This window comes from Nicotiana sylvestris, chromosome 2 (genome assembly GCF_000393655.2).
Source record: "Nicotiana sylvestris chromosome 2, ASM39365v2, whole genome shotgun sequence".
Classification (NCBI taxonomy): Eukaryota; Viridiplantae; Streptophyta; class Magnoliopsida; order Solanales; family Solanaceae; genus Nicotiana; species Nicotiana sylvestris.
This window is the reverse complement of record NC_091058.1, coordinates 125,814,134-125,886,222: the sequence shown is the minus strand read 5'-3', so window position 1 is coordinate 125,886,222 and position 72,089 is coordinate 125,814,134. Positions and strand designations below refer to the sequence as shown.

Genomic DNA, 72,089 nt, shown 5'->3' with positions numbered 1-72,089 from the left:
ATTCGAGCAAAATCACTCGAACCACCGAGAGGTGTAGAGTGGGTAAAATCTTGCAACGGTTATATCATACTCCCCAAACATATCAATCATGCCTTAGACTCAAGTATCCATCAATTGACCACCTAGGTGGAAGTCTCTACCCTAGTGCCTTTTAACCATTTGAACAACCCGTAATATTTTACTCTCAGCTTACTCTAGTTTAATTTAGCATTGTAGTTTGATAAAAGTAGAAGTAAAACAAAAACCGAAAAATATTTAGAAGTGCAATTTGGAACACATGCACAACTCTAAATTAGATAGATACCCGACTCCAGCTTCTAGATCTCTGTGGAAATCGATCCCAACCCTAAATCGGGTAAAAACTGCTTCGACCCTCTCTCGCTACTCAATAGTAGTGCAGGGTAGGCCTTGATCACGGTTCGAGAGCCGCTTCTGCGGTTTGGCCTGGCCTTCCCTGGTTCACATCTACGATAGATGGACCACATCTGCGGTCTCGCACCTGCGGTCCACCAACCGCAGGTGCAGTTATGAAAGAAGCAGCAGCTTTAGCACTTTTCAAAAATTTCAACTTCACTCGAGCCTCGTCCGATTGACGCTCGGGGCTCCCGGGTCCCGCTCGAACATACCGACAAGTCTGAAATCATGAGACGAACCTACTCGAACCTTCGAAATGCCCGAAACAATGCTAAATCTAATAATCACCCCCTAAAACCAAATGAATCAAACTTATGAACTTCAAGTTCTTAATTTTCCTCTAACGAGCCAAAATGTTCTAAAACTACTCGGATTGACACCAAATTTTGTGGGTAAGTCTTAAATGATATTTCGGACCTGTACCGGGATTTAGAACCAACATGCGAGCCCGGTACCCATGAAATTAATCATTAATTAGTTTCTTTAAATCCTCAAAATTTCAGTTTAACAATTTCTAATAAAAATTCATTACTCGGGCTAGAGAACTCGAAATTCGATTTCAGGCATACGCCCAGGTTCCATATTTTCCTATGAACCCTTTGGGACCGTCAAATCATGAATCTGAGTCCGTTTGCTCAAAATGTTGACCAAAGTCAAACTTAGCCTTTTAAGAAAATCTTAAGGAATCAAATAAGCATATTTCACTCTAAACTCTTCCAAATCCCGAACAAACCGTCCCTGCAAGTCGTAAATTAGCTAAAGCAAGCGCGGGAAGTTTTATTTAAGGGAACGAGGTTCTAAAAGGCAAAAGGACCAATCGGGTCGTTACATTCTCCACCTCTTAAACAAACGTTCGTCCTCGAACGGACATAGAAAAGTACCTGAGCTGCTGAATAAATGGGGATATCTGCTCTGCATGTCCTCCTCGGACTCCTAGGTAGCCTCTTCAACTGGTTGGCCCCTCCACTTGACCCTCACCGCAGAAACTCTCTTGGACCTCAACTAGCGATCATTCCTATCAATAATGGCAACTGGCTCCTTCTCATAACCCAAACTCTCATCCAGCTGAATAGTACTGAAGTCCAACACATGGGACAAGTCAGAATGATACTTCCAAAGCATCGACACATGAAAAACTGGATGAACTCCCGATAAGCTGTGGGGAAAAGCAAGCTCGTAGTCAACCTCCCCAACTCGTCTCAACACCTCAAAGGGGCCAATAAACCTTGGTCTCAACTTGTCCTTCCCAAATCTCATAGTGCCTTTCATTGGAGAGACTTTCAAGAGAACCTTCTCGCCAACCATGAATGATACATCACGCGCCTTCTGATCTGTGTAACTCTTCTGTCTGGACTGAGCTGTGCGAAGCCTCAACTGAATCAACTTTACCTTGTCCAAGGCATCTTGTACCAAATCTGTACCGTATAACTTAGCCTCACCAGGCTCAAACCACCCGATAGGAGAACGACACCGTCGACCATATAAAGCCTCGTATAGAGCCATATCTATGTTGGACTGATAGTTGTTGTTGTATGCAAACTCCACCAAGGGAAAGAACTGATCCCACTCCCATCCAAAATCAATCACACATGCTCTGAGCAAGTCCTCCAAAATCTGCACTGTCCGCTCTGACTGCCCATTGGTCTGAGGATGGAATGTTGTGCTAAGCTCTACATGGGTCCCCAACTCACTCTGAATAGCTCTCCAGAAATGGGAAGTGAACTGAGGGCCTCTGCCTGATATGATGGAAATGGGCACACCGTGCAAACGAACTATCTCCCAAAAATAGATCTGAGCATACCTCTCTACTGTATAAGTAGTCGCCACCGGAATAAAGTGGGCCAACTTGGTCAACCTGTCAGCAATGACCCACACTGAATCAAACTTTCGCAAAGTTCGGGGCAACCTAACTACGAAATCCAAGGTAATGCGCTCCCGCTTCCACTCTAGTATAGGCATCTGCTGAAGTAGGCCACCCAGTCGCTGGTGTTCATACTTGACCTGCTGGCAATTCAAACACCTAGCTACATACTCCATTATGTCTTTCTTCATCCTCCGCCACCAATAATGCTGCCTCAAGTCACGATACATCTTCGTAGCTCCCGGATGAATGGAATACCGCGAAGTGTGTGCCTCCTCTAGAATCCTCTCCCTCAGACCGTCAACATTAGGAACACATAAACAACCCTGAAGTCACAAAACACCATCCTCGCCAATAGAAACCTCCTTGGAACCTCCCTAAAGCACCATCTCTTTGAGAACTGCCAAATGTGGATCATCAAACTCTCAGGCCTTGATATGCCCCAATAATGAAGACTGCACAACCACACACGCGAGAACTCAACTGGGCTCTGAAATGTCCAACCTCACAAGTCTGTTAGCCAAGGACTGAATGTCAAAAGCTAGTGGCCTCTCCGCTGCTGGAATGAATGCCAAGCTACCCATACTCTCTGCCTTTCTGCTTAAGGCATCCGCGATCATATTTGCCTTGTCCGGATGATAAAGAATGGTGATGTCATAATCCTTTAGTAACTCAAGCCACCTACGCTGCCTCAAATTAAAATCCCTCTGTTTGAACAAATTCTGTAAGCTACGATGATCAATATAAACCTCACATGACACCCCATATAGATAATGCCTCCATATCTTAAGAACATGGACAATCGCGGCCGACTCTAGATCGTGCATAGGATAATTCTTCTCATGAACCTTCAACTGACGCGAAGCATAGGCAATAACTCGCCCCTCCTGCATCAATACACACCCCAATCCAACGCGCGAGGCATCGCAATATACCGTATACATCCCTGAACCAGAAGGCAATACAAGAACTGGTGTTGTAGTCAAAGCTGTCTTGAGCTTCTAGAAGCTCTACTCACAATCATCGGACTAACGGAAAGGAGCACCCTTCTGGGTCAATCTAGTCAAAGATGATGCAATAGATGAAAAGCCCTGCACGAAACGCCGGTAATAACCTGCTAGCCCCAGTAAACCCCTGATCTTGGTCACTGAGGTAGGACGTGGCCAACTCTGAACTACCTCAATCTTCTTGGGATCCACCTTAATACCCTTTCCTGACACAACATGTCCTAAGAATGCCACTGACTCTATCCAAAACTCACACTTAGAGAACATAGCATATAGCTTCTGCTCTCGCAAGTTCCGAAGCACTACTCTCAAATGCTGCTCGTGCTCCCCCAGGCTACGGGAGTATATCAAGATGTCGTCAATGAAGATGATAACAAATGAATCAATATAAGGCCTGAACACCCTATTCATCAAGTCCATAAATGTTGTTGGGGCATTAGTCAAACCAAAGGACATCACCAAAAACTCATAATGGCCATATCTAGTCCGGAATGCAGTCTTCGGAACATCCAAGTCCCAAATCTTCAACTGATGGTACCCTGACCTCAAGTCTATCTTAGAGAACACCCTAGCACCCTGCAACTGGTCGAACAAATCATCGATACGAGGCAACGGATACTTGTTCTTGATGGTGACTTTGTTCAACTGGCAGTAATCAATGCACATCCGCATTGTCCCATCATTCTTCTTCACAAATAACACTGGTGCACCCCAAAGTGATACACTGGGTCTAACAAACCCCTTTGCTAACAACTCCTTAAGCTGCTCTTTCAACTCTTTCAACTCTTTAAGAGCCATACGGTACAGTGGAATAGATATAGGCTGGGTTCCTGAAGCCAAATCGATATCACGATCCGGTGGCATGCCAGGAAGGTTAGAAGGAAACACATCGGTGAACTCTCAAACTACTGGAACTGAATCAATCATCGAAAACTCTGCGATGGTGTCCCGAACATAAGCCAAAAATGCCAAACACCCCTTCTTGACCATTTGCCGAGCCCTCAAGAAAGAGATAACCCGGCTAGATAAATCAACTGTGGAACCCTTCCACTTTAACCCCGGTAACCCTGGCATCGCTAATGAAATAGTCTTGGTATGGCAATCTAAGATGGTGTGATACGGAGATAACCAATCCATGCCCAGGATGACCTCAAAATCGATCATATCAAGCAATAAGAGATCTGCTCTAGTCTTGAAACCACAGAATGTGACCACACAAGACTAGTAGACCCGATCCACAACCACAGAATTGCCCACAGGAGTGGACACATGAATAAAAGTGCCCAAGGGCTTAGGAGAAATAACCAGGAAATGAGCAAATAGAGATGATACGTATGAATAAGTAGACCCCAGATCAAACAATAACGAAGCACCTCTGCTGCAGACGGAAATAATACCTGTGATGACGGCATCTGAGGCGAATGCATCTGGCCTAGCCAAAAGGTCATAGAATATGGCCGGGGCACCAGCTGGCTGGCCTCCACCTGTTTGAGCAGTAGTTGGCTGACCTCTACCTGCCTGACCTCCACCTCTAGGATGGCCCCTACCAGCCTTCCCTCCACCTTTAGGTGGTGGGGCAGCTGGTGCTAAAATCATAGACTGCTGAACCTGCTGTACTGCCTTGCCCCGAAGCCTGGGGCAGTATCTCCTCATATGACCAAGGTCCCCGCACTCGAAACAACCCCGCGGTGCGGCGACCTACTACCCTGATGGCTGACCCTGATGGCATGTAGACCTGCTGGAAGAAGCCTGAATAGTCGGTGGACGGTATGAACTCTCCGGTATAGCACTAAAATAAGAATCAGAAGAACCCTAAGGACCTGAATACCCACCGGAGGAACCCTGAACAGCTAGTGGGCGATAAGGACTCTCTGGCATGGCGCTAAAATAGGGGCGTGCTGGAGCACTCCGAGCAGGTAGTGGTGCTGAATATGGGGGCATGCTGGGTTGTCCTCTCCCAAACTGACCTCTGCCCCTAGTCGGGGCACCTCTGAACTCTTTGGAGAACCTAGCCCTCTTATCCTGCTGCATTTTCTCCCTACCCCTCAGACGTTTACCCTCAATCCTTTGAGCAATCTCCACTACTAACTGGTAAGGAGTCCCCATCTCTACCTCTCGGGCCATGTTGGCCCTGAAGCCAAAATGAAACCCTGCGACAAATCTCCGCACCCTCTCTACATCAGTAAGAAGTATCATCAATACATGGTGGGATAACTCAGAAAACCTCACCTCATAATTGGTCACGGACATCTGACCCTACTCAAGCTGCTCAATGATACCACAACTCTTCCCTCTCAGAGGGTGGAATATACCTTTCTAGAAACAACTATGTGAACTGACTTCAAGTGATAGGAGGAGAACCTGTTGGCCTACCCAGAACATAAGACTGCCACCATCTGCGGGCCCTGCCCTCTAGTTGAAAATTAGTGAAGTCAACCCCATGCGACTCTAATATCCTCATATTGTGCAATATGTCCCTACATCTATCAATGAAGTCCTGAGCATCCTTATGGCTCTCACCCTCGAAGACAAGAGGGTGAAGTCTAGTCCATCTATCCAACAGCTTCTGCGGGTCACCATCTGCAGCTAGTCTAGGCTCGAGTATGACTGCAGCAGCTGGCTGAGCCCCATCTGCAGGTAGTGCACCCAGAGTCTGATACACTGTAGCTGCATGAGCAGGAGCCTGAGCAGTAGGGGTCTGTGCTCCCCCTCCCGTATGCTATGTAGCCGGATCCGCTGGAAATAAACCAGCCTAAGTCATGGTATCCATGAATCGTAGAATACGACCCATGACCTCCTGAAATCCCGGTGCTTTCATAAAGTCTGTCGGGGTAGGCTCAGCTACGGGCACCTCGCCTTGCTCCTCGATAGTAGGATCTCTCGTAGGATCTGCTAGTGGTAAGACTGGGATAACTTTGGGACGCCCTCATCCCCTACCTCGGGCTGGTGCCCTCCCCCGATCTCTGCCTCGGCCTCTAGCAATGTGGGGAGCAGCTCCTCCCAGTTTTGGAACATCAGTCGTGCATGTCCTCACCATCTGTGAGAGAATAGAAGAGGGAAATTTAGTATACCAACCACTGCACGATAGGAAATGAATAAAGAGTAGTTTTTCCTAACACCTTATAGCCTCTCGAAGATAAATACAGATGTCTCTGTACCGATCCGCAAGACTCTATTAGGTTTGTCCATGACTTGTGAGACCTACGTGAACCTAGTGCTCTAATACCACGTTATCACGACCCATTTTTAGAATAGATCATGATGGCGCCCAACACCGTTGTCAGGCCAGCCAACGCGGAAATATCAGTGTATTCTTATTTTACTTACCAAAAATAGTTATAACATTTTTCTTAATTAACAATTAAAACAGGTGATAATAAGCAATACTTAATAGTAATTATACAACCCAAAAAAACTATCTACTAATGTGTGTGCCAAGACCTAGTGTCACAAGTGGTGGGCAAGTAGTAGAATGTACAAAAGAATAAAGCTATCCTACTGTCCGGGATAGAATAGACAACAAAAGTAAAGAAAGACCCCATCAAGCTGCTGAACGGCACAGGAAGGGAGCAACTCACCGTGGAAGTCTCAGTCTATGAATCAGGGGCGCGCACCAGACTGATAGCCAGATGTACCTGCCTCAGATCCTATACAATTAAGTACATAAGCGTAGTATGAGTAAATAAACAATATGTACCCAGTAAGTATCCCGTCTAATCTCGAAATAGTAGAGACGAGAGGTCGACGTGACACTTACTAGGGTCAAATAATATAATAAAGTGTTATGCTAGGCATGGTAGTCACAAATAATCAACAGTTTGTAGCAAGAGGTAGTAAGTCATGTTCTTACCAATTTTACAATTAACCGTATATATTTCAAGTATTCAGCAGAACAAGTCATGGATAAGATTTCACATATGTATATAATATGCGCACATTATGCCGAGGCCGACGACCCGATCCAACAGAAAATAAACTGTGCACTGCTAGAGGGTCGAATGATGCAAACCATAGATGCATCTATTTCTACCGAGGCGATCAGACCGATCCACAAATATTAATTTATATCAAGAAAACACATGAATGCGCATTTATTTCCAAGTAAAGTCATACAAGTGCCCAACAAGTGTATACATCCGCTTATGTTCCTTTCCAAATCTCTAGCATATCCTAAGTGATCAAATTAGCAAGAAAATATAGAGACATTCACAAATATAGCATGATACGAGTCCTAGACTACCCGGACAATTAACATAATAGTAGCTACGTACGTACTCTCGTCACCTAGCGTGTATGTAGCCCCCACATTTAATAGCAAATTACTCAATTATTATACCTATGGGGACAATTCCCTCTTACAAGGTTAGAAAGGAGACTCACCTCGCTCCAAAGTATACTTCCAATGCCAAGAACGAGCTTAAACCCTCAATTTGGAGCCGAACGATCCGTAACTAGTTAAATGAGGTAGGAACTAATCAATATAAGCTCACAAGATCATATTCTAGCTATTTAAGCAATTTCCCAACCCTTAACACGAGTTTTCTAAAATACGACCCCGGGCCCTCATGCCCGGATTCCGAAATTTTGCGAAGGAAGTTGTTCTCTATAACCTAAGGATCAATAATATATGATTTCTAATTCATTTCATAACCAATTTCGTGGTAAAATCTAAGTTTTATTAAAACCTTAGGTTTAGCTCCAACCCCATGATTTTACCTTAATCCTAGTGTTTAATCTACCTAAAACACAAGTGTTAAACTAAGAATGGGTGGGATAAGCTTACCTCAAGATGCCAAGTAGAAGCCCTCTCTCAAAATCTCACAAAATCGTCAATGAAGCAGTGAAAAGTGTCAAAAATAACTTAGAACCCATATTAAATGAAGCTCACTGCTTCTGCGATTTCCGCTTCTGCGGTCCCGCATCTGCGAGAAAGGACCGCATCTGCGAAATGGGCTAAAAGGGTTGGGACCGCTTCTGTGGAGCCACTTCTGAGGTTCTAGAGCCGCTTCTGAGGTTCGAGAGCCGCTTCTGAGGTTTGGCCTGGCCTTCCCTGGTCCACATCTGCGATAGATAGACCACATCTACGGTCTCGCACCTGCGGTCCACCAACCGCAGGTGCAGTTATGAGAGAAGCAGCAGCTTCAGCACTTCTCAAAATTTTCAACTTCACTCGAGCCTCGTCCGATTGACGCTCGGGGCTCCCGGGTCCTGCCTGAACATATCGACAAGTCTGAAATCATGAGACGGACCTACTCGAACCTTCGAAATGCCCGAAAAATTGCTAAATCTAAGAATCACCCCCTAAAACCAAATGAATCAAACTTATGAACTTCAAGTTCTTAATTTTCCTCTAACGAGCCAAAATGCCCTAAAACTTCTCGAATTGACACCAAATTTTGCGGGTAAGTCTTAAATGATATTTCAGACCTGTACCATGCTTCGGAACCAACATGCGAGCCTGTTACCCATGAAATCAATCATTAATTAGTTTCTTTAAATCCTTAGAATTTTAGTTTATCAATTTCTAATAAAAATTCATTACTCGGGCTAGGGACCTCAGAATTCGATACCGGGCAAATGCCCAGGTCCCATATTTTCCTACAGACCATCCGGGACCGTCAAATTACGAATCTGGGTCTGTTTGCTCAAAATGTTGACCAAAGTCAAACTTAGCTTTTTAAAAAAAATCCTAAGGAATTAAATGAGCATATTTCACTCCAAACTCTTCCAAATTCCGAACCAACCGTCCCCGCAAGTCGTAAATTAGCTAAAGCAAGCGCGGAAAGTTTTATTTAAGGGAACGGGGTTCTAAAAGGCAAAATAACCAGTCGAGTCGTTACATAAGAAGACAAGAAAGAGAGGGGCCCCAAAAAGAGAAAAGAAATAGAAGAACGGGAGGAGACCTCCAACAACGATGAAAAAACCTAGATCTTGGTTGCAAACCTATGTAATCGTCATTGTAGAATCAATAAAGATAGATATCATAGTTATTAATGGCATTCCTTCCTTTCCTTCTTTGCTCTTGCAAGTACGGAACAATGTATCAAAGATATAAGCTTATCATTTATGTTTGATGTCTTTTAATAAAGTGTTATATGAGCTTAGCCTCGTTCGATCCTCGTATTCAATATATTTAGATCTAGAGTTAATTATGCTTGGCTAAGATTTATCCTCTATTTTCTTCATTAATTAGTTTATCAAAAAGCTTAGCACTTTTTGGTCAAATAATTTGGCGTCGTCTGTGGGAATTTCTTAGTCAAAACTTTAGTTTCCTTTTGATCTAAAACTAGCCAAAGTATCACTTCCCGGCTGTCATAGCCTCACCATCTTGGTGCGAACACTAACTCGAAAAATGGTAGATAAGTTTTTGAGATAACCAAACCAATTTGGTCCGGATCTCCATATGAAATCAAGATCATGTTCGACGTCTATGCAAAACCCACACCTCACCTGTAGCGATGGGTTTGGCTTGTCATTTGTATATTTAAAGTAGGATCACAGTCACCACGCACTTAGCATGACCGCAATCCTATTCAACGTATTTACTCTGTATACCAACATGTACTCCTGCCTCTTAGGAAGGGATAATGGCCTACTGACTGATTCTCTGAAATAAGATGCGTATCCTACTTTATTTTTGTACCCACACGTGCCATGTGATTTATGAACGAGGATGATATGTTTCCCTTGTTGTTTGCGCATATCGGATTGGGACTCAGACTCGAGACCCTAATGAGCGAAGTAAATCCATCCCATGAGAAGCCTAGGAGCGACCAACAACGAAGTCAAATGCGGCTACCAAATTTGAAACCGTCAGTCGAGCACGGGGCAAAGTAAGTAACCCACAGCACCTCTCCCTCTTCACTGACTTTTCGGGTCAAGGTAACAGACAATTCCATTTGGATTTAACTTATCATACTCTCTTTAGCTCAGAATAGGAGCACGAGCATTCTCACAGGTACACGAACGAAGAACGAATGCCACTAGACACACCAGGAAAATGTCCCACAACGTACTGTTTCGCAAGCAACGACCGAGCAAAGCCCTCTGCACCATGTCGTATCATAAATAACATATTTGACCCAGAACAGGCAGACATTATTAAGAAACAATCTCTGAAACCAGGGACTAAGCAACGAGTCCACGAAACGTATAGTCTCTCCAACCGACAAAGCATGGGCATGAAAACCCTAATGCCCAGCAACCCAAACAAAAGTTCATCATCCATCTCGCCAACTGCCTTTTTCGGGCCAAGCAACGAAGGAACTGGATAAATCGAGACTCCACCAATGCGTACAAACTATGCAACAACGCACAATACTCTCCAATAAAAGCAAAATTAAGCAAACCGAGGCTCACCCCGATGCATGCACAAACAATCCAGTAACGAGTAATGATCTCCAATAAAAGCAATGCAATAGACAAATCTCACCATCACTCCAAACCCACATACCGACAAATAGGTTACAATTTGACATCGCTCGAATTATCACCTTTACGGCCATTGGCCATCGTCAAATGGGTTACAGTTCAACCTCATTCGAATTAATACCTTTACAGCCATCGGCAAATGGGTTACAATTCGACCTCGCTTGAATTAACACTTTTACGGCCATTGGCAAATAAGTTACTATTCGACCTTGCTCGAATTAACACCTTTACGGCCATTGTTGAATGGGTTACAATTTGATTTCGCTCGAATTGACACATTTACGGCCATTGTCAAATGGGTTACAATTCGACCTCGCTCAAATTAACACCTTTATGGCCATCAGCCATCGTCAAATAGGTTACAATTCGACCTCGTTCAAACTTACAACAGATTATAGTTTTGATCTCTCAAATTTACATCCCTACGGCCGTCGGCCATCGCCAAGTAAAAGTAAAATTTTACCCAAGATGGCGACTCCAAGTTTGGCCTCCTTCGAATATATAAGTCAGAAATTGACTTCGCCCAAGATGGCGACTCCAAGTTTGACCTCGTTCAAATATATATGTCAGAAATTGACTTCGCCCAAGATGGTGACTCCAAGTTCGACCTCGTTCGAATATATAAGTCAGAAATTGACTTCGCCCAAAATGGAAACTCCAAGTTCGACTTCGTTCGAATATATAAGTTAGAAATTGACTTCGTCTGAGATGGCGACTCCAAGTTCGACCTTGTTCGAATATATAAGTCAGAAATTGACTTCGCTCAAGATGGCGACTCCAAGTTCATCCTCGTTCGAATATATAAGTCAAAAATTGACTTCACCCAAGATTGCGACTCCAAGTTCAACCTCGTTCGAATATATAAGTCATAAATTGACTTCGCCCAAGATGATGACTCCAAGTTCGACATTGTTCCAATATATAAGTCAGAAATTGACTTTGCCCAAGATGGCGACTCTAAGTTCGACCTCGTTCGAATATATCAGTCAGAAAATTGACTTCACCCAAGATGGCGACTCCAAGTTCGACCTCGTTCGAATATATAAGTTAGAAACTGACTTCGTCCAAGATGGCGACTCCAAGTTCGACCTCATTCGAATATATAAGTCAGAAACTGACTTCGCCCAAGATGCGACTCCAAGTTCAACCTCGCTCGAATACATATGGAAAAATGACTTCGCCTAAATTGGTAAGTCTGAATTCGATCCCACTCTAATATACAAGTCAAAACTGACTTCGCCCAAGATGGCGAGTCTGAATTCAACCTCGCTCGAATCAAGGATTGATTCCACCGAAGTTGGCAAATCAGAAGTCAATCTCTCCCGAACTTGCAGATCCAAAGCGACTTCATTCGAACTCACACAACGAGATCCTACTCGATCCGGGCAAGGTCGGATTCCCAGTTAAAAAGATCAGGGACTCATCACGGAGAAATCCAAAGACCTTCTCCCCCAGAAAAGAAAAGACAAAAAAATGGGAGAAGAGGAAGAAAGTCAAAAGGTATACAAACAAAGACGAAACAACTATTTTATTCAAATATACATGTGCAATAATCGTGCCATACAAAAAGGCCAAAACGGGCCCTAAAAAAAGAAACGAAAACAAACAACAAAAAGAACAAAAAAAAATAAGTACAAAAGCTGTAGCAAAGTTTCACTCGACGTCATCTCCACTGTCATTCTCCCCATCATTATCATTAGGAAGCCCATCCTCAACATCAACGTCCTCGCCAACCTCCAGTGTCGCAGGGTCGTAATCGCAGGCAACACGAGCCTCGCGTGCCTTTGCCCGAGCATCTTCAAAGGCAGCCTCAGGAACGCTTCCCGCCTCGCACAAACCCTTATATATATATCTTATTGGGCCTCGGCATGGACCCATAGCTCATACAAACGGCATGGAATAATGGCAGAGACAGATTCAGCTTGAGCCAATAGTTGCGCCTTCTCAGCCTCGAGAGTCGTGACCCGGTCTCACAGGTTCGAAGCTTCCCGATCAATTTCACCGATACACTCATCTAGTCGCACCTCCCTCATCATGGCCGTCGCCTTCTCAGATTCCTGCTCGAACTTGAGGACGCAGATAGTATCTTCTAACGCTACAACCCTCGCTACAACTGACACTCAAGCATCCTCGGCTTTTTCCAATTCGCCCACTTTCTTTTCCAGCTTGTCCACCTTCTCCACCCATTCTGTACTGAGAGCGTCTACCCTAGCAGCATTTTGCTCAAGCTCAGCTTGTAAAGATAGCACCTTCGCCTGAAGGTCCTCGCACTTTATGGCGACCCCTTTGCCCACCTCGAGCTCCTCATTCTTAGAATGAAGTAGCTACTCAAGCTCACTGCACCCGCGGATGGACGACATCAGGTCCTCATCTCTTTTCTCCAATTCCTCCCTGGCGGACTAGGTACTAGCGCCCACTCTAAGCCGCTCACGTATCTCACAACACCTGTTATGATACATCTAATACTTCTCAGCCATTTTCAGAAAGATCTCGACTCACGTCTCAGCCCTACGAGCGCTTTCGATCTCCAGCATGTAAGTCTACAAAAAAGAGAGGAGAAAGAGTCAGTAAAGATAAAGAGTCGCAAAACAAAGAAAATAAAAAGGGACTCACCCTTAGGCCCATCGCGGCCACACCGCGTTACAACTAATAATCGCTGGCTTCCTTGAGGGCTCCGCTTTCAGTGGCGGAGCAGAGAAGATCAAACTGTGGCACTAGATCCACCGTATCCTGCAACAGGTTGAGATCCGACGGGATTTCGAGCATGCAGGAAAGGCCTTCCGCCCTTACCTTAGTCCTGGTGAAGCCCTCCTCGAACATCCTCATGTCTTCAGGGTCAATGTCGGACTCGGTTTCATAATCCTCAACTATGACGCCTTTCCCTTTCTCTTCCACCGAAGAAGGGATGTGGTTCTGCCGGGATGATGAGGGTCTGCTTGGAATAACTATGGCGGCCTCGGGATTCCGTCCTTCCGCTATATTAGCCTCTTATATGCTTGCAACCGGCGTCACCTCCGCCTCCTGGTTAGCCCCATCACCGGTTTCTAGAACCGTCAAAACAAGGTCACCCCTCGAGGACGTTTTAGCTATAGAGGCCCCTTCCAGCACTACCCTCTGTCTCTTTGATGGGGCCTATCCACTACCGACGCGAGAAGATTTGCCCGTTGAACGAACTACGGGGACCGGAGTCTCCGATTGGGAAGCAACCTCCAAGCGTACGGCTTCAGACGCAGGCACGGTCTGACGAGCAGCTAGGCTTTCCATGCCCTCACCTACAACAACTCTTGGTGTGGTCTAGGCAGAGGACGCCAGCTGAGGAATGCGAGCGGAGGAGCCCTTCCTTCTCACTCCTCTCCGACCTATCAACAAATAGGGATTAGATTATATAACGACAAGGTTAAAGAAACTATGAAGCAGAGAACAAAGCAAAACTACAACAAGCCAACTCACCAGTAAGAGGCTTGCGCCCAAACTTCTCATGGAAAGGCGCCCACTCACGAATCCCCACCGTGTGGGGGAGAATTACGGTCACCCACTCGCGGATATCGACAACTAGCAGGGGAGGTAGTCTCTCGTCTGCTAAAGCAAATATAAGTCCTCAGAGAAATCTCCAAAAGGAAGATGATCGACAACCGTCTTAAGAAAAATCACAAAGTAAATAAAGGAAAACTCACGAGCGAAGTTCCACGTCTCTGGAAACTATGCCGAGTTTGCCACAAAGTACTCTATCCGCACATAGAAGTAGCTTTCCCAGAAGCAGCGATTGGCCTTATTGTCTATCTTCACCACCAAACTCTTGGTTCCTCGATGACATATATGAATAGTGTTGTATTCTGGGCCGGGCCCGGGCCTTCGTGGGCCAAACGGGCCGGGTTTCGTGGGCCTGGGCTTCGTGGGCTTGGGCTCTGGCGGTCCCGGGCTTCGTGGGCTCAACGGATGGAACCGGCCCGTGACGGGCCTAAGCCCACATGGTCCTGGGCTTAACGGGCCAGGCTCGTGGGCTTCGCGGGCCTAGCGGTTTTTTTAAGGCAATTTCTTGTAGTATCATGGGTATATTAAAAATATATATGTAGTATATATATAGATCTAATTATTAAAGTGCTTGACGAAAAAGAAAAATAACAAAACAATAGTAAAACACTAAATTGTCATGCATAATATATTGTCTTGTAGTATATATATTGTATCTTATGTATATATATTATAACTTATTACTTATATATTTTCTTGTAGTATATATTGTATGTTATGTATATATATTCTCTTATATATTTTTTTGTAGTATATATTGTATCTTATGTATATATATTCTCTTATATATTTTCTTGTAGTATATATATTGTATCTTATGTATATATATTCTCTTATATATTTTCTTGTAGTATATATATTGTATCTTATGTATATATATTCTCTTATATATTTTCTTGTAGTATATATTGTATGTTATGTATATATTGTAGCTTATAAATAATTCTAAGTAAAGACAAAGAAATATTGCGAAAAGATATTCAAGGGTAGAAGCAATAAATTTTATTACCAAAAATGGCATATCTTTCTTAGTCATCCTTCCCCCAATGGAATGAGCACAACAAGGTACTAATACCACCATTAGAAGGAAAAAAACTAAGGAAGATGTGCCAAAATACAAGTTACATATTAGTATATGTATTATCTCTAACAAATCTCATAAATCCTTCAAGGTTCGGAGGAGGTTGCGTTGGTGGTGGTGGAAAAGAAGCTTGTTCATCACCACTTCCGAGCGAAGCCGAATCCTCCGCAAGTTCCGCTATCATTCCAAAGTTTCTTCTTTCCGAGCGGATCCAATCTCTAAACAGTACTGATTTTTCCAAGCTATCCCTCATAGACGCTCTATGATCACATATTTGCAGTCTTGCTTGACTGAAAGCGCTCTCTGATGCAACAGTTGAAGCTTGAATTGATAAAATATGCCGAGCCATCCTTGCAAGAACCGGAAAATATTTTTCCCTTGCCTTCCACCATTCCAAAAGATCAAAAGAGCCGTCTGGATTCTCCTTTTCAAGTCCCTGAGACAAATAAACTTGAAGCTCATTTAGATGTGAAGTTTCATCATAATTATCACCTTGAGAACCCCTGAACTCCGTCCAAGATTTAAGAGCTTTTAAGCCCGCAGCTCTTTTAGACGATTGTGAGCTAGACGAAGTAGGGGTTGGAATAGTTGGCCTAGCATGCTCTAAGGCAAGTTGATAAGCATTATAAACTGTTTGAGCATTAATTTTAATTGAGGCTTTTGCATCTGCAAGTGTAGCAACTTCCTCATTTGAAAGATCTAAAGCCTTATAAATATTTGAATACCAAAAATGAGGACCTCCCAATTTCATTGTAGGATTTAACATTGCAGCAAGACCATAAATAGGAGGGATAGGAAAAAAATATTTTTTAAACTTTTGTTTCATTTCATTTATAGCAAGTTCATAAATGTCCCCACCCTCACCAAATTCAACAAACAAATCAGATAGTGCTGCAATATAAACTAAACAGTTTGAAATAGTAGGATAATATTGCCCAGAAAATGCATTTGTAGCAATTTGAAAATGTTCTAAAAAATCTAAAAGAATTTTAACATTCGTCCAATCTTGAGTAGTAAGCATTTCATCATCATCCTCACCACCTACCCGAGAATTAAACGTTGCATTAATTGGGTTTCTATATTCATATGCAACTACTAAACTTTCGTACATACAATTCCATCTAGTCGGGCAAGGTTTAGGAACCTTTCTTTCTCTAAGGCCATATTCATCACATTTTTTAAAATACTCTCTAAGTCTACTTCTACGGTTTGAATAAAAAAGCCAATTAAGAGCCATTCTAACCTTTTCAATTTCTATGTTTAAAATTCGCATACCATCACCGACAATTAAATGATAAATATGACAAATACATCTAACATGGAAAATATTAGTAAATGCAGGATTTAGTGTTGTTGTAAGCATGCCTATAGCACTAGTGTTACTAGAAGCATTATCCATAGAAATTGCCATTATTTTATCGCTAAAGCAAAAATATCTACAAATATCTGCAACAGTGTTAGCTATAAACTTACCTGTGTGACGCGAATTAATTATTCTATATGCAATTATGCGTTTTTGCATTATCCATTCCTCATCTATCCAATGACTTGTAACAGTTAGATAATCACAATCATTACCACTTCTACCAATATCAGTAGTAATAGAAATCCGATTAGGTATATGAGTAAATAAATACCGCAAATATTGTTCATATTCATGTTTGAATTTATAAATATCACTCTTAACTGTTGCGCGAGGCCAACCTTTATAAGTAGGATTAAAAACTCTTCTAATATAATGAACCCAATTAGGATTAGAAGCAAAAGTATAAGGTAAGCACATAACAGTAATCATCTTTGCTAATTCTTCACGATCTCTATTTGGATCGTAATATAAAATACCTCCGGTGACAGTGTTAATTCCTGGTTGAACTAGATTTGAACCTGTACTAGGGTTAACCGCAGAATCTACACTTGTCCCCTCTAGCTGCGCTTTCATTTGAAAAAATCTAGCCTTATCTCTAGGGTGTGTTTTTATGTGCCTAGTCAAACTACCCGTGCCGCTACGGTCTCCAGTATATTTATGCGCCATTAATTTCCCACAAGTTTTACACTTAGCCTTATTTTGTTCTCTTACTTGAGTAAAAAAATTCCAAACTAATGATGTTTCTAGGCGTTTAGCAGGTTCTCTATTAAAAGTAGGAGTTTCTACAGGTGGGTCGACCGGTGCATCAGTTGGGTTATTAAGAGGACTAGTAGGTGTATCATCTAAATCCGGTGCTTGGGTTTCATCATCATCCTCATTTTCCTCATTATTTTCTAAGATAGTTTCATTAGGATAAAGAGCATTCATAATTTCATCATCTAATCTTTCACCTGGTGCAACATTATGGTAAAATTCACTATCGGTAAATTGAAAACAAGGGTGATCACTATCAAGAATTAAAGAAGGAGGAGGACGTCTAGGTTGGCGACTACTTTCAACTTGCTTATCTTTTCTAGGTCGGGGAGCCGGGGGAAGGGTAGTTGGTTGGCCACTACTTTCACTGGTTTTATCTTTTCCTTTACCAAATATTTTTTTCAAAGAAAATGTCATATTAATTATAATTATGCAATCTAAACCACACAAAAATATATTCTTAAAACGTAAGAGTTGAAACGAGTTTACCGGATTGCCGAACAACTTCTTGAAAATTGAAAATCGTTGAACACTTGAAAACTTCAATTCAACAACTTCACAATTTTTCACGAAATTTCAACAATAGATTAAGTAATTGTAGTAGAGAGATTGAGAGATATTGATGAATTGGTGAATAAAAATGAAAGAATGAGGGGGTATTTATAGTTGAGAAATGGGAAAAAGTGTAATTATATAAAGTTTGGGGTTAAAATAAAGTTTGGGGGCCAAATGGCCATTTTTTAACTACCAAACGGTCAAAAAAAGCCCCAAACGGCTACTTTTTAAATATGGCCGTTGGGCTGTTTTTTTAAAAAAAAAAAATTAAAATTATAGTCGTTAGGCCCGCTAGGCCCGGACCAGGCCCGCCAGCCGGTCCCGGGCTAAACGGTCCCGGTCTCGTGGGCTTACCAAAGAAGACCAGCCTGCCTCGGGCTTTAAGATACCACCAGGACCGGCCCACCAGGCCCGTGAGGCCCGTTAAGACCGCGGGCCCGGTCCGGTCCGGTTCGGGACTGGCCCACAGTGCAGCATTATATATGAATCATCGTACCCCGAAGAAAGTGAGGGGCGAAGATGTGGAGCATGTGCCCTAGGGAAATTCTTCAGCGGGCCAGCTCCGCATACTTTATGAGCATAAAAAAGAGCTTGTACGCATATGGAGAGAGTTAAGCCAGGCACACTTCATAGAAGCGGCAGAAATCCACCAGAAGAGAAGGAAGGGGGAGCGTGTACCCGATAACAAAGGGATACGCGTAAAACGCGCAGTAGCCCCGGTGGTGTAAATGCATTATGTCCCGTCCCGCCGACACCATTTCGATATGATCGGGGATTCCCCACTTGGCTTTGAGCATCGTGATCGTCGTATCATCCATAGTGGAAGGAACAAGCTTCGGTTCATCCCCGGCATGGTTGTTAAAATCAGTCCTCGTCTTCCCGGGTTGGGGAAATACCTCATCTACCATTAGAAACCCCTCGTCTTCCACTCCATCTTCGAGTAGGGATACATCACTTTCCGGCACCGGAGCACCAACAACTTTGTCAGACTGGGAAGAAGCACTAACCATTTGTCTTCTTCGAACGAAATAAACGAAAACGATGAAGGAAAAAAGGTAATGGCCACATCGAATTCTAGCGAAAGCAAAAGTATGAAAGACTAGAGAGGGAGGAGGAATTTTGCAAAGTTCTTTCTTAGACAATTGAAAAGCGCAACAATCAAATAAGAGGCTTCCCCTATTTATATGGACATAAATGCCCTGAGCGGGAAAACTAAGAGCCGTCAATCAGAAAACAGAAAGGGCACAAAAAATGATACGGTGCCAGGGAAACGTGCGCCATAATGACACATAAGAAGCATTCATGATATCCTAAATTAACGTGACGATCCAATTCCGAACTGACGTAACGGTCCAATGAAATTCTTGAAGCGTCGCGTCGCTACCTCTCCATAAGGACCTCGCTCCTCACATAACATGTTCAGATTTCTCCTAATTTTTAAATCAACAGAGTCCGCCCATCAAGCTCACCAAGAGGCGATCCCAACGGGCGGAGGGACTAGCTGTATGGGTCAAAATCTGACCACAAGTGGATTAACACTAAAAGAAATGGTAAGGGGTCGGCCAAGCCATAATCGTACCCACAAGGAGTAATAGCGATGAGTATCTCGACCACTGCCGAGATCGAGCCATCAGAAAACTTGCATGACATAATATATATCGTAATATTTGAGCGAGTAAGGAAGAATATAGTCAAGAGAGGGGGTATGCTGGTTAAAGATTGTTGGACAAAAGGAAAGATTTGTAATATAAATATGAGGTAAGAAGGCAAGAAAGAGGGGGAGGCAGAAAGAGAAAAAAAATAGAAGAACGGGAGGAGACCTCCAACAACAATGAAAAAACCTAGATCTTGGTTGCAAACCTCTATAATCATCATTGTAGAATCAATAAAGATAAACCCCATGGTTATCAATGGCATTCCTTCCTTTCCTTCTTTGCTCTTGCAAGTACGGAACAATATATCAAAGATGTAAGCTTATCATTTATGTTTGATGTCTTTTAATAAAGTGTTATATGAGCTCGGCCTCGTCCGATCCTCCTATTCAATATGCGTAGATCTAGAGTTAATTATGCTTGGCTAAGATTTATCCTTCGTTTTTTTCATTAATTAGTTTAGCAAAAAGCTTAGCACTTTTTGGTCAAACACATCTGAAGTGAAAATTTTCACTTCAGACTTATTGGCCTTAAATGAATGAAAACGTTTGTTGCACTTCAGACTTTTTGGCCTTAAATGTATCTGAAATGCAATTTTTCACTTCAACTTATTTGCCTTAAGTGCATCTGAAGTGCAATTTTCACTTCAAACTTATTTGTCTTATAAGTGCATGAAATCATTGGTTGCACTTCAGACCTATTTGGCCTTAAGTGCATTCGAAGTGCAATTTTTTCACTTCAGACTAATTGTTTTTAACTTCAGACCTCGATAAGTTTGAAGTTGATCATAAAGTGGGTACGCTTGCAAACTTTTTTACAAAGTGAGAATAAGTTCAATTGTGACCCCAAAACCGGGTATAAATGCAAAAGCCCAACTTTTTATATAATCATTAACTTATAGGCACTCTTACTGAAAATATTTATGCGCGAGATCTTGTACTCTTATCGATGACAAACATTGCATCACTCTTTGAATATCAAATTCAATTAAATTTAAAGATGAAAAGGATTTATCACAACTCATTGCCTAGATTGTTATTTTCTTTAAATTAAAAAGGGTTTTTTTTCCTAACTATACCATATATGAAACCTTATTACTTTAAATGTGCATAGTTTGTTAATTACCCGCCCAGTCCACACTTTAACTACAATTTATATACCATTCGACTATTAGGCATTAAAAGGGCAGAATATTCCCTAAAAACGCGCTAAAATTAAGGAGAGAATCTTGGTGTTAATTGATTCTACATTAAATTCAATTTTTAAAAAGGGAAAGGAGATTTCTCATCTGCGTATTTTTCTCCAGAACTACAATTCAAATTCTCGAAAAAAAAAGAACGAACAATTCAAATTTTCGAGTTTCAACAACTCAAAGTTGAAAAAATCTGTTCTTCCATATATTTTCCACCATTGATAGCCATTAAAAAGCTTGAAAGCTTTGAATTCAAATTTGGGTTTTCAAAAATCATTATTTGTTTGGATTGGGCGTTGTTGTAAATAATTCGGAATATATTTAGGAGTTTATATCTCAATTTTGAGGGGTTTTGGTGAAGATTAGACTTGGTTTTGAATGAATTTCAGATTGAAACTCGAAGAAGAAGAAGGAGAAGAAGAAGAAGAAGAAGAAGAAGAAGAAGAAGACATATTTTCAGAAATTGTAGATAAATTGTAGATAAATTATAGAATTGTAGATCAATTATAGATAAATTGTAGATCAATTGTAGATTGGGAAGACTAAAACTTCTACAAATCTTCTACAATTATGTCGAAAATGCTAATTATGCTACAATTGAAATGGGAATTGGGATATTAAAATTCAATGTATCCAGTTTGTAGATATCTACAAATTTTCTACAAAAAATCTACAAAGAAACTATAAATCAGTTTACGTATGTATAAAGCAGTATTGTTTTGAAGGGTATCTACAAAATTACTACATTTATAGTACAATTACACTACAATCTATGTTGAAAAACAATGTTGACTACAAAATTTTCTCTTTATCTACAAAATTTCTACAAATAAACTACAAATCAATTTTTCCAGAATTGATGAAGAACAAAACAACAGAAGATGCAGAAAATGGGCCACCGGAGTTGCTCTTTATTCATGGTGGCCATACAAGTAAAATTTCTGACTTCTCATGGAACCCATGTGAAGACTGAGTCGTCGCTAGTGTTGCTGAAGACAATATACTACAAATCTGGCAGATGGCGGAAAACATCTACCGCGATGAAGATGATATACTCAATGGGTCTCATCTCTGTATTTGTTGAGAAGAAGAAGGAATGGAGAAGAGAAAGAAATGGGAGGGGGGAAACAAATATGGTCAGATCTTAGGAATTAAGGGGAGAGAGAAACGTGAGATATATGGATACCTTTAATCAAGGAGTAAAAACTGCCTATTAATTAGACCCTTAATTAAGTATGGTATAGGATTGATAATTTGGTATACGGATTTGTAATTAAATCAAACCTTAAACATTGAGGGTAATAAAGTTTCATATATGGTATAAATAGGTAAAAATCTCAATTAAAAAAGAAAATAAAAAGTTTACGATTTGGGCCCTTTTCTACAATTCTACGTCATATGGGCCATCCCAATAATCATTAACGAAAATTTCGCCGCGTCCAGCATCTTTGGACTGTTTCGGCCCTGATATTTCCATTTTGTCATCGACCTCAACTTTCTCGTTTGCAACACAAAATTCGACTATAAATAGGCACCGAAAATATACCATTAGTCAAATTCATAATAATTTTGATCATTTACAGAAATAAAACAATAATCACAACTATTAGAGTATGAAGTTTGTACTAGAGCTAATTATCGTAGATGAAATTTTTTACTTGTAATATAACTACTCATCTAAATGAGACATATTGGTGTTAGGAATAGACATCTAAATGAAAATGTCGATATTGTGCTCGAGTTTAAAGCAAAATAAAGCCGAGTAGAAAATGGGTTTCTCTCTAAAAGTGATTGCTTATTAAAAGAAGTAGTTGGCAGAACGTTCTAGAGGAAGACCTTGACTCGAACCGCGGAAAGAAAATTCAATGGCCTCTATTAAATTACAACTTTGATACTCCTTTGCTTCTTTTTTGGTTCCATCGATCTGGAAAAAATATACTCCAGTACCAATCTAAACAGAGAAGCGAAACTGCCCAGCACGAACAAATATAAAACCCAAACACAAAATCATTCATAAATTTTCAATTACGAATACGATGGACCGTCAACTTTTTCTTCTTCTTCTTCTTTTATTTTCTCTCTGTTTCCTTTCCATTTTCCCCCATCTATCTCGTTCGACTTCTCTCCGATTCTCCGGTTGGCATAATGATAAAAAAACGTACGATTTCTGTCGCTCTTTCTGTGTTTGTTCATAGATTCTTTTTCCTATTAATGTACGTTACTTTTATCATGCATTTGCATTTTATTGTTCAGAAAATCGTCGGTGCTGAAATTGCTGACTGACCGTTCGTCCCCTACAATTGATCCGACCCGGGTTACCCAAATCTCCTGGCGCCCAAGGTTTCTTCTCTTTTTGTTTATTTTATATATTGAATTTATATTCGGGTGACACTGATAGTTATATGAATTATGCAGGGCTTTTGTATATAGGAACTTTTTGACAGATGAGGAATGTGATCATTTCATCACCCTGGTTAGCTTTTTTCTCTTCTTTCTTTAGTACAATTAGAATGCATCGTTGTGCTCTTTCTGGAAAAAATATGTTAAATGAAACAACTTTACATTTACAAGTGTATCAGTCAATCAGCTACGCCCCAATCCCAGATAAATGGCTGTTGCAATTTTAAGGCAAATTAGGATTATCTATCTCTCATTTATTAGTTATTGCTTATGGTTGAGTGAGATAAGTTTGAACCTGTTCAAACACATGTCATTTATTAGTTATTGCTTATGGTTTGGTGTACGCACCTAGTGTGGATAAGTATTTTGCCCTTAGTCACGGATGGATGAACAATTGTGACGAACAAATCTCTAACCAGAATACAGAGGCTCCTAACGAACATTTGACACAATGCATGCATAACAATAACAATGAAGTCATAATCCTTTTTTGATGAGTAAGCGCAATAACTAATGTGTTGAACGGTGAATTATTAGTTCTAGCTAGTTGATGCCATCTAATTACTTGGTGCTGGTTGATCTCTCTTTTGCTTAGTAGTTAACGCTAAAAACTCAAAGCTTGCCTTTGCCTTGACATGGTTTATGTTTTTTTTTGAATGAGTAGGCTAAAGATAAGCTGGAGAAGTCCATGGTGGCTGACAATGAATCAGGAAAAAGCGTTGAGAGTGAAGTTCGAACAAGCTCGGGCATGTTTCTTAGAAAGGCCCAGGTTCACAACAACCTTCATTGTCTGTAATTTCAGATGTTTGATGGGTTTCCTTCCTGTCTTGTCAAGCATCTTCATCAAAAATCAATCTAGATGTGCTCTGTCATCTTCCTTGTGCCAGTTCAATATTATCTTGTGCTGCCATTTTAGTTACTTGCATTCCTAATTTTACTATCAGAATTCGTCATTTTGAAACAGTGGCATCAGATCTTATTTCATATTTATGAAAACATTTTTATGTGAAAGAGGTGGATAGAGCACACGAAGAAGTATCTTCAATTGGTGGTGGATGGACCTCGCTGATTATGCAATAAACTTGATCACTGGATAACAAGATTTAAATTATCTGGATCTTTAACGTTGGACCCTTTTATAATGTTCTTTTAATGAGGAATTAATGTTATAGCTACTCTTACCATCCCTTTCTAATATTTCCCTTGAAGGATGTACACTTGTGGTAGTTGGAACTTTGACCATTTGACCCAATAAATATTTTGATTATGGTAGGGTATGATCAACTTTCTCTCAGCAATATCATGTTTTCCATTTTGCTTTCGTTGGACAGGAAGATAGTACAAAATGGTAGTTCAATGTTTGTTATTGAATGATACTGGGCTAATATACCAATACATGATTGATTTCCATGTTCTAAGAAATATATGTGCTGACATGATTAGAACTTAGAATACGTTTTGGTATGTAATTTCAAAGTTTCTATCTAGTTCATATGCATTCTATGTGAAAAGGGGTAGAATTATTAATCATGTACCATATTGGGTGAACCAAGCATATTGTGAAATGATCTGTAGTTGAGTATGGAAAAACCTCTCTTGAGCATTATGCTTTTAGCATTCAATGCTTCTAGAAACCTTTTTAGAGATGGCCTGTCATTTTAGATTCCCTTCAGGTAGAGTCGATGACTTCCTTCTGAATGTATTTTCTTGCTCTGATGATATCCTGCTAAGTTCTTCAGCCTTGCTTCTAATTTGGAAATTTAAATTCCTGAACTGTACTATGTTGCATCCTCCTCTTTATAAACTTTCCCCTGGTGGACTTATATTAGTCTAGGTTAATACTGAAGAAGACCACTGACATTTGCTTTTTAATTTATAAGGATCAAGTAGTTGCTAATGTGGAGGCTAGGATAGCTGCCTGGACGTTCCTTCCTGAAGGTACTGCAGTTCTATGATGTTGAGTGGCTTCATCTCCCTGTCTCTTGTGTGTGTGTGTGTGTGTGCGCGCGCATAAGCGAAATCTTACGTTATTAAGTTGGAATACAGAGAACGGGGAATCTATTCAGATATTGCATTACGAACATGGCCAAAAGTATGAGCCACATTTTGATTATTTTCATGACAAAGTCAATCAAGAGCTAGGCGGTCATCGGGTGGCTACTGTTCTTATGTATTTATCTGATGTTGAGAAGGGTGGGGAAACAGTTTTTCCTAATTCAGAGGTAATCAGTAATTGCATGATTCATCTTTTTCTGTTCTGCTGGCGATTATGATGCAATATTTTCTTCTTTTTTTCCCTTGTTAACGGGAAACCTACAGGCAAAAAAAACTCAGCCAAAGGGTGATGACTGGTCTGATTGTGCTAAAAAAGGATATGCAGGTACGTTTGGCACCATGAATAGGTTGAGTGTGACATCTGTAGATTTATGAGTCCCTTCAGCATATTAATGTATTATCTGTTGTTTTCAAAGTACATTTTTTTGGATTCGTGATAAAAGGATAATAGGTAAGAAAACAATGTCCTCTTGCAAATTCTTGTAATGGAGCATTTGCTTGTCCCTATGATGCAAAATACATGTTCCTTTCTGTTTAATGGAAATGTCTTGCAGTACAGTGTCTTCATGTTGGTTCAGCATTCTGTATCTTCTTTTCTTATTCTCTTGATTCTCGTTGTTACATTGAAAAGCAATGTAAGTTGCTGTGGACTGCCATCTTGGATGCGCTTCCTCATTGGCTAGAGGGAGAGAGCAATCTCAGAAGTAGTTATGCATTTCACCTTTGCTTTCTATAACCTCCTGTAAAGCCCCGCCCCCCTCTCCCCCCCCCCCAAAATGAACAAATGGTCTAAAGGGTTTCTGTAGAAGATGAAAGCATCAGTGCCAAACTCCTCATCCTGCTTCCAACTCAAAAGAAGTGAAAGAAAGTTTGTTATTAACTTGTCATATTCTGACATGGTCATTTCTTATTTGCAGTGAAACCTAGGAAGGGTGATGCATTATTGTTTTTCAGTCTACATCCCGATGCAACAACTGATCCTCTAAGCTTGCATGGAAGCTGCCCTGTTATTGAAGGTGAGAAGTGGTCTGCTACAAAGTGGATTCATGTGAGGTCCTTTGAGACACCATCAAGTGTTTGTAAGGATCAGAATCCGAACTGCCCCCAGTGGGCTACTGCTGGTGAATGTGAAAAGAATCCTCTATACATGGTGGGTTCTGAAGATTCTGTAGGTCATTGTAGGAAGAGCTGCAAGGTTTGCTCCTGATAGCAATATGCACACAAAAATTTCTATTACATATAAGTAATACAGCAATCCTATCCTTAATCTTTGTATATCTAGGTTTGTACATTTAGTACCTTTTAGACAGATCAAAGTAAAAGGATTTTTTTTTCTTTTAACCCTTGACGGATTGATTAAGTGAGAATTTTTCGTGATAGTATTGATACTGGTCAAGGTTTTGACATTACCCTCAATCTTGCCCTCCTTGTTTCTTCTCCCCATGGTTGCATTTTTTCCCTTTTCTTTTTTTTGAGGGATGAGGATCAATTACTCTTTTGCCGTACAAAATATCTTAATTTTATCTTATGTTATATACTTTTTTGGGAAGGATTGATCCAATGGATTTCCAGACCTCGACATCTTAAAAGCTTTGCGGCAAACACATATTTAATAGCTTACTACACTAAGAAGAAAAATAGGAATTTAATGGGGAGGGGTTGGTTGGTCTTTAATCTGTCAATGAAAGTAATTATTTAGCATTACTGAACCTAATTATAAAATCAAAGAAGAAATGATTGTTATGTGATTTGTGATATCTTTCTAGTTGCATGATAAAATTTGCTTCTAAAAGGTGTAAACCTTTAGGCCAAGGGAAATCAAGTGCACAAAAAGAATTACTCAAGAAGTGAGTCAAATAGTCTGCGTCCAGCAATAATTATTTCTCAATTCCCAGCAAACTGGGATCGCCTCTATGAATTTTCGCTATGCTTATTGCTTCATTCAAGCTTATCTAAATTTCTTTTTGCAAGAGATGAGAGAAATTCGATGTCAATAGTGGTCATGAATCATAACTTGTTTGTCGGAGTTGTAACTTTAACGGTATTTTGATAAGCTTATAAACTGGTCAAATTTATCGTAACTTTGACGATATTTTGATAAGCTTATAAACTGGTCAAACTTGTATATAAACACATTTTAGTTTATTTGATTATTTGATAAATAACAAAAGTATCAATAAAATACTTATAAGTTAAGATCAACCAGAAATCATAAGTTGGTTACTTCTGGCTTATACTTGTTCACTGATATAAGTACTTTGATTTAACCAAATTTTTTATTATTCCAAATACGTTTTGGGAAACCTACACAATGTTGCTGCCCTCTAAAATAATAATTGATAAATATTTTTTTTATATTAATATATAATATACATATTTTATACGTAATCAACACTTTCTGCAGTTCTTGAAATGATGTTTCCAAAACAAAACCATCAGCTCACTCTTCACTTTATTTTTATAGTTCACCCTTTTTTCTAATAAAGATATTCTTAACTTATATTTTTTAATAAATAGATTTAAAGGCATTGATGCCATTTTTAACTAGAGTAAAGCTTAACACATTTTACCGAGTTTATTACAAATTTTAGCACTTGTGTAAAACTCGCAGCACTCAAAACTTAGATCTTATGGACTAGTCAGTAAATTCAAAGGCGCTCTTTATTTTGGAAAAAAGTTACAATTTGACTAGATTAAATAAAAGAAGAAAAAAGGAAGAAAAAAAGAGCGCCTTTATTCATGATTAAATAAAAGAAGAAGAAAAAAGGAAGAAATAAAAAGATGTTATAAATATATTATATTATGGATGTTCATTTAGTACTCTGTTGTAAATAAGCTTCCTGAAGAAGCTTATCCATATGGGACTCCACCGTAAATATATTTATCTATTTAGTACTATATTGGAAATAAGCTTCCTGAAGAAGCTTATCACTTCGGTACCCGGTTATGGATAAACATTACCCCCAGTAGAAGTTTATCCATACCGGGTATAATAAGCTTATCTTTTCAGTACCCGGTTATGGATAAATATTACCCCCGGTAGAAGATTATCCATACCGGATATAATAAGCTTATCCATTCAGTACTCCGTTATGGATAAATATTGCTCTCAGTAGAAGATTATCCATATCTGGTACAGCAGCAGCTTACACAGCAGCTTGTAGCAGCTTACACAGCAGCTTGTAGTAGCAGCTTACACAGCAGCTTATAGTAGCTTACACTGCAGCTTGTAGTAGCAGCTTACACAGCAGCTTGTAGTAGCAGCTTACAGAGCAGCTTCCTTTCTTCTATAAATAGAAGAGATTTCAGTTCATTATGTACATCAGTTTGAATTCGAATAATATATCAGTTTCTCTCTATACTTGTCTTTACTTTATAGTCTTTATTTCATAACACGTTATCAGCACGAAGCTCTACCATCTCGAGCAAATATTTTGAAAGTATCTAAGGTAAGAACTTTCTTTTCCTAAATAATGTCAAATCTTTCTAAACTTGAATTTGTAGCCCTGGATATATCGGGCAAAAGCTACATGTCTTGGGTACTTGATGCTGAAATTCATCTTGATGCGATGGGTCTGGCAGACACCATCAAGGATAAAAACCAGGCATCAAACCAAGACCGTGCCAAAGCAATGATATTCCTACGCCATCACCTTGATGAGGGCCTGAAAATGGAATATCTCACTATTAAAGATCCAGTCATACTGTGGAATAATTTGAAAGATAGATATGACCACCTGAAGATGGTCGTTCTTCCACAGGCACGTTATGATTGGACTCATCTAAGGCTACAAGATTTTAAATCTATCAGTGAGTATAATTCTGCTATGTTCAGAATTATTTCCCAATTAAAATTATGTGGTGATAATATTACTGATCATGATATGTTGGAGAAAACTTTCACCACTTTTCATGCCTCGAATATGCTCCTGCAGCAGCAATATCGAGAGATGGGATTTAAAAAGTATTCTGAACTTATCTCACATCTTCTTATAGCAGAGCAACATAATGGGCTATTAATGAAAAATCATGAAAGCCGACCTATTGGTTCTTGTCCATTCCCTGAAGTGAATGAGACGAACTTCCACCAAGCTAAACGTGGAAGAGGTCGTGGCCCCAGTCGTGGTCATGGCCGTGGTCGGGGAAGAAACCCCAATCATGGTAATAATAATGCACCAAAGAAGCCTCCTCACCACCAGCAGTGGAAAAGGAAGGAACAAAAGCATGAAGCGGTGCAAGCGCCAAATGCGGAAAATGCATGCTATAGATGTGGAGGAAAAGGGCACTGGTCACGTACTTGTCGTACGCCAAAGCACCTGGTTGAGCTTTATCAAGCCTCCCTGAAGAAGACAGAGAAAAATGCTGAAGCAAATTTTATTTCTGAAGATAATTTAGACTTCATGCATTTGGATGTAGCTGATTACTTTGCACTCCCAGAAGGAGAAATAAGTCATGTAATCGGTAGTGAATCTGTAGAAATGTAAATATTTTAATTTGTGTTGTTTGTAATAAATAGTATGGTTATGTAATTATTGTACATAAATAAAAGTTATGTTTTGATAATGATATTTACTATAATATATTTTATTTATGTTATTTTGAAGAATATGGATAACCCTCAAATTATGTTTGGATCAAAGACAAATCATGAAGATATGTGTGTTATTGATAGTGGAACAACACATGCCATATTCAACGATCAGAAATACTTTTCTTATTTGCATAAGGAAAAAGCAAATGTTTCAACAATTTCTGGTAATATAAGTTTGATTGAAGGCTCCGGAAGAGCCATAATATTTCTGTCTAATGGAACAAAACTTATTATAGACAATGCATTGTTCTCCTCCAAGTCCCGAAGAAACTTGTTGAGTTTTATAGATATCCGCCGAAATGGGTATCATGTAGAGACAATAGATGAAATGAACAGGGAATATCTTTGTATTACAAAGAATATTTCTGGCCAGAAATGCATTGTAGAAAAGTTACCAACTTTATCTTCTGGCTTATATTATTCAAAAATTAGTACAATTGAAGCACACTCTATCGTAAACCAGAAGTTTACGGATTCAAATACTTTTGTGCTTTGGCATGGCCGTTTGGGCCATCCCGGATCAATAATGATGAGACGAATTACTGAAAATTCGAGTGGGCATCCATTAAAGAACCTGAAGATTCTTACAAATGACGAATTTTCTTGTGATGCTTGTTATCAAGGAAAAATGATCACTAGACCATCACCAATGAAGGTTGATATTGAATCCCCTGCCTTTTTAGAGCGTATACATGGGGATATATGTGGACCTATTCACCCACCAAGTGGGTCGTTTAGATATTTTATGGTCCTAATAGATGCATCTTCAAGATGGTCTCATGTGTGTCTACTATCATCTCGCAACCTGGCGTTTGCAAAGCTATTAGCCCAAATAATTCGATTAAGGGCACAATTCCCAGATTATCCTATAAAGGCTATTCGCCTTGATAATGCTGGAGAATTCTCATCTCAAGCTTTTGATGATTATTGTCTATCCGTTGGGATAAAAGTTGAACATCCTGTAGCTTATGTTCATACTCAAAATGGCCTTGCAGAGTCATTTATTAAACGGTTGCAATTGATAGCAAGACCACTACTTATGAAAACAAAATTGCCCACTACTGTTTGGGGCCATGCTATCTTGCATGCAACATCACTTATCCGTCTTAGACCGACACATTATAATAAATATTCTCCATCACAATTAGTTTTTGGTCATGAACCAAATATTGCCCATCTACGAATTTTCGGATGTGCTGTATATGTGCCAGTAGCACCACCACAACGTAGTAAGATGGGACCACAGAGAAGGATAGGAATATATGTTGGGTTTGAATCACCCTCTATTATTCGCTATCTTGAACCATTGACAGGAGATTTATTTACTGCTCGATTTGCAGATTGTCGGTTTGATGAAACAAATTTCCCACAATTAGGGGGAGAGAAAAAGGAAATCAAAAGAGAAATTGTGTGGAAAGTTTCATCATTATCTCACTTTGATCCCCGTACCCCTATATGTAATCAGGAGGTCCAGAAGATCATCCATTTACAGAATATAGCAAATCAAATGCCAGACGCATTTACTGATTTGAAAAGGATAACTAAGTCACATATCCCAGCAGAGAATGTGCCTATCCGAATTGATGTCCCAGTAGGACCATCTACTAGCATGAGAGCTAGTGAACCTAAAGCACGCCTGAAGCGTGGTAGGCCTTTGGGTTCTAAGGATCGAAATCCTCGAAAAAGAAAATCGACAAATGATCAAAACGATACTATGAAGGGATCCCCTGAAGAGACCCAAAATCTGATTAGTTCTGAGATTCCTGAAGAAATCAATGAACCTGAAGCTCATGTGAGTGAGGAACTTTTAATAAGTTCGAACGGTGATGGGATTAATTTAAATCGATTTGAAATAGTGGTGGATAATATTTTTGCATATAATGTTGCACTTAATATTATGCAAGATAGTGAGGATCTTGAACCTCGATCTGTCGAAGAATGTCGACAAAGATCTGATTGGCCAAAATGGCAAGAGGCAATTCAATCGGAATTGAAGTCACTTGCTAAAAGAGAGGTCTTTGGACCAGTAGTCCAAACACCTGCTGGTATAAAACCAGTTGGTCATAAATGGGTTTTTGTGCGAAAAAAGAATGATAAAAATGAAGTTGAAAGATACAAAGCTCGCCTTGTTGCACAAGGATTCTCACAACGACCTGGAGTCGATTTTGATGAAACATATTCACCTGTTATGGATGCCATAACATTTCGATATCTCATCAGTTTAGCACTACATGAAAAGCTTGAAATACATCTAATGGATGTAGTTACAGCTTATCTGTACGGTTCACTTGATAATGAAATTTATATGAAAATTCCTGAAGGATTTAAAATGCCTGAAGCAAAATCTCAGGAAATGTATTCAATCAGATTACAAAGATCTTTGTACGGTTTAAAGCAATCTGGGCGCATGTGGTATAATCGCCTTAGTGAATATTTGCTGAAAGAAGGTTACATAAATGATGTTATTTGTCCATGTATTTTTATAAAGAAAATGGCATCAGAATTTGTTATACTTGCTGTTTATGTTGATGACATAAATCTTGTTGGAACTCCAGAAGAGCTCCAAAAGGCAATTGAATATCTTAAGAAAGAATTTGAGATGAAAGATCTTGGAAAGACAAAACTTTGTCTTGGTCTGCAAATTGAACATTTAGCAGACGGGATCTTTATCCATCAATCTGCCTATACAGAAAGGGTCTTAAAACGCTTTTACATGGACAAAGCGCACCCATTGAGTACACCAATGGTTGTTCGATCACTTGAAGTGAATAAGGATTTGTTCTGACCTCCAGAAGAGGACGAGGAACTCCTTGGTCCCGAAGTACCCTATCTCAGTGCAATTGGTGCACTAATGTATCTTGCTAATGCTACAAGGCCTGACATAGCATTTTCTGTTAATTTACTAGCAAGATATAGTTCTTCTCCTACACGGAGACATTGGAACGGGATTAAGCATATATTGCGATATTTAAAGGGAACTCTTGATATGAGTTTGTTTTATGCTAACAAAGATAGTGCAGACCTTGTTGGTTATGCAGATGCAGGTTATTTATCTGATCCCCATAAAGCTCGATCTCAAACCGGCTACGTATTTACATATGGAGGTACTATCATATCATGGCGCTCCACAAAGCAATCTATTGTTGCTACTTCTTCAAATCACGCTGAGATAATAGCTATTCATGAAGCAAGTAGGGAGTGCGTATGGTTGAGATCAATAATTCATTTTATTCGAGAAAAATGTGGTTTGGAATGTGAGAAAAGACCCACAATTTTATACGAAGACAATGCTGCATGCATAGCCCAATTGAAGGGAGGATTTATAAAAGGAGATAGAACGAAGCACATTTCACCAAAATTATTCTACACACACGATCTTCAGAAAAATGGTGACATTGATGTGCAACAAATCCGTTCAAGTGATAATCCAGCAGATTTATTCACTAAATCTTTGCCAACTTCAACTTTTGAGAAGATGGTATACAAGATTGGAATGCGGAGACTCAAATATTTGAAACAAGGTTTTCATCAAGGGGAGTAAAATACGCAATGCACTCTTTTTCCCTTACTAAGGTTTTTTCCCATGGGGTTTTCCTTATAAGGTTTTTAATGAGGCACCTAACAATGCGTATTACTAAATATGTGTACTCTTTTTCCTTCACTAGATTTTTTTTCCCACGTGGTTTTTCCTAGTGAGGTTTTAATGAGACACATTATCTTTTAATGAACATCCAAGGGAGTGTTATAAATATATTATATTATGGATGTTCATTTAGTACTCTGTTGTAAATAAGCTTCCTGAAGAAGCTTATCCATATGGGACTCCACCGTAAATATATTTATCTATTTAGTACTATATTGGAAATAAGCTTCCTGAAGAAGCTTATCACTTCGGTACCCGGTTATGGATAAACATTACCCCCAGTAGAAGTTTATCCATACCGGGTATAATAAGCTTATCTTTTCAGTACCCGGTTATGGATAAACATTACCCCCGGTAGAAGATTATCCATACCGGATATAATAAGCTTATCCATTCAGTACTCCGTTATGGATAAATATTGCTCTCAGTAGAAGATTATCCATATCTGGTACAGCAGCAGCTTACACAGCAGCTTGTAGCAGCTTACACAACAGCTTGTAGTAGTAGCTTACACAGCAACTTATAGTAGCTTACACTGCAGCTTGTAGTAGCAGCTTACACAGCAGCTTGTAGTAGCAGCTTACACAGCAGCTTGTAGTAGCAGCTTACAGAGCAGCTTCCTTTCTTCTATAAATAAAAAAGATTTCAGTTCATTATGTACATCAATTTGAATTCGAATAATATATCAGTTTCTCTCTATACTTGTGTTTACTTTATAGTATTTATTTCATAACAAAAGACTTTTAATCCTCAAGATTTCGTCACATAATTCCCAGTCTCCACTCTATCCAATCAGAGTTCTCAAGAAAATGATAAATACTCAAAGTCGCTTCACCAATTCTGCGGCGAGCTAAGTGAGAGTCGGGGCTTAAGAAATGGCGGTTTCATCATCACATACTCTTCTTTCATTTCTTTCACCTCTCGGCTCTCGTTCATTCCCCCAGACCAGTTTACTTAGCTCCAATCCTTCTCTCGTCGGTTATGCTTTCACAGCCACCAATCGTCGCCGCCCATTCATTATCACCTTCTCTTACAGTAAGTTATTTCCGCTTCCTCTATCTTCGTTGCAAATTGAAAGTTTTTTTTTTATAATTTAAAAGTACTACTTAATTTAATATTCCTTTACTTGGGTATTTTGCAGAATCCAAAAAAGAACTCTCAGTTGATAAGAAAAGACAGTTACTTGAACAATACGGTCTTAATCCGGATGAGTTCTTATCTGAACCTTCTCCAAAGGTATGTTATTTAAACCTCTCTGGAAAAAAAAATTGTTTCTTTTAAATAAATTAGGAAATGTGCCTGAATACCCTGTAATTTTTATATTTCATATGGCTAACCTTAATCAGATGGAAGTTGAGTTTTAGCTAATTAGTTGATATTAATAGTAGTGTTTTCATTGGAATTATAGACAAAAAAGAGAAGGGAACAATCCAAGACGGGAGGCGAAAAACAGGTACTTCTAGAAGAACCTAGGGCGCCGCGTGAGACACATAAATTGCTTCAGGTTTGTTTTGCAACTACATTTTAGCTACATCTTTGGCTGCATTTGTTGACAATTCAATCATATCTAAGATTCTACCACGTACTGGTTGTAATTCATTTTCCCTAGTGTCTTTGCTCTGAGAAGGAGTTTTATTTTTCAGGTTGTTGGAGGGACAGCTCGAAGGAAGAAATTGCTCTCACCAAAGAGTATGGATGTGCGTCCCATGATGGAAGTTGTAAAAGCTGCTGCATTTGGCATTTTGCAAGTGAGATTCTTGTTAGCCCTTTACTGCAGTTCGTCTTTGAAGTAACGCAAGATATACCTTTTTAATGTTGTTAAATATAAATTGTTTTCCACTGTATAGGCAGCCGGTGGTTGCCCTGCGTCTTTAAGGCCTGGCCGTTGGTTAGACCTCTATAGTGGGACAGGATCAGTTGGTATAGAAGCCGTCAGTCGAGGATGTTCTGAGGTTAGCATTAAAACAGTAACAATCCTTTTCAGGATCATATGCTCTATTTTATTTACTTATTACTAGTGAAACTTTTATTGTCTCCATATTTACTTAAAGTTAGCAGTTGATTTGTGGAGCTTTATATATTATTTAGTCTTTATATGGCATTTTGCGCTCATAGCATTTGTGTATATATCTGTTTGCAAATTTCTAGGTACATTTTGTTGAGATGGACCCTTGGGTTGTCTCAGATGTTCTGCGGCCAAATTTAGAATGGACTGGTTTCCTTGATGTCTCAGTCATACATACTGTCCGTGTTGAGAGCTTCTTGGAGCGGGCAGAAAATTTTCTTGGTAAGAGTTTCTCTTCCCGTCCATCTGTTGCCCCACAAGAGAACTAAGTTAGGGAATTACTAGTATCATGAATGAGTGATTCTGATTTAACTCTCAATTGGATCTCTCTCTCTCTCTCTCTCTCTCTCTCAAGAGGTTCATTGAATCTTTTATCTGATGTTTCCTTGTACATTTGTTGTACAAAGTAGAAGGTTATTACTCGCTATGAAAATGCAAAAAGAATATTCGTTTACTCACCTTGAAAATGTATAAGATACAAATTTGTTTGCTTTTCTTTTTTATTTGATCTTTGCTATCAAAAAAGGAAACACCTTGAACATTTTTACTGAAGTTAATTCTTAAAAGGTGTAGGCTATACTGATAACATTATATCACTTGTGGTATCTCTTTTCCTCGCACTAATGCATTTTTCAAGATCATTGCGTATGTCAACGGGTGGGCAGGTTGGAGGTGAGCCTTTGTTTCGTACTAACAGTAGGCTACCTCTAACTGTTACCATCAAGTGGGTTCCTTATCCCCTTGATGAGATAGATTTAGAAGGCATGGAAATACTAATTCCCAGATGTAGGACTGCATTGTAAATTTTGGATCTTGTTAGTCAAACAATCAGTAAAGGTAGTTGTGATCTGCATACTGCAACAATCATTTTGCAATAACATTGTAGAAGGAGGTCTTTGAATGAAACTTAACCAGATACCTAATATTTATTACCTGCAGTTGGTAATTTCATGGCGGAGAAGAGTAATAATAGAGGTTTGGGATGTTGGGGGATGGGGGTGGGTATTACAGATGTGGTTGGAGCTTACCTTATCACATGCTTGGCCCCAGGCCAGTTTAACCCACTTTCTGAAGGTTCGCTTGATATTGTAGTTGATTGTGGCAATTCAATCCTTTATATCCTTTCTTCACCAATTCTGTACTTCTGCAAAATTTGCAAGCAGTACAGTTTCTCTTCTCTTTTTCTTCACTTGCATGATCTTCTTTGTTATTTTGTCTGGCAGTGGTCAATAACTGAACAGTTAGTTACAATATTGAGGGAAAATGTGTTCCATAAACAAAGCTCTAACTATGCAAGTTTTATGCTGCTCTTTCACTGAAATATAACAGTCAAAGATTTGTGTTTTTTTTTTTTTTTAAAATTAATTTTCCAGGTGAAGGTGGGAGCTTTGATTATATTAGTGTTACGCCACCATATGCTGCCGTTGATTACAGTATATTAATGAATCAAATTTCAAAATCTTCAGCAGTGGGAGAGAATACATTTATAGTAAGTGTTGCAGTGATTGTGCTTTATTATATCAAATGTGTTCCTTTTCTGTCCAGAAGTTTTTCTGTTGTTGGTTGTCAGCTTATTTTTGTGTATTCAGTTGGTGGAGTACCCCTTGAGAACTGACATGCTGGATTCATGCGGGTGTCTTGTTAAGGTATTGAGCAGTTCCCCTCCCTTTTTTTTTTGAGATAAAGAGCAGTTCCAATTTGTCAGTATTAGGACAGCACTATCCCCTGCCCTGCTCGAGTGGATGTACTAAGACATTTCGTTATTGGATGTTATTATTAGAAATATAGCTGATTGCTTAATGCGTAGGCTGTGATTTCCATTCTGTCATTAGTAAATGTGCTTGGATGGTGTTTTCATCTTAACAGAAACTTAAACGTTTTACAGAGCTAGCTGGATGTATTGTTCAATTATACACAAAGGAACTAATTCTCTTTCCACAGCGCACTAGAGTGAGACTAGCCAGTTAGGAGTTAGTCTTAGGATGCTACTAATCAGCTACTGATGATGGGCTTTATCTGTTGGTTATTAGTATACTTTACATCTTTCTCGTATTTCCTATATTTCTTATATTGCTGTTATTTTGTTATTTTATGTTATGTTATGGATTTTATGTTATTTTATTATGAGTCTATTGATAGTACTAATATAGCGTCTCTTGTTGCTTTCTTGAGTCGAGGGTCTCCTGGAAACAGCCTCTCTGCCCCTCGGGGTAGAGGTAAGGTCTGCGTACATATTACCCTCCCCAGACCCCACTTGTGGGATTATACTGGATTGTTGTTGTTGTTGAACTAATTCTCTTTCTCTTGTCACTTAATAATGCAGATATCTGATCGGCGGTTTGGTCGAACACATTTGGCAATATATGGACCAAAGTGGGCGCAGAAGAAGAAATATGTTGAGAAAACAAAGAGATGGCAGGAAAAGCTGGATTTGTTAAGGGATGTGGAGATTTCGGCATCTTAAGTTTAACTACTGAGAATTGCATAACACATCTTATAGTCAACAGAGGGTGTAAAATGCTGTCAGACATTTGATTGCCCCATTTCTCTCCATCTATTCACATGGTAATCTTGCTTTGGTGCTCCTTTGTCGTGATACATCATTAATGGTCCTCTTGCCACAGTTGTCTTCTGATCAATCAGATGGATCTTTAAACTGCAGGTCAATTGCTTCTTGGGGCATTTTGCATCCCTGGCTGCCCCCATTGGGATGACATACTTACTCACTCATAATGAGCAGCCGTATGTAAGAATGCATTACGAGTTTTCTGCAGGGTTTTGCTAGTAAATGTAAATATATATTATTACCTATTTTACACACAATGAATCTTTTAAGTTATATCGATGTGGCATTCCCTGTTTATCCTTGCTTTGTTTACGTTATGATAATGGAAAATGCCAAAGAACTTTATTCTCAATTTTCAAACCCTGAATCTGATCTCCCATGTATTTCGTCCAGCATTCTCTTTTCAACATCACATTCAACTTGTTTATGGAAAATTTCGTGTATTTTTTGAATTTTTGAATAAGTTAGTATTAAAAAAAAGCTGGAAAAGGAGCATGACTGATGGTGATATCATTTCTTTTGTAAAGATAGGTCAAGAAAAGATGGAACTGTTATTTGAACATTCGCGATGGACCACGTTATTTGGTACCTTGAGTTATATCAGAGGAAGCTTCTTTGTCCTACCTTTGATCTGAGAGTAAAGTATGTCAGTATTTAGGCTTATAGAGATTGGTTTCCTCTCAGGATTCAGTATGATCTCGTATCTAATGAAGCAGAATAAGTGGGATTAAATGCTTTGAATATTGAATGTGGGTGTCTTAGGCTTAACATGAATTGAATATACAGTCTGACACCCTCCTAAACCTGTGTTGAATGTTGGCATTCTATTTTGAAGTTTGGATGAGTGATAGCATCTTATTTTAAAATCTGGATGGTATCAGTTGTAACGGGTAAAAGCTATTCTACTTCATCACTAGTGTACCAAACTTTGGTGTAAATATTCCATCTTTCATATTCACATGTACACTTTTTTATATCTAAGAATCTCTTTTTGCTTAAAAGCTTTAGATTCTATAGGGACCGCATTGTACTGGTCCTGACTGCGATTATAACATACTGGAGAATGTGCTTGCAGATAATGTCTCTTCTTATAGAAACTATTTTTCTCTTTAAGGTTAGAGTAAAATGGACATTATTAAGGACTGGATGATGTGGTCAGAAGGTTCTTATGCCTTTTGCAGACACTTCTTTTAAGGAGTTTCCTTTACAGATTCTTCGGATGAAGAAGATACGTGACTTCAAATACAAGTATATATTCAAGACTATTAGGAAAATTAATGACAAAATAGAGCTAGTAAAATTTAAAGCCGGTGCAAGAGGGGGTTGCTTTGCTTTTACTTACGGGAATAGCACTTTCAAATTAATTCTGGAAATAAAGATTTTTCTCTTCGATTTGCTCTGACGGGGATGTGGATGATTTTTAATCTAGTAGCTCCTTAGGGGTCATTTGGTTGGAATAGGGCTTATGCCGGTATAAGTTATGCTGGGATTATTGTTTATTCACTGTTTGGTACTATGTTGTATTCAGAATAACAATTGTATAATTTCTAAGAAGAAGGTATAAGTTATACCGGTGCTAATTACTCCACCCTCTATAAGGTATAAATTATCTCAGTGTTAAAATTAACACCGGGATAACTTATACTTGGTTTGCTAACCAAACAGAGTATTAAGGTGGTATTAAATTTTTATACTGCCCCTATACCTTCTTATACCTCATACCAAACGACCCCTCAGTGTGTCCAGAGCACCTTTTCAATATCTGCAATCACGAATAGCCAATTTTACTGTAGACGAATCTAGAAATTGAACTCGATGAGTTCAAGCTTTTAAGTTCAACCAAATACATTTAAAATTGAATTTTTATATTTGTTGAAACTGTTGTACCATTACGCGCGCATATATATATATATATATGTTACGTTTTCTGTTGCCTCTGGATTCAACAATATTCAGCAGTAGGTCCCTTGGCTCTGTTGCATGAACGCTGCACCCGATATTTTCCATATAACGTATATTTTTGTATAAAAATTATTAAATTTCAATAAATATTAAATAGGCAATACATATAGGTCAAATTTATCAAGTTTAAATTTTAAATCTGCCTCTATGCATTGACGATATAAGGAAAGAGTTGCCGGAAAAAAACAATATGAAAAATAATTGGACATCTTACTTTCTTATAGACTGTTCTCAACTTATCCCAATGCTTCTCTTCCCTTTTACCCCACATCTTCAGCTATCCCCATCCTTTTGTTGCTTTTCGACATAACGAACTTTAACTTTTCCATGCTATATATATTAATCTTATGGCAAACTATAGTACTCCATGAAAGCGCATTCCAACAACAGAATACAATTGCATACTATTTGTAGTTTCTGTTTACATAATACCAGAGAAACAATCCAGTATCCTTGTTCAGCTGATCCACAAATGGGCATTCAAGACCAAAGCGCGAAGTAGGAGTTGCAGAGTTATGGGTGGTGATGGTGCAACCAGCTGCGGTAGCAGTTTTTTGAAGGGTTTCTTGAGAGCTGTTCTTTTACTTAGTTTTCTATGTTGTGTATCTGCTGAGATTTTAGTGAAACAAAGAGCCAAAACTGTCACCAAAGCAGTTACAGGGACAACAAGCAATAATTTAGATGTTGGGAGGACAACAACACAAACTGAAAGGCATTTTCTTCCAAGGAATACCAATCTCAATTATGTCAGCAAAAGAAGAGTATGGAGCGAAGCTGATCCCATACACAACAGGTATTTTAATGTTTAACATTCCAACTTCAATACTCATGAGCAAGAGTCTTGAACACGCATATACTTCTATAGGTAACAAGTTAGTGTTTTTATACTCCATATTTATAAATGGTTTTCAGGGAAGCTGGAAAGTACATGGAAACACGCATGCGTGCTTGAGCTTAGGGGCAAAGTAAGAGGCTGGACAACAATGACGAAACCAGAAATTTCCGCAAGGGTGTTCAAACTTGAAAGAAGTGAAAACAATTCCCCCAAAAGGGTGTTCAGTTTTGGGTGTTCAGTATATGTTATACACCTCTAACACCAAATATACTTATTTATATACATAGTGTAATTTTTCGACGAAGGGTGGTCAATTGACCATCTTTCGGATAATGTAGCTTCGCCGCTGCTTGACAACTACTATTGCAAAGAGTTTCGCCAATCAACAAGATTTTTTTTGCTTGGAAACTCATTGTGCATTGCACATCTTGAGTACTAAGCACCATCTGTTTGTAGAGAAGCAAATTACAATCAAGTGAATGAAAATTTCAGCTACCAAATCAAATTCAAGAGGGCAAATAGCCTTTGAAACGCCCAATTGATTTCCAGTTTATCCAAAATCATTTCGGATAAGAAACACAACATCCGCATTAGGAACTAAAGATACTAATCAACAATGTCATTCAAGACTAATCAGAAGGGTTAATTGCCAATAACCTTGCCTAGGTTGCATCCCCATTGGATAAATTAATATCAATGTAAAGGCAGATATTTTACCAAACCAATCCATTCTGGAATATAGCATGGCCTGTATAGGCATTGCATCACTTTCCTTACTTTCACATATCTGTCAGGATTTTATGCTTTTTCGCTTACTAAAGGGGAAAAGAAGAATCCTCTTTTCATCAAACCTCCAAAAAGCAAACATGCAGAAATTATCAAATAGCGTCAACCTAGAGCAATCATCGACAAATTTTGAAGCTAAGGCAGCATAATCTTTACTCTTGTTTGGCTTAAGATTCACATCTGAAAAAAGGAATTTAGATATTTTATAATTTGATATACAAACAATAAACGATTGCAAGGGACCCGCTGAATATATGAAGAACAAAGGGGAATGCTCTGACCTTAAAAGGCCAATGCTCAGGTCAGTTGCAAAAATCTAAGTTAGTCGTATTACAGATTTCGAGCAACTATGTGACAGGTTTTGCTCAGTGTCTTGTTAATGCATAACTATCAGCTAAGGGAAGACAGAACATAAGAAACCAATAACACTTGCTATCTCTACAATAAATTTCAAGCAGAAGACATACAAAATAATTTGTCATTTCACAGTATAATACAGCAATATTCGTGGTAGTCCTTTACAGAACCATATGTATCGTTCCTGATTCCACTTGCACCAAGGGAAGTGAAGAACTTACCGTAGGATATAGTTGTGTTCACCAGATGTGAAACATTTCGTAATGCTTTTCCGTTCATGCATCAAATGGAACTGCTGATATCTTGTTTGTTAAATAGTAAAGGAAAATCGTCAAACTGTTCAGAGAAACCTCGTTCCTCAGCCATGGTCTTTAGCGATTCATAAACTTGATACATAGACCACCTATCCTTGGGCCGAGAAATTACACAATTGCCAGCAATTTTTAGGAATTGCGCAATCTCTTCATCATGGCCTTTCCCACATATGTGCTTATCAATTGCATCTTTAATCCGATCAGAAACAGAGAGCTGATTTACCCAGTCGACCAAATTTCCCTTAAAACCTTCGTCAGCAGCAGTGATTTCTAGAGGTCTTTTCCCCGTAGCCAACTCCAAAAGCACAACTCCGAAGCTGTAAGCGTCCCCTTTCAGTGAAGCCACCATTGTACTTGAATACTCTGGAGCAACATAGCCAAATTCACCCAACTCTACATTCATAAAACTAGTCTCTTTTGCGTCTGAAGGTGTCATCAGCCTCGCCAATCCAAAATCCATTATTCTAGCATCAAAATCTTCATCAAGAAAAATAACGTTAGAACATATGTTTTGGTGCAAGATTGGCGGGTTGCAACCATGATGTAGCAAAGCAAGGCCTCTCGCAGCTCCCAAACCAATCCTAAACCTAGTCGGCCAATCCAACACACTTGCATTCCCATTCAAGAATGAATACAAAGTACCATTTGAAAGGTGCTTATAAACCAAGAGTTTTTCTTCTTCAACAACACAAAACCCCAAAAGTGGCACCAAATTAGGATGCCTAACCTGTCCTAACCTATTCATCTCCATCCGAAACTGCTTCTCACTCAGCTTGCAAGTCTTAAGCCGTTTAATAGCAAGCGCAGAACTATCACGTAAAACAGCTCTAAATGTAGTCCCTGTCCTAGTCGAGTTTATCACACTTTCCATACTAAAATTATTCGTGGCAACCAACAAATCCGCTAACTTAACCTTCACAAGCGGTTTCTGAAACAACATAACTTGAGTAAGCCTATGAGCCCTCAACTTCTCAGCCCACCTATCCGAATCATCTCTCCCTAACCCATAACCCGTCTTCCTCCTCTTCTTCCCCGCCTTCGTAAAACACCAATACCAACCCCCAAATCCCAACAACATAGAAGCAGCAGCACCACCAAAAACACCAGCAACAATAATAATAGCTAAATTTTTCTTACTTAATCCATCACATTTCCCTAAAGGTCCACCACAAAGTCCATCATTACCTCCGAAATCAAACGAATCAGCCGAATCGAAAGCCGCTGGAATCCTACCAGAAAGATCATTGTTTGCTACAGAAAATGTCTTAAGCCTACTTAAACTAGAAAACTGGGGTGGTATATTCCCACTAAGCTTATTATCATTAAGCATCAATTTATTCAAGTATGAACAACTAACAAGATCAGCTGGAATAGAACCAGTAAATTCATTGTTTGACAAATCAAGGGTTACTAAAAAAGGAAGCCAAGTACAAATATCAGAAGGGATTGAACCGGAAAGTCTATTACCAGAAAGATCAAGATTTTATAAACTTTTACAATACTGTAATGAATCTGGGATTTTACTACCTCCGAGGTTCATGTCACGAAGTTGGAGGGTTATGAGTCGATTTTCACGGTCGTTCCAACAAGAAGCACCAACAAATTTGCAGATAAACCCCACTGTGGAATTTGCGAAATTCCATGATTTTAAGTTGCCTTTTGGATCTGTTAAGGAATTCTTGACTCCTTGTAAGCACTTTATATCATCTTCAGCTACAGCTGAATGAAGGGGTTGAAATACAAGAAATAATAAAATCAACATAAACAATCTGAAAAGAATCATCTTGAGATTTCAACTAGTGTGTTTGAGGATTTTTATTACATGAGAAATGGGTAAGAGGAAAACAGGGGCATTGGCTCGAATGATGAAGTGGAACCTTGGAATAAACATTTGGGAATTTGTAAAGTTTGTTTATTGCTATAATTACTCAATGGTAGTATTAATGGAGTGGAGTCTTCGGAGAGGATGTAGTATATATGTCCTGTTATAAAATAAAAGTGACTTAGTAAAATGTAAATAAGAAATAGAGATCGGAAGAAGGGGTATTTCACTTCTTTTTGGTGTGTCTTTCATTATAATTTACATAGCCTTTTATAGGCATAAAATAAGAAGACTTACTATTGTAAATAGCGAATGGGACGGACATAAAGTAAGAGATTTAATCTGTAAGCTATTCACAATATGGGCATCAAATCTACAAACTATTTATAACACTCCCCCCTTAGATGTCCATGTAAGATAATGTGCCTCATTAAGAACTTACAAAAAAAATATTGGGATGTACATAGTTATTTATAATATGCATTGTTTGCTGCCTCATTAAAAACCTTACCAGGAAAACCCAGTGGGACAAGTCTCGAAGAAGATGCATTCCAATCTTGTATATCAGCTTTTCAAATGTTGAGGTTGGTAATGCCTTAGTGAGCAAATCAGCTAAATTATCACTTGAACGAACTTGTTGAACATCTATTTCACCATTCTTTTGAAGATCATGAGTGGAAAAAAAATTCGGTGAAATGTGTTTTGTTCTATCTCCTTTAATGTATCTTCCTTTCAATTGAGTTATGCATGCATCATTGTCTTGTATTGTTCCCTTCTCTTTTTTGTCTATAATTCCAATGAAAACACTACTATTAATATCAACTAATTAGCTAAAACTCAACTTCCATCTGATTAAGGTTAGCCATATGAAATATAAAAATTACAGGGTATTCAGGCACATTTCCTAATTTATTTAAAAGAAACAATTTTTTTTTCCAGAGAGGTTTAAATAACATACCTTTGGAGAAGGTTCAGATAAGAACTCATCCGGATTAAGACCGTATTGTTCAAGTAACTGTCTTTTCTTATCAACTGAGAGTTCTTTTTTGGATTCTGCAAAATACCCAAGTAAAGGAATATTAAATTAAGTAGTACTTTTAAATTATAAAAAAAAAACTTTCAATTTGCAACGAAGATAGAGGAAGCGGAAATAACTTACTGTAAGAGAAGGTGATAATGAATGGGCGGCGACGATTGGTGGCTGTGAAAGCATAACCGACGAGAGAAGGATTGGAGCTAAGTAAACTGGTCTGGGGGAATGAACGAGAGCCGAGAGGTGAAAGAAATGAAAGAAGAGTATGTGATGATGAAACCGCCATTTCTTAAGCCCCGACTCTCACTTAGCTCGCCGCAGAATTGGTGAAGCGACTTTGAGTATTTATCATTTTCTTGAGAACTCTGATTGGATAGAGTGGAGACTGGGAATTATGTGACGAAATCTCGAGGAATAAAAGTCTTTTTATTTCTTCCTTTTTTCTTCTTTTATTTAATCATGAATCAGAACTGCTAGTCAAATTGTAATTTTTTTCCAAAATAAAGAGCGCCTTTGAATTTACTGACTAGTCCATAAGATCTAGTGGCCGCGTTCGCGATGAACAAGCTGGTGACCCCTCCCCCGAACCTTACGTGTTCGCGAGTGTAGGGACGCATTCGCGAAGGGTCTCCCCTCAGCTTCGCGTTCGCGTCTAGAGTTTCGCGTTCGCGAAGAAGAATTTGGGCACCTGGGATATTTGCCTTACGCGTTCGTGAGTGGGTCCATGCGAACGCGAAGGGTAAAATCCCTAGGCACTAACAGCAGAAATCTGCAACTTTTTCTCAAGTTCAAAACTTCCTGAAACACATCCGAAACACTCCCGAGCCCTCGGAGCTCCTAACCAAACACACGTACTAACTCAATAACATCATACGAACTTATCCGTGCGATCAAATCGCCGAAATAACCTCAATAACAACGAATTCAACCTCAAAATCAAATAATTTTCTCAAATTTCTTAAAACATCAACTTTAGCAATTTAGGTCCGAATCACGTCAAATGATATCCGTTTTTTATAAAATTTCACAGAAACATCTTAAATCATATATAAGACCTGTACCGGGCACCGAACCAAAATACGGGCCGATACTAACATGTTCTAATCAAATTTCATTTCAAATTTCCTTAAACAATTTGAGAAAATAATTTTCTTTAAAAATTCATTTCTCGGGCTTGGGACCTCAGAATTCGATTCCGGGCATACGCCCAAGTCCCATATTTTTCTACGGACCTTCTGGGACCGTCAAATCACGGGTCCGGGTCCGTTTACCCAAAACGTTGACCAAAGTCAAATTAGCTCATTTTATAACTAAATTGTATCATTTTTCACAGATTTTCATATTTAAGCTTTCCGGCTACGCGCCCGGACTGTGTACACAAATCGAGGTAACTCTAAATGAGGTTTTCAAGGCCTCGGAGACACAAAATGTAGTTTAAAGCAAGTGATGACCCAAATTCTCCACCTCTAAAACAACCGTTCATCCTCGAATGGACAAAAGAAGGAAGTACATGAGTCGGGAAAAAGATAAGGATAACGGCTCCGCATATCGGACTCGGAATCCCAGGTCGATGCCTCAGGAGGTTGACCTCTCCACTGAACACGAAAAGAAGAAAAACTCTTCGACCTCAACTGACGAACCTGTCGGTCTAGAATAGCCACCGGCTCCTCCTCGTAAGATAAGTCCTTGTCCAACTAGATAGTGCTGAAATCTAATACGTGGGATGGATCGTGGTGATACTTCCAAAGCATGGACATATGAAACACTGGATGCACGACTGATAAGCTCGACAGCAATGCAAGTCTATAAGCCACCTCTCTCACTCGATCAAGAATCTCAAATGGACTAATGAACCTAGGGCTAAGCTTGCCCTTCTTCCCAAATCTCATCACGCCCTTCATAGGCGACACTCGAAGTAACACCCGCTCACCGACCATAAAAGCCACATCTCGAACCTTGCGATCTGTATAACTCTTTTGCCTGGACTGAGCTGTACGAAGCCTATCCTGAATAATCCTGACCTTGTCCAAGGCCTCCTGAACCAGATCCGTACCCAACAACCGAGCCTCTCCCGGCCCAAACAATCCAACCGGAGACTGACACCGCCTACCATATAAAGCATCATAAGGAGCCATCTGGATACTCGACTGGCAGCTGTTGTTGTAGGCAAACTCTGCTAAAGGCATAAACTGGTCCCACGAGCCTCTAAAGTCAATAACACAAGCTCGAAGCATATCCTCTAAAATCTGAATAGTCCGCTCGGACTGCCCCTCCGTTTGAGGATGAAATGATGTACTCAACTCAATCTGAGTGCCCAACTCTCACTGAACTGCTCTCCAGAAACGTGAGGTAAACTGCATACCTCGGTCCGAAATGATAGAAATGGGCACACCATGAAGACGAACAATCTCCCGGATGTAGATCTCAGCTAACCTCTCGGACGATAAGGAGACTGCCACAGGAATGAAATGCGCTGACTTGGTCAGCCTATCAACAATGACCCATACTGTGTCGAACTTCCTCTGAGTCTGCGGGAGTCCAACAACGAAGTCCATAGTGATCCGCTCCCACTTCCACTCGGGAAGCTCAATCCTCTAAAACAAACCACTAGGCCTCTAATGCTCATACTTAACCTGCTGACAATTCAAACACCGAGCCACATATGCAACGATATTCTTCTTTATTCTACGCCACCAATAATGCTACCGCAAATACTGATACATCTTCGCGTCGCCCAGATGAATAGAGTACCGGGAGATATGGGTCTCCTCTAAGATCAACTCTCGAAGCCCATCCACATTAGGCACACATACTCGACCATGAGCGACCGTGTAAGATAATACACGACTAGGCTCAGAAATATCCAACCTCACATACCGATTGGCCAAATCCTGAACATCCAAAGCAAGCGGCCTCTCACCGGCCATACTGGCCATACTAACTGACTTTCTACTCAAATCATCGGCCACTACATTGGTCTTTCCCAAGTGATATAAGATAGTGATATCATAATCCTTAGCAACTCCAACCACCTCCTCTGTCTCAAATTCAACTCTTTTTGCTTGAACAAATATTGGAGACTCTTGTGGTTCGTGAACACCTCACATGCCACTCCATACAGATAGTGCATCCAAATCTTCAATGCGTGAACAATGGATGCCAACTCCAAATCATGAACCGGATAATTCTTCTCATGAATCTTCAATTGTCGCGAAGCATAGGCAATGACCTTGCCATCCTGCATCAACACTGCACCAAAACCAATACGAGATGTATCACAATAAACTATATAAGGCCCTGAACATGTGGGCAAAAACAACACCGGTGCCGTAGTTAGAGCTGTCTCAAGCTTCTGAAAACTCGCCTCACACTCGTCCGACCATCTGAACTGGGCACCCATCTGGGTCAACCTGGTCATCGAGGTTGCGATAGATAAGAACCCCTCCATGAACCGATGATAGTAGTCTGTCAATCCCAAGAAACTCTGAATCTCTATAGTTGATGCTTGTCTAGGCCAGTTCTTGACTGCCTCAATCTTCTTCGGATCAACCTGAATACCCTCTACTGATACAACATGACCTAGGAATGCAACTGAACTCAACCAGAACTCACACTTTGAGAACTTAGCATATAGCTGACTATCTCTCAAAGTCTGAAGGACCACTCTGAGGTGCTGCTCGTGCTCCTCCCGGCTGTGGGAATATATCAAAATATCATCAATGAAGACTATCACGAACGAATCCATATAAGGCCTGAACACTCGGTTCATCAAATCCATAAAAGTTGTTGGGGCATTTGTCAACCCGAATGACATAACCAAGAACTCATAATACCCGTACCGAGTGCGGAAAGCTATCTTAGGGACATCGGATGCCCTAATCCTCAATTGATGGTAGCCAGATCTCAAGTCAATCTTTGAAAATACCTTGGCACCCTGAAGCTGATCAAATAAATCATCAATCTTCGGCAATGGATACTTATTCTTGATTGTAACCTTGTTCAACTACCGGTAATCAATGCACATTCTCATCGAACCATCCTTTTTCTTAACAAACAACATCGGTGCACCCCAAGGTGAAACACTAGGTCTAATGAAACCCTTCTCCAAAAATTCTTGCAACTATTCCTTCAACTCTTTCAACTCCGGCGGGGCCATAGATACGGCGGGATAGAAATGGGCTGAGTGCCCGGAGCCAAAAAAAGTCAATATCCCTATTGGGTGGCATACCCGGTAGGTTTGAAGGGAAAACATCAGGAAACTCAAGAACAACGGACACAAAATCAATAGAAGGGACCTCAGCACTAGAATCACGAACATATGCCAAATAGGCCAAACACCCCTTCTCGACCATACGCCAAGCCTTCACATTCGAGATAACACTGCGGGTAGAATGACCAGGAGTCCCTCTCCATTCTAAACGAGGCATACCCGGTAAAGTTAAGGTCACAGTCTTGGCATGACAGTCCAAGATAGTGTGGTAAGGTGATAACCAGTCGATCCCCAATATAACATCAAAATCAACCATGTCTAAAAGCAACAAATCTACACGAGTCTCAAGACCCCTAATCACCACAATACAAGAACGATGGACTCAATCGACCACAATAGAATCACCATCAGTGTAGACACATAAACAGGAACACTCAATGAATCACCAAGCATGACCAGGTATGGTGCAAAATAAGATAACACATACGAATACGTAGACCCTGGATCAAATAACACTGAATCATATCTATCGCAAACTAGAAAACCTGTAATAACTACATCTGAAGCCTCAACCTCGGGCCTGGCTGGAAGAGCATAACATCGGGGCTGGGGCCCACCACCCTGAACCACATCTCTAGGTCGGCCTGCTGCTAGCTGGCCTCCACCTCTAGCGGCCTGAGCTCCACCTCTAGTACCTCTACCTCCACCTCTAGCACCTCTACCCCAGGTTGTGGAACACCTGGTGCCTGTACCATGGCACGAGAACCCTGATGCTGAGAGCTACTCGGTGCTCGAGGGCAAAACCTGGCAATGTGACCCGGATCACCACAAGTGTAACAAGCCCTCGGCTGTTGAGACTGCTGGCCCTGACGACTTGAATGACCACCCCAAAAACTCTGAAGCGGCAGTGCATTAATAGGAGCAGGTGGTGCATGTAGGACTACTGATCGAAATACTACATCTGGGGACCACAACTACCTGAAGCACCATGGGAAACCTGAAGTGCTGACTGAAAAGTCCTAGGAGGATGGCCTCTACCATATGAATCTCTACCTCCAGACGAGGTACCACTGAATCTGCCTGAATGACGGGGGCTCTTGTCTGACCCATGACCACCTCTCTGTGATAGAACCATCTCAACTCTGCGGGCCACATTGGTCGCTTCCTGGAAAGTAATCTCACTCATAGCCTCCCTAGCTATCTGAAGACGAATCGGCTGAATAAGACCATCAATAAACCTCCTCACCCTCTCTCTCTCAGTGGGAAGTATGATAAGATCATGGCGAGCTAAGTCGATGAACTTGGTCTCATACTGGGTAACAGTCATGGAACCCTACTAGAGGCACTCAAACTGCCTCTGATAGGCCTCTCTCTAAGTAATGGGGAGAAACTTCTCCAGGAATAACACTGTAAACTGCTCCCAAGTCAAGGCTGGCGATCCGACTGGTCTAGTTAAGAAATAATCTCTCCACCAAGTCTTGGCGGATCTAGACAAGCGAAATGTAGCAAAATCGACCACATTGGTCTCAACAATACCCATGTTCCTGAGAACCTCGTGGTAGCTATCTAGATAATCTTGGGGGTCCTCAGTAGATGCACCGCTGAAAGTAGATGGGAAGAGCTAGGTGAACCTATCCATCCTCCACAAAGCATCGACAGACAGCTATGCTCCTTCACCGGTCTGAGCTACCACACCCGGCTGTACTGCTCCAACTGGCTGAACCGCTGGAGTTTGAATCTGAGGAGCTACCTACTCCGGAGTGCGAGTAGCAGGAGTCTGGGCCCCTCTTCCAGCCTGAGAGATGGCTGGTGCTACAGGAAGCAAGCCTGCTCGGGCGACACTCTCCATGAGACCCACTAGTCGGACCAAAGCGTCCTGAAGAACTAGGGTAGCAATAAACCACTCTGGGATCTGAGCTGGGCTCACCGGAGCTGCTGGGGCCGGAACCTCGTCATCAAAATCAACCTGAGGCTCTGCCACTGGTGTTGCTGCTCAGGGATGAGCTCTGCCCCTACCTCGACCTCTAGCACTGCCTCAGCCTTACCCCCTGCCCCTCATGGGAGCTACTGCTGGGGGATCGAGATGCTGAGCGGTGGATGAGGAAGCGCGTGTTCTCGCCATCTGCGAAAGAACAGAGTAGAAATTCAATTAGCATTGAGAAACTAAATCACACGATAAGAAAGAACAAATGTGAAATTTTTCCTAACTCTGTAGCCTCTGGGGGATAAATACAGACGTCTCTGTACCGATCCCTCAGACTCTACTAAACTTGTCTGTGAACTGTGAGACCCATGTAACCTAGAGCTCTGATACTAACTTGTCACAACCCGGATTTTCCACCTTGGAAGTCGTGATGGCGCCTACTAATGAGAGCTAGGCAAGCCAACCCTTAACTACCTACTACATTAACCAATTTACTTCTTTTTAACAAATACAAGCGATAACATGAAAACAGCGAAACTTTAAATAACTAAGCAGAAAATAACGAAGAAATATTTGAAATTAGCGTCTATTACAACTTTTAAATTCTCAATACCCCAAAATCTAGTGTCACAGTGTCACAGACTGTCTAAGAATTACTACATACAAGGTCTGAAGAAACACCAATACACTATTTCTGAATAAAAGATAAAGGAAACAGGGAAATAGAGATAGAGGGAGATGCCAGGGCCTGCAGACGCCTGCAGGTCTACCTTGGGTCTCCGGGTGGACTGAAGGAAGCACTCCAACTACTGCCCAAAAGCTGCTCCGGGATCTGCACACAGCGCAGAGTGTAATATCAGCACAACCGACCACATGTGCTGGTAAGTGCCTAGCCTAACCTACGCGAAGTAGTGACGAGGCTAGGACCAGACTACCAAATAAACATGTGCAATTCAAATATATATACAACGGAAAAGAAATACAGCGATATCCAGTCAATATAGGGGGGAGCATGTTGTGGGGAGATAACAATTTCAAAGTAAAAAGACATCAAATAGCGAAGGAAATAACATAACTCGGATACCAATAAGGAATCAGGAGTCAATAAATGCACGGCATCACCCTTCGTGCTTTTACTCTCGTCCTCACCAAAGCAAGTATATAATAGAAATGTACACGGCATCATCCTTTGTGTTTTTACTCTCTTTTCTCACCAAATAATTAATAAAATCGGCACAGAATGGTACATCGTGCGGCACGGCATCACCCTTCATGCTTTACACTCTTTCCTCACAATCATACACGACATCACCCTTCGTGCTTTATACTCTTTCCTTACAAAACAAACAATACACGGCATCACCCTTCGTGCTTTAACACTCTTCCTTACCCAAACAACAATCTCAAACAATGGGGCGAGGCAATAAACAAGATTATAATAGGAATCACGGCAAGGGAACAACATCAACAATAACAACATCCCAACAAGGGAGATAACCAATAAAGCAATAATATCCCGGCAAGGGAACAATTTAATAACTCTTTCTCTTTTTCACTTTTACTTCACGCCCCACTTTACCACTTGAGCCAATGCTCCAAAGGGTTCAATCAACTCATTTACTTTCACAATTCGTAATATTACTTGAGCCAATGCTCCTCGATGTTCAAAAGTCACAATTACTTCCACAACTTTTCACAACAAATAGAAATCACTTCTAAAGCATAGTTTATTCAATGAAATCATGAAAATCACATTATAAGACTCACGGTCATGCTAGACACCAACGTATAGATACTCGTCACACTCAACAATAATCACGTAGCAAATAGGACTCGACTCCTAATCCCTCAAGTTAAGGTTAAACCAAACACTTACCTCGAACTTCCACGGCCAACTCAAGCCTCAAACACCACTTTTCCTTTCAAATTTGGCTCCAACCCAATCGAATCTATACATAATTGACTCAATAATATCAATAAATACTAAACAATCCAATTCCAATGTTTAATTATAACTTTCCAATCATTCTTCCTAAAAATCCAAAAATCGACCCCGGGCCCGCTTGGCCAAAACACGAGGTCCGAACCAAAATATTTTCACCCATTCACCCACGAGCCCGAATATACAATTTTTTTTAAATCCGACCCCAAAACGAGGTCTAAATCACAATTAATCAAAAAGCCTTAATTCTACCCAAATCCCTAATTTTTTACCCTTAATCACATGTTTTAGGCCTAGAAATCTAATAGATGTTGATGAAAATGGAAGAAAACAAGTTAAAGATTACTTACCCAAGAGATTATGGTGAAGAATTGCTTCAAAAATTGCCTAAGAGCTTTGGAGAAGAAGGGGTCTATGAAATTTTGTAATAATCACGTAAGGCTACTGTTCTGGATTTTAAAATTTAACTGGGTGAATTTACTCTTTGCGTTCGCGATGAGTCAGTCCTACTAGGCCTATGCGTTCGTGTGTAAAGGCTCGCGTTCGCGGAGCTTTGGCTCCTCAAGCCTACGCGTTCACGGGCCAGTGGCCGCGTTCGCGATGAACAAGCTGGTGACCCCTCCCCCGAACCTTATGCGTTCACGAGTGCAGGGACGTGTTCGCGAATGATCTCCCCCCTCAGCTTCGTATTCGTGTCTCGAGCTTCGTGTTCGCGAATAAGAATTTGGGCACCTGGGATATTTTCCTTACGCATTCGCGAGAGGATCTACGCGAACGCGAAGGGTAAAATCCCTGGGCACTAATAGCAGAAATCTGCAACTCTTTCTCAAGTTCAAAACTTCCCGAAACACATCCGAAATACTCTCGAGCCCTCAGGGCTCCTAACCAAACACACGTACTAACTCAACAACATCATATGAACTTATCCGTGTGATCAAATCGCATAAATAACCTCAATAACAACGAATTCAACCTCAAAATCAAAGAATTTTCTCAAACGTCTTAAAAATCAACTTTAGCAATTTAGGTCCGAATCGCGTCAAATGATATCCGTTTTTCATAAAATTTCACAGAAACATCTTACATCTATTTCACCATTCTTCTGAAGATCATGAGTGAAAAAGAATTTCGGTGAAATGTGTTTTGTTCTATCTCCTTTGATATATCCTCCTTTCAATTGAGCTATGCATGCAGCATTGTCTTCATACAATATTGTTGGAATATTCTCTTTCGAAGAAAGACCACATGTTTGCTGAATGTGTTGAGTTATAGATCTTAACCAAACGCATTCTCGACTTGCTTCGTGAATGGCTATTATCTCTGCATGATTTGAAGAAGTAGCAACCATAGTTTGTTTTGTCGAACGCCATGATATGGCTGTACCTCCACTTGTAAATAAATAGCCTGTCTGAGATCGACCTTTGTGTGGATCAGACAAATATCCTGCATCTGCATAACCAATCAATGATGGCTTGGATTCATTTGAATAAAATAAACCCATATCAATGGTCCCTTGGAGGTATCTGAATATATGTTTAATACCATTCCAGTGTCTTTGTGTTGGCGAAGTACTAAATCTTGCCAATAAGCTTACTGAGAAAGCTATATCTGGTCGGGAATTATTGGCAAGATACATTAATGCCCCAATTGCACTAAGATATGGTACTTCGGCACCAAGAAGCTCTTCATCATTTTCATGAGGTCGGAATGGATCTTTCTTTATATCAAGTGATCTCACAACCATCGGGGTACTCAATGGATGTGCTTTATCCATATAGAATCGCTTTAAAATCTTTTCGGTGTATGTTGATTGATGGACAAATATTCCATCTTTCATATACTCAATTTGTAGACCAAGACAAAATTTTGTCTTTCCAAGATCTTTCATTTCAAATTCTTTCTTCAAACAGTTTACTACTTTTGGAAGCTCTCCAGGAATTCCAATAATATTTAAATCATCAACATACACGACGATTATAACCAATTCAAATCCAAACCTTTTTATGAAGACACAGGGACAAATTGGATCATTCTTGTACCCTTCTTTCAACAGGTATTCACTCAGGCAATTGTACCACATACGACCTAATTGTTTCAATTCGTATAAAGATTTCTGAAGCTTTATTGAACAAGTTTCTCGAAAACTTTTATATGCTTATGGCACTTTAAATCCCACATGTACTTTCATAAAAAATTTCGGTGTCTAATGATCCATATAAATAGGTTGTAACAATATCCATTAGATGCATATCAAGTTTTTCTTGCACTGCCATATTTATGAGATACCTGAAGGTGATAGCATCCACTACAGGAGAATATGTCTCCATATAATCAATGTCAGGCCTTTACGAAAAACTTTGTGCTACAAGTCGCGCTTTATATCTAACGACTTCATTTTTATCATTTCGTTTTCACACAAAAACCTATTTATACCCTACAGGCTTTATGCCTTTAGGTGTTCGAACTATAGGTCCGAAGACTTTACGTTTTCCAAGTAAAGTTAACTCTGTCTGGATAGCGTCTTTCTATTTTGGCCAATCATTTCTTTGTCTACATTCATCGATAGATTTTAGTTCAAGATCCTCATTTTGTTGCATTATTTCAACAGCAACATTATAAGCAAAAATGTTATCGATAATAATATTATTTCGGTTCCATCTTTTTCCCGATGAGACGTAACTTATTGATATCTCTTCATTCTCATTATTTTCAAGTACATGGACCTCCCCTAAGGTCCTATCATTTGTTATGTCTTGGGGCTCTTCTTGAGCCACTACCTCCGTGTTATGATCAGTTTGATCATTTGCTCTTTTTCTCTTTTGAGGATTTTTATCTTTAGAACCGATTGATCTACCATGTTTCAAGCGTGACTTAGACTCATTTGCTTTAATTGATTGTCCTAACAGGATATCAACTTGAATTGGAGCATTAGCAGTTGGAATACGTGACTTAGTCACCCTTGGTAGGTTAGTGAATGCATCTGGCAATTGATTTGCAATTTTTGCAAATGAACAATCTTTTGAACCTCTTGTTCACATTGATTTGTTCGAGGATCTAAATGAGAAAGTGATAATGCATTCCAATCTATCTCTTTTTTCAGCTGCTTATTTTCTCCCCCTAATGTTGGGTATACTGATTCATCAAAATGGCAATCAGAAAATCTTACCGTAAATAAATCTCTAGTCATTGGCTCTAGATACTTTATAATAGAAGGAGATTCATATCCAACATATATCCCCAACCTTCTTTGGAGACCCATCTTTTTGCGTTATTGTGGAGCAATTGGAACATATATCGCACAACCAAAGATTCTAAGATGGGAAATATTTGGCTCCTGACCAAAAGCCAATTGCAATGGGGAGACTTTATGATAACTTGTGGGCCTTATCCGCACAAATGCTGTTGCATGTAAAATAGCATGACCCCATACTGAAAGGGGAAGTTTTGTTCTCATAAGCATTGGTATAGCAATTAATTGGAGGCGTTTGATCAATGATTTCGCTAGACCATTTTATGTATGAACATAAGCAACTAAATGCTCAGCTGTTATCCTAGTTGATATACAATAATCATTAAAGGCTTGAGATGTAAACTCACCAGCATTATCAAGACGAATTGTCTTAATTGCATAATCTGAAAATTGTGCTCTTAGCTTTATTATTTGAGCCAACAATCTCACAAATGTCATATTGCGAGTTGATAGTAAGCACACATGTGACCATCTTATAGATGCATCTACCAAAATCATATAATATCATAATGGTCCACATGGAGGATGAATGTGCCCACATATATCACCCTGTATACATTCCAGAAATGCAGGGGATTCTATCCTAACTTTAGTAGTTGATGGTCTAATAATTAATTTGCCTTGAGAACATGCAGCACAAGAGAATTCCTTAAATTGAAGAATCTTCTGATTCTTCATTGCATGTCCATGTGAATTCTCAATTATTTTATGCATCATATTAGAACCAGGATGGCCCAACAGGTCATGACAAATAATAAAATTATCTTGATTAGTAAACTTCTCGTTTACTACGACATGTGTTTCAATCCTGCTAGTACTTGTGTAGTATAAGCCAGAGGAAAGAGCAGGTAACATTTCAAGCACATATTTCTTATTGGACATTATTGTAGTAATATAAAGATATTCAATCTTTTTATCATTTGTAGTCTCAATATGATAGCCATTTTGGCGAATATCTTTGAAACTAAATAAGTTTCTTTGAGATTTACTACAATATAGTGCTTCATCAATAGCCAAATTTGTTCCTCCTGGTAGTAATAAATTGGCTCTTCCAAAACCTTCAATTAATCTTGTACTACCGGATATTGTATTAACATTGGCTTCTTTCATTACCAAATAAGAGAAATATCTCTTATCTCTTAAAATAGTGTGTGTTGTAGCACTATCCAGAAGACATATATCATCTTTATTAATCTTGAGTCCAACTGAAGACTGGAAAATTTTCTTATTCTTAATAAAATATGGCTCAACCTAGCGGGAGTTACGAATAAAATTAGAGCTTCGTGAAATAAAAGTGACTTAGTAAAATGTAAATAAGAAATAGAGATAGAAAGAAGTAGTATTTCACTTCTGTTTGGTGTGTCTTCCATTACAATTTACATAGCCTTTTATAGGCATAAAATGAGAAGAATTACTATTGTAAATAGTGAATGGGATGAAAATAAAGTAGGAGATTTAATCTGTACGCTATTCACAACATGTGCATCCAATCTACAAACTATTCATAAATGTCCCAAGTTATTTCGCACTTTCTGTTTTTATTTCTGTTTCGGAGTGGGAATAAAACTTTATATGGCTAAAGTATTGACGTACCCGAATTTAGAATTTTAAGGATGACTCTTTTGTCTCATTTGTTTGGTTATAAATAATATCTTAAGGGTCGTTTGGCATGAGGTATAAGAAGGTATAAGGGTGGTATAAAAATTTAATACCATCTTAATACTCTGTTTGATTAGCAAACCAGGTATAAGTTATCCCGGTGTTAATTTTAACACCAGGATAACTTATACCTTATATAATGTGGGGTAATTAGCACCGGTATAACATATACCTTCTTCTTAGAAATTATGCAATTGTCATTCTTAATACGACATACCAAACAATGAATAAACAACAATCTCAGTATAACTAATCCCATCATAACTTATCCCTATATAATTTATACCGGTATAAATCGTATTCCAACCAAACGACCCTTTACTGTAGTATTTGTGCTGGTGCACATATTAGACGATCATGAGTAAGCCTCTCTACAACACTTTCGTTTATTATAATTTTTTTTAGTTTTTATAAATAATTATTATATACCTATAATAACATTTGGTATTTAAATATTTTTTATTGTTATAGATAAAAGTTATCCAAAATGAATTATTTTTCCTTTTTTAGTATTACATATAAAAGATAAGAAAATTATTCAATTTAAAATCTCAAAATATATGCATATTTCACTAGTTAAATATTGAAGAAAGTTAATACATTATTAATAAATTTCATAATTAAACATAGAAAGATTTAAACTCTAAGGCACATATTTTAAAGCTACTTGGAAAAATAAATTCTTTCAAGATTGATGGAAGAAGTTTTTAATCTTATGTCTTATGCAAGATATAAACTTTATTCAATGGACAAAGATTGTGTGCATATTTTCAGAATTTTTATTAGTCTTGAAGATTCTATATGGTTGTTATAGAGGGGTAATTTTACAAAGAGTTTTCTGTTATAAATATCGATGTTGCTGTTATAGGTAAAAAGCTATTATAGAGAGGTAAAATATAACTTAAAAATCAGTTATGAGTAAAACTTGACTTTTATAATAAATAGTTATTATATAAAAATGTTATTATAGAGACGTGTGACTGAGTCGGGCTGACCCGATTCCGATTCGGTCCTGACCGGTTTCAGACCGGACCAGCCCGATGGTAAAGGGTCGGGCAGGGCTGGGTTTGGAGGAAATGTAGTGAAGGGAAAGGAGAAGAGAGAAAAAGAGGCATTGACTTGAATGATGAAGTGGAACCTTGGAATTATGCATTTGGGAATTTGTAAAGTTTGTTTATTGTTATTATTACTCATGTTATTAGTATTAATGGAGTGGAGTCTTTGGAGAGGATAGTAATAGGTAGCACCTTGTCACGATCCAAAAACCGACCCGGTCGTGATGGCGCCTATCGTGAAACTAGGCCAGCCGACACAACACCCGAATCAACCATTTTCCAATAAAAGTTATTTATATACGATTTATAAACCAATACCTCATAATGAAAATTTAAAAGAAAAGTGCGGAATAATTACACAAGCCCGACATCGGAATGTCACTAGTTGTGAGCATCTACCAAGGTCTGAATATAGCAAAAGTCTAAAAATGTAATAAATACAGTAATGAAAATGAGAGGAAGGAAGTAGTACTGCGAACGTCGTGCAGCCACCTTGCTAACTCCGATGACTCCGCCTCTGAGCAATCAACACCCGCTATCGGGTTCCGAAATACCTGAATCTACACACGAGGTGCAGAGAGTAATGTGAGTACTCCAACCTAGTAAGTCATAAGAGTAAATAAGGACTGAGTAGTAAGAAAACATGTCAACCACATCATAGCACCACAATGATTACAACATGTTCCCAAATTAGGATACCATTCAAATCATTTCGTTAAACTTCCAACTTCAGAAAAATCCCTTTCTAACCTTTTCCTTATAGGTTCAATGAAATATATATCTAGAGTGGAAGTGATGAAAATCATAATCGGTCCCTCGGGCAAAACATAGTTCGTATACAGCCCCTCGACAACACAAAAATTCATACCCATTTCATAGCTTAAAAACTTCAGTTTAAATGAAAGTTGTTTAAAGCATTTGTTCAACATTTTCAATAGAGGCTTGGTCTAAAGATGAGTGAAAGCATTAATTAAATCAACATATTCGATAGAAAATCACTTTAAGGAGGAGTGAAAAACAATAAGCTCATAATCAGGCCCCTCAGGCAAAGCATCACTTATGTACACGTATATCTATAGCCCCTCGGGCAAGCCTCTCAGTCACTCATGACTCAACTCTTACCAGTCAGCGCTCACACTTAATAAGTACCATATAGTAACCGCTGCGACGCGCAGCCCGATCCATATATCGATACGGCGTGCAGCCCGATCCATATATCTCGTTGACGTCGCTCACTAGGGGTGTGCAGACTCCGGAGGGGCTCCTACAGCCCAAGCGCTATATCATTGCGGCGTGCAGCCCGATCCATAAATATACAATCCTCACAACCAGGCCCTCGGTCTATTTCAGTTATCAACCTCACAATCACTCGGGCCATCAACAATCAGGGAACTCAGCCCAAACCGTTTTTCACATTTTTAAGAAGTAAAGTGATAAAACCATATTTAAACAATAATCGGGTAAAATATGACCGAGGATATGCTTTCGAAACAAATAGAGTGAGGAAAAATAGTAAAAATGCCCCTAAGGGTCTCAACAGGTCGGCCCAAGGCCCCAAACATGGCATACAGTCCAAAATATAATATCAATCTCTAAAATATGGAATATCATAGGATTTCAAATCAAATACGCGACTTAATAGTCGTACGGTACGGACCAAGTCACAATCCCCAACGGTGCACGACTCCATGCTCGTCATCTAGCATGTGCGTCACCTCAAAGTAGCACAACGATGTGAAATCCGGGGTTTCAAACCCTCAGAATAACATTTACAATAATTACTTACCTCGATCCGATCCAAACTCTAGCCCGTGATGCCTTTGCCCTCACGAATCAACCTCAGGATGCTCCAAATCTAGCCACAATCAGTACATAACTGTTAAAATATACTAAGGGAATAAAGCCCCACTCAAAAATATCCAATTTACATAAAAAAAATCCCGAAATTGCTCAAACTCGGCCCCCGGGCCCATGACTCGGATTCCGATAAAATTTACATCGATAGGATCCTCATCCTCCCATGAGTCTATACATATCAAGAACGTCAAAATCGGACTTCAAATGGATCCTCAAATCCCAAATCCTAGGTCTCCAATTACAAGCCCTAGTTCTTCAATTCTAGGCTTAAATTCCATGATTAATTAGGTAGAATTCACACAAGAATCAAGTATTGAGTTCAAAAATCTTACCTACGGGTGTTATCACTTGAATCCCTCTTCAAATCCTCTCAAAAAGCTCCAAAACCGCCCAAAAATGGTGAAAGTTAACCCCAAAATCGCGGACAATGGTCATTTAAACATTCTGCCCAGGCATCAAAAATTTTCTTCACGAACGCGGTCAAAGCCTCGCGCTCGCGAAGCAAAAACTCAAGTTGACCAATTCTTCCTTCATCGCGATCCCGACAATCACTAAGCAAGTGCGAAAGCTTGACTTTCTAACTCGCTACGAACGCGACACCACCTCCACGAACGTGAAGAACAAACACCCCGGACCCAGCTGCTCACCTTCCTTCTACGCGAACACGGCATGAACCTCGCGAACGCGATGCACAAGACTCCAGCCCTTTGCGAACGCGGAGCCTTCATCGCAAATGCGAAGGCTAATTCCTCAGCCTCACCAGCTTACCCTTTGCGAACGCGAGGACCCACTCGCGAACGCGAAGGTCAATTTTCCTGAAATCCTTCAGCAGTTTTCTGCAACTTTTCAAAACATGAAATGGCCCAATTGACCACCCGAAACTCACCTGAGGCCCTCGGGAACTCAACCAAACATGACCACATATCCCATAACATCATTCAAACTTGTTTCATCCTTCGAAATGCTCAAAACAACATTAAAACACCAAATTTGCATCGAATTCAAGCCTAAGAATTCCAAATCTTCCGAATTACGCTTTTGATCAAAAACCCATCCAAACCACATACGAATGACCTAAAACTTTGCACACACCTCCCAAATGATACAACGGAACTACTGCAACTCTCGGAATTCCATTCCGACCCCTATATCAAAATCTCACCTATCAACCGGAAAATGCCAAAATCTCAATTTCGCCAATTCAAACCTAAACCTTCCACGAACTTCCAAAATGCATTATGATCATGCACCTAAGTCCCAAATCACTTAACGGAGCTAACCAAATCATAAAAATTCCAATCCGAGGTCATCTACTAACAAGTCAAAACTTGGTCAAACCTTTCAAATTTTAAGCTTCAAATTGAGAACTGTTCTTCCAAATTCATTCTGATTACCCTGAAAACCAAAACCAACAATTTACATAAGTCATAATACATCACATGGGGCAAGTCATGCCCGAGAACCGACGAGCGAAGTGCAAAATCTCAAAACGACCGGTCGGGTCGTTACATCCTCCCCCACATAAACATACGTTCGTCCTTGAACGTGCCCAGAGTTGTTCCAAAAGCCAACCAATCGCTGAATAACTTTACCATGAACATACCTGGGGGTGATCCCACGTCACCCTATCTCATATAGGCCCGATAATACAATGTAATTGAAATTTCACTATCCAACCTAGCACATAAGCCTTAGAACCACCTTTCCATTTCTGAAATCATCCACAAGATCAAAATCTCACATTTATACTCTGAATAGGCCCGAACAAGCTGTAATAACTCATACCTGCAACCTCAGGTTCAATTACATGACATACCACATAACTCAAACACTAGTAGCGATAACTTCTAATCACAGCAGCTGCACACAACATCAAAGATCGATAAAGAACCTCTTATCAACTAAAGTCTCGTTCCAACACTTTCATATATTACCAATGATAAATGAAACACGCAGTAAGCCATAACCATTTCCCAGATCAACCATTCATGAAGCCACTTCTCCTTTGGCAAGGACCATAGCAAATTCCTGAGCTAAACCTCAATATTATCCTTCCAACATGCTGAAATCGAATCCGTTTGTATTCATTAAAGATCCCAACGATCTTAACTAATCCAACACAACTACTGTTACAACCCACATTTTTGTACATTAAAATTTCATTTTTAGTTAACCGACGTAGACTCGGGGATGAGATCATCTTGACGTTAACGTACTTACGTTATTTATAACAAGCGATAAATAAGTGTTATGAAGGATAAAGAGGTACACAGATTAAAAAAACGGGTTTCGTTAAAAGTGGTAAATTTGGAATAAAATACGGATCGAGCGATAATACCTGATAATTATGAACTAGTACCATGCAAGGTACCATATGACCATGGTAGTATAATATATAAAGTATATATGAAGTATTTTAAAAAATAAATAGAATTTTAAGTAATTTGTGATAAGTTTTAAATTATGCGGGTAATTAATTAATTATCGGGTAACAGGACATTACCCGATTAACTAATAAGTGGATAAAAAATTAATAAAATAACACCCCAACGTGGCAAGATGCCACAAAACCTAGAAAATGACTAAGTAGTCATAATTCTAGGTGGAAACTTAGGCATAGATAAGAGTTGATGACTAACAAAATGATATGCTAAAATCCAAAATGAATTAAAATGTATCCAAAAAATTTATTCTTTCAAACAACTTCAAAGAACCAGACAACATTTTCCTCTCAAGATTTTAATTAACTAAGCACGTTACTATCCTAAAGCAATACCATCTTTCTTGGTTTAAATGATTCAAAGATAGAGGCTTAAAATTTCATTCAAGAATTAGAATTCCAGCGAAGCAGAAGGAAATTTTGTTTAAGAATTTCAATAAAAGCAGAAGCTTAATCCAATTTTTGGAGTTCTAAGGAATGTTACACGGAGTTTTCCCTACTCCAGGTATGTTAAGGTCCTTCCTTCTTTCTTTTGGCATGGTTCAAATTATACTGAAGAAACAAGCAAATACACGGTTTCTATAAATTACTCTATTCATAGAAATAGTAGGGGTGTCTATATTCTTGATTCCTCATGAGAATTGTTATTATTTTCTGTTCATGGGTCTCAGAATAATACGCAGTTGGAAAAGTTTATCCGAAAGGAATATCGAGATTATTATGTATTTTTCATGCATTTCACTCATTTATACATGTGAATAGACCCATGACCAGATGGAGTTATATACGCGTATATATGTAAATATATGTATATGGAATATGGGAAAAGGTTACGGTGTTATATACGCACCACCACCTGATCAACTGGTATATAATGATGATGTTGCCCACAGTGGCTAAAATATGATTCAAACGGCGTTATATATGCGTATATATGTATGTATATGTATATGGGATATGGGAAGAGGTTATGACGTTATATACGCATCACCACCTGATCAGCTGGTATATGTTGATGATGTTTCCCACAGTGGCCGAGACAATATGATGGGATGCCCTTAGTGGCTTGATGATATTATGTACACCCATACCTATACATGGCACGACATTTATACGCATGTGCATGATATTATAAACGTTTCAAAATTTATAGAGTTATTCAGATTTAAAGGTATTTCTGCATTCCATGTTTCATCTATGTCTTTTACATTCTTATTTACATGCCTTACATACTCAGTACATTTTTCGTACTGACGCCCTATTTCACGGGGCCTGCGTTTCATGCCCGCAGGTGCATGTAGGCAAGCTGACGGTCCCCCTTCTTATGATTCTTGATCCGCGAGAGTTGGCGCTTTCCACTTGATCTGGAGCTACTTTTTGTTTTTGTACTATATATATAAATGTGGCTCAGTCCCGTCTTTGTATAGTTATGTTTCTATTAGAGGTCTGTAGACAATATGTCTAGTTGGGTTGTATGTGGCCTTGTCAGCTTTTAGTTTTGGATGTATAATTATCTATAGCAGCCTTGCCGGCTCACCCACTGTATTCTTCACGTATACGTACATATGCCTTGATGGCAGGTTTCCTTCACGTATGTTATTTTCGTAATGCAGCATATGTAATACAGGCTCATATCTTAGACGCATGCTTAGAGGTGTTTGACAGATAGGTCTTAGGCACCCGTCGCGGCCCATTAGTTTGGGTCGTAACAAAAGTGGTATCAGAGTAGTTATGTCCTAGGGTTGTCAACAGACCGTGTCTAGTAGAGTCTTGTTTATGGGTGTGTCATGCACCACACTTATAAACAGGAGGCTACATGATATATAGGATGTTATCCTCTCTTTTTATCTCAGATCGTGCAATACAAGAATTCATGTTCCTAACGATACGTTATATTTTCAGAAATGCCTCCAAAGAGTACGGCCGCCCAGAAGGGAAGGTCCGTGGCTGGTGAGACTACTAGTCGAGTGCCACAAGTTACCAGGCTCGGGGAGAATCTCATGGTGAGGTTCCATCTCAGACTTCACATACCCCGTATTTTCCAGAAGAGCTCCAAAGGGCACCAGCTCCAGCGCCCACCCTTGTACATTCAGCACCTCAGCCGGATGCGTCGGGTCAGGAGATGAAAGATGTTGTTCAGTTATTGACCCGATTAGTGGCCGCACAGGTTCAGCGTTAGGAAGCAGGTATTGGTTACATAGATAGGTCCGTGAGTGCGAGGGTTCGTGACTTCATTAATTTAGACCCTCCGGTATTCACTGGAGCAGACCCGAATGAGGACCCTCAGGTATTTATTGATAGAGTGCAGAGGACGTTACGGGTAATGAAGTCCACTGCGACTGAGCAGTTGAGCTTGCTTCCTATAGACTCCAAGATGTTGCAGTTAATTGGTACAAGTCTTGGGAATTGTCCAGAGGTGAGAATGCCCCTCCAACGGTATGGCGAGAGTTTACAGAAGCTTTTCTTCATCATTATCTACCACCAGAGCTTAGGCGAGCTAGAGTTGATAGGTTTTTCACCCTTCAGCAGGGAAACATGAGTGTTCGAGAGTACAATATTCTGTTTGATTCATTGGCTAGGTATGCTCCCACTATTGTATCTAAGACGGAGGATCGGGTTCACCGGTTCATGATGGGATTAGAGCCTCACTTGATTAATGATTGTATGTCGGTTTCACTTCAGCCAGACACAGATATTTCTCGTATTCAAGCATACGCTTAGGGTGTAGAGGAGCGTAAACAGAAACAGAGGGCCGATCGTGAGCATGATAGGGCCCAGAATAAGAGAACGAGGTCTTCGAGTCCTTCTGGTGTGTTTCGAGGTGGTCAGAGGTAGCAGTATTCGAGATATCCATCCCAGCCCTCGGCTATCGCCCCCCTCAGTTTGGCGGTAAGAGATTTGATCATTCTACATATTCAGGGTTGCAATGACCCAACCGATCGTTTTGAGCTTTTGCACTTTGCTCGCCAGTTCTCAGGCATGACTAGCCCCGTATGATGTATTATGATCTATGTAAATCGTTGGTTTTGTTTTTCAGGGTAATCGGAATAAATTTGGAAAAACCATTCTCAATTTGAAGCCTGAAATTTGAAAGGTTTGACCAAGATTTGACTTGTTTGTATATGATCTCAGATTAGAATTTTTATGATTTGGTGAGCTCCGTTAGGTGATTTGGGACTTGGGAGCATGATCGTAATGCATTTTGGAGGTCCGTGGAAGGTTTAGGCTCGAATTGGCGAAATTGAGATTCTGGCGATTTCCGGTTGATAGGTGAAATTTTGATATAGGGTCGGAATGGAATTCTGGAAATTGGAGTAGGTCTGTTGTGTCATTTGTGACGTGTGTGAAAAATTTCAGGTCATTCGGACGAGGTTTGATAGACCTTTTGATCGGATTTGGAATTCGTAAGTTTTGGAATTCTTAGGCTTGAATCCGATGGTGATTCGATGTTTTGATATTGTTTTGAGCATTCCAAAGGTTGGAACAAGTTTGAATGATGTTATGGGGTGTGTTGGAATGTTTTTCCGGGGTCCCGTGAGTCTCGGATAAGTTTCAGAAGAGTTTTTGGAAGATTTTTGTCATTTTGGGCATAAGCATGAGTTAATTGTTTAACTAGCGAAATGGGTATCGCACTAAGAAAATGAGCTCCGAATTAAGTTTTGATTGAAGGTCTATGTTCGTATTATTATTTTTGACTCATAGGAACAAGAATCATCGAATTCCGAGTTTGTATGGTGGAGTTAGAGCCTTTTTAGTGAAAATAAATATTGCTGGTGCAACAGGATCTGGTGCACACCTTTAGCGACCAGATTTGGCACTTTTAGCGACCGTAAATGGCTATTAGCTACCAGAATCGGGTGTATTAGTGTTGTTCTGTTTTTTTGCTCATTTTGACATTTCTTTGGTGAAAGAACACACCTTGGGGCGATTTTTGAGCAAGAAATCATGGGAAATCTTGAGGTAAGTCACGTGTGATCATTTCTACTCCATAATATTGAATTATCATCGAATAATACGACTAGATTACATGTTTTTGAGGTGTAAATTGGGGATTTGGACCTAGGGATTTGAAAATACGACTTGAAGATTTCAAGGCCGAATTGTTATCGGAATTTGGTAATTTTGATATGGTTGGACTCGTGGTTGAATGGGTTGTCGGATTTTGTGAGTTTCGACGGATTTCGAAACGTGGGCCGGGGAGCCGGGTTTGAGCATTTTTGGGATTTTTGATGTAAATTGGATATTTTCGAGTGGGCTTCGTTCCCTTAGCATATTTTAATGATTATGTACTGATTGTGGCTAGATTTGGAGCATCCGGAGGTCGATTCGTGCGGGCAATGGCATCGCAGGCTAGAGTTTGGACCGGATCGAGGTAAGTAATGATTGTAAATACTGTTCTGAGGGTTTGAAACCCCGAATTTTACATCGTTGTGCTACTTTAAGGTAATGCACATGCTAGATGATGAGCGTGGAGTCGTGCACCATTGGGGATTGTGACTTGGTCCGTCCCGTACGATTGTTAAGTAGCGTATTTGATTTGAAATCTTATGATATTCCATATTTTAGAGATTGATATTATATTTTGGGTTGTATGCCATGTTTGGGGCCTTGTGCCGACCTGTTGAGACCCTTAGGGGCATTTTCACTCTTTTTCCTCACTCTATTTGTTTCGACAGCATATCCTTTGTTTCGATAACATATCCTCAGTCATGTTTTACCTGATTATTGTTTAAATCTAGTTTTATCACTTTACTTCTTAAAAATGTGAAAACTGTTTGGGCTGAGTTCCCTGATTTGCTGATGGCCCGAGTGATTGTGAGGTTGATAACTGAGATAGACCGAGGGTCTGATTGTGAGGTTAATGACTGAGAGAGGCCGAGGTCCTGGTTGTGAGGATTATATATTTATGGATCGGGTTGCACGCCGCATCAATATATATATATATATATGTATATGGATCGGGCTGCACGCCGCAACAGTTACTATATGGTACCTATTGAGTGTGAGTGCTGAGTGCGAGCGCTGATTGGTAAAAGTTGAGTCATGAGTGACTGAGAGGCTTGCCCGAGGGGCTATATATATATATATATACATGTACATGAGTGATGCTTTGCCTGAGGGGCCTGTTTATGGACTTACTGGTTTTCACTCCTCCTTAAAGTGAGTTCTATTAAATATGTTGATTTAATTTCTGCTTTTCACTCATCTTTAGACCGAGCCTCTATTGAAAATGTTGAACAAATGCTTTACACAACTTTTATTTAAACTGAAGTTTTTTTAAGTTATGAAATGCTATGAATTTCTGTTATGTCGAGGGGTTGTATACGAGTTATGCTTTGCCCGAGGGGCCGATTATGATTTTCATCACTTTCACTATATATATATATATATATATATATATATATATATATATATATATATATATATTTCCTTAAACCTCTATTGAAAAGGTTAGAAAGATATTTTTCAAAGGATTTTTGCCAAAGTTGGAATTTTAACGAAATGATTTAAATGGTATCCTATTTTGAGAATATGCTATAATCACTATGGTGCTATAACGCGGTCTACGTGATTTCTTACTGCTCAGTCTTTATTTACCTTTATTACTTACTGGGTTGGAGTACTCACATTACTCCCTGTACCTTGTGTGCAGATTCAGGTAATTCTGAGCTTGGTGGCAGTTTCATCGGATTTAGCAAGGTAGCTTCCTGGCAATCGCGGCTCTGCTTTCTCCCTCTTTCTTCTTCCTTATGCATTTCTTGTGATTTTTCCAACCATATTGGTCATGATGTGGTTAGACAGTTGTAGTAGATGCTCATGGCTAGTGACACCCCGATGTCGGGCTTGTATATTATTTCTGCACTGTTCATGTAGACTTATATTATGAAATATTTGTTTAATTAAAGGCTTAAAATGATACTTATTGATCAATGGTTAATTTGGGTGTTGTGTCGGCTGGCCTTGTCTTCACTAGAGGCGCCCTCACGACCAGGTCTGAGTTTAGGGTCGTGACAAATTGGTATCAGAGCCTAGGTTACATAGGTCTCATGAGTCATGAGCAGGTTTAGTAGAGTCTCGCGGATCGGTACGAAGACGTCTGTACTTATCCTCGGGAGGCTGCAGAACCTTTAGGAAAAACTTCACATTCTTGAATTCTTATCGTGCACCCTTGATTCATCTTGGAATGTAACTCTTTGAATTCCTTCCATATGTTCGTATGCGTGCATGAGCACGCAGTATCAGATGTGCATCGATGGCTGTGATTCCCTGATCGAGGGGCGAGATGTGATCTCTGTGTGTCGATGTTGGGCCAGTCTAGAAGACTTGAGGCCGGATTTTTGCCTATAGCTTGAGCATCGAGGTGCTGGTTGTGTGAGCAAGTGTTTTTGAACTTACATGTTCGGTAGTGCCCTATTGGCAGAAGTAATGACCGAATTGCTACGTGATAAGTATGTTATGACTGCTAGGTGTATTCATATGATTTGGAAACGACGTGAAGGGTCTACTGGAGGATAGGAGAACTATTAGGTAGTTGATTTTCATCTCGATTGGAGGTATAGCCCCAATTTATGGGTGTGTGAAGAATCTTTTCATGTGTTCTAGTTGGGAGTGAAGTAAATTTCATGTTACGGTATGAGTCCAGACTCAGGAAGATTAAGTGACTGCGTAATATTTATGATGGTGGAAGCTATACAGAAATATTAGTTTGAGGCCAAGCAGGTGGGGTTATCTCCTACGGAGTGTTCTGAAGCTGTGTGATTCTTATGTTGTCTGTTAGGAGATCTCATTTACAAGTGTAATATATGTGTTGCAATTTAAATTTGGGTCGCTTAAGAGAGTGGGGTACAACTGTTACGAGGGTGAATGCGAGATTTGCATAAGAAGTTAAAGTACTAGATGGTCTGTGTTTCACGAGCTTATAAAGGATTGAGTTTAATCTCACTATGGTATTATGGCAGTAGTAGAGTATATGTGTTATGAGTTATTGTGTGTGTTTTGATCTATGGCTTCGAGCCAAGTGGGGGAGTCTGCTACTGCTTAGTTGATTGCACGGTTATGTGCTATGTTGGTTCCAGTTTGAGGTGTATTGGTGAATTAGTTATGGCTTACGGAGATTGAGACCGAGGATGTCTCGAGTAAAGGAAAATTTTGACAAAGGTTATGTCATGCTTCATAGGTGTATGAGAATCACAGAATGTCTTGAGTTGTTGTTAGTAATGGATGCTCGGTGTATAGAGCAGGAAGTGGCTTGGTTATTCTAGGATGAGGTTACATTGTGCGGTGTCAGAGTGCTAATGAGGCAAGGGTTGTTCGGTTCGTTTGGTCAGGCTAATTGCAGTTTGAGTAGAATGGATGACTTTAGAGAATGGTTCTAATGTGTTCAAGATTTTACATGTAATGATTGGGGATTTTCAAGTTGTACTTTTTGCTAGAAACGGAGGTTTGCATTTTGGAGGGTGTCAAGACTTGTGCCATTTCTATATCAACTATGGGATTCTAATTATTAGCATCAGTAAGGTGAAGGTAACAGATTTAGATTCGCAGGAAGTTTCTTCAGAGTAAAGTATTTCGAATGTGGTGCTTTGAGGCATTTAAGGGAGTGTTCGGCGGCCTATGAGACTTAGACGATGCGGTTTATGCTTGGGTCTCATGCGGTGAGTCTGGGTTGAGGAATTGTAGTGTTATAGCAAGAAGGAGTATCAAGTTAAAGGTAAATCAGAAGGAAACTAGGATAGATAGGATAGTTTGGTAGTAGGCCGAATCGGTATGGTAAGGATATGATTAGTTCTTGGGATGCTTATGAGGTAATGAGTTTCTATAGGTGTTTGGCGGTAATGCTCTTGGATTTTGGTGGCCTGCATAGCTTGGTTGAGTTAGAAGGATTCAGTCCTGACGGTTCGGTATTGTGCAACTAGAATTCAGAGAGTTCTTGATGGTTTCTACCACGGTTAGAGATGTATATTTTCTACTAGCATGAGGAGCATAGGATGTATAATGAATTTCTCCTAGATGAGATCAAATAGAAAAGTTCTTGGCTAGTTGAGTACGTAGTTGCATGTGGCTCGGAATGGATATGAAGTTCTCATATTTACCTTAGGACGGTGTAGTATAGGCGGTGTGTTGTGCAAGACTTAGATTTGCATGTGTAAGGTCACAGATCAGTTCTGAAAGGAAGGTCACAATTCTTAGGCAGCATGGGCAATTTCAGATAATTGGAGAAATGAGCTTCAGATGATTTGGGAAATGATCTTCAGATGATTAAGGAAATGGTAATGCTAATTGAGGTAATTTGACGAGGGTATATGTTTCATAAAAAGGCAATGTGATTAAGTTGATGGTACTTCGGTAGTATTGCAACACTTCTTGTCAGATCGACTATTGATATTCGAGTTTGCTTGACAGCACAGAAGAGTTTTAGAGTATCTCTCGTAGAATGATGGAGTACTAGAAGTGTGTTATATATGCGAGCAGCGGAATTG

The 72,089-nt window shown here is 39.6% G+C and overlaps 3 protein-coding genes across 4 annotated transcripts; 2 read left to right on the top strand and 1 right to left on the bottom strand.

The window, feature by feature from the left end:
• The first annotated feature begins 22,682 nt into the window (after positions 1-22,682).
• LOC104217481 (probable prolyl 4-hydroxylase 6) lies at positions 22,683-26,707 on the top strand. Its single transcript, XM_009767748.2, has 8 exons — positions 22,683-23,001; positions 23,097-23,183; positions 23,259-23,316; positions 23,908-24,012; positions 25,124-25,181; positions 25,290-25,465; positions 25,563-25,623; positions 26,216-26,707. Exons 1-8 carry the CDS (start codon positions 22,880-22,882, stop codon positions 26,503-26,505), a joined length of 957 nt encoding a protein of 318 aa, XP_009766050.1. The 5' UTR covers positions 22,683-22,879; the 3' UTR covers positions 26,506-26,707.
• Positions 26,708-34,297: 7,590 nt separating this feature from the next.
• On the top strand, positions 34,298-38,460 carry LOC104217480 (uncharacterized). Its single transcript, XM_009767746.2, has 10 exons — positions 34,298-34,567; positions 34,674-34,768; positions 34,941-35,036; positions 35,176-35,280; positions 35,380-35,484; positions 35,681-35,819; positions 36,971-37,086; positions 37,187-37,243; positions 37,921-38,162; positions 38,260-38,460. The coding sequence occupies exons 1-9, from the start codon at positions 34,408-34,410 to the stop codon at positions 38,059-38,061; spliced, it is 1,014 nt and encodes a 337-aa protein (XP_009766048.1). The 5' UTR covers positions 34,298-34,407; the 3' UTR covers positions 38,062-38,162; positions 38,260-38,460.
• A 3,537-nt stretch (positions 38,461-41,997) lies between these two features.
• Positions 41,998-45,676, bottom strand: LOC104217482 (inactive LRR receptor-like serine/threonine-protein kinase BIR2). 2 transcript variants are annotated; one of them, XM_070168196.1, is made up of 4 exons: positions 45,399-45,676; positions 45,198-45,292; positions 44,751-45,025; positions 41,998-44,136 (listed from the first exon to the last, which is right to left on the bottom strand). In XM_070168196.1, the coding sequence occupies exon 4, from the start codon at positions 43,745-43,747 to the stop codon at positions 42,386-42,388; it is 1,362 nt and encodes a 453-aa protein (XP_070024297.1). In that variant the 5' UTR covers positions 43,748-44,136; positions 44,751-45,025; positions 45,198-45,292; positions 45,399-45,676; the 3' UTR covers positions 41,998-42,385. The 2 variants fall into 2 exon arrangements, with proteins under 2 accessions (XP_070024297.1, XP_070024298.1); XM_070168197.1 differs by lacking the exon at positions 44,751-45,025.
• Between the last annotated feature and the right edge of the window lie 26,413 nt (positions 45,677-72,089).

Bases quoted from the DNA above. Each gene is read 5' to 3' on its own strand.
- LOC104217481 (XM_009767748.2), top strand. From the start codon at position 22,880: ATGGACCGTCAACTTTTTCTTCTTCTTCTTCTTTTATTTTCTCTCTGT. The intron at 23,002-23,096 runs GTACGATTTCTG...TTTATTGTTCAG, and splicing joins TGGCATAATGATAAAAAAAC to AAAATCGTCGGTGCTGAAAT. The intron at 24,013-25,123 runs GTTCACAACAAC...TTAATTTATAAG, and splicing joins TGTTTCTTAGAAAGGCCCAG to GATCAAGTAGTTGCTAATGT.
- LOC104217482 (XM_070168196.1), bottom strand. From the start codon at position 43,747: ATGCTTAATGATAATAAGCTTAGTGGGAATATACCACCCCAGTTTTCT.
- LOC104217480 (XM_009767746.2), top strand. From the start codon at position 34,408: ATGGCGGTTTCATCATCACATACTCTTCTTTCATTTCTTTCACCTCTC. The intron at 35,037-35,175 runs GTTTGTTTTGCA...TTTATTTTTCAG, and splicing joins AGACACATAAATTGCTTCAG to GTTGTTGGAGGGACAGCTCG. The intron at 35,820-36,970 runs GTAAGAGTTTCT...TTAATTTTCCAG, and splicing joins GCGGGCAGAAAATTTTCTTG to GTGAAGGTGGGAGCTTTGAT.